The sequence below is a fragment of the Ostrea edulis genome, chromosome 2 (genome assembly GCF_947568905.1).
Source record: "Ostrea edulis chromosome 2, xbOstEdul1.1, whole genome shotgun sequence".
Lineage (NCBI taxonomy): Eukaryota > Metazoa > Mollusca > Bivalvia > Ostreida > Ostreidae > Ostrea > Ostrea edulis.
The window spans coordinates 12,078,292-12,140,791 of record NC_079165.1 but is presented as its reverse complement, the minus strand read 5'-3'; the positions used below and the strand labels follow the sequence as shown (position 1 = coordinate 12,140,791).

The following is a 62,500-nucleotide window of genomic DNA, read 5'->3' as shown; positions in this document are numbered from 1 at the left end:
CTAATTGGGATTCATGTTTTAATGGTCAAAACCTAAACGATATTTGGACGTCTTTTAAATCTATTTTCATGAATATTTTAGACAAAATAGCACCTGTCAAAGAAGTAAGGCTCAAACAAAGGTCTGAACCATGGATAAATAATGAAATTTTAGAATGTATAGTAGCACGTGATAAAGCACGCTTGGATTTTAGAAGGTCAGGGGAAAAGGAAGAACATGTTATGTTTAATAAACTAAGAAATATAGTTCAACGTATGTGCCAAAAGACTAGATTAGAATATTTTGATGATCAGATTCAAGAAAATAGGAATAATCCTAAGGAATTATGGAAACAATTTAAAAAACTTGGTTATGAACAAAACCCCAAATCAAGCTTGAATGTTGTCCTTAATATAGAGGGGTCAAATTGTCATGAAGGTATTACCATTGCAAACCATTTTAACAGATTTTTTTTTTTTACCAATGTTGCATCAAAACTTGTTGAAAAACTGCCTATTGGCAAAGGAAATTTTTTAACATCCGGTTACTTTTTAATTTTTTTTTATAGAAACAAGGGCCACTGCAAATTTAATCTTAAACATGTAACAGAGGGATTTGTGTCAAAAGAACTCTGTGGACTTAGTGTAAATAAAAGCATGGGCCTTGATGGTATCCCAGCTAGGTTTCTAAGAGATGGTGCTGAAGTCTTAAAATTACCAATTACATTCATCATTAACTGTGATATCTCAGAAGGTAAAGTACCAGAAGAACTCAAGGAGGCTAAGGTTAAACCACTCTATAAAAAAAACGACAGACTCAAAGCTGAAAATTATAGACCAGTAAGTATTTTAAGTATTGTTTCTAAAATTCTTGAAAGAGCAGTTTACACTCAGTTGGAGTCTTTCTTGACAGAGAACAATTTACTATATGAGCTACATTCAGGTTTTAGGGGATCTTACTCCACTGATACATGTATAATTCATCTAATTGACCACATAAAATCTCAGGCTTCTAAAGGTTTGTTCACCGGCATGGTTCTATTGGATTTGCAGAAAGCATTCGACACAGTTGATCATCAAATTTTATGCGAGAAATTATCTACTCTCGGAGTTGAATCTATTTCTTGGTTCCAATCATATTTAACACAGAGAAAACAAATTGTTAACATTAATGGAGTTAATTCAGAAGTTTGTGATGTCACCTGCGGGGTCCCTCAGGGAAGCTTATTAGGGCCACTTTTATTTCTTATTTATGTAAATGACATTAAAATTAGTATTGATGCAGATTGCAAGGTTTTATTATATGCAGACGACTCGGCCATTCTCTATTCACATAAAGACCCTAAAGTAATTTCAAATAAATTGTCTTCTGTTATAGAGTCGTGCCATGACTGGCTAGTTGATAACAAATTGTCCCTTCATTTGCGCAAAACAGAGAGTATAATTTTTGGACCCAAGAGTAAATTATCTCAAGCAGCTGAAGATTTTTGTGTTAAATGTAACAATCACTCTATCGGTGCTCAAAATTGTATAAAATATTTAGGTATTTTTATAGATAATAAACTAAGTGGAGAAAGTATTGTTAACTCCATAGTTAGAAAGGTGAATCAAAGATTGACATTTTTATACAGAAATAGAGGTTGTCTTTCTTTATCATGAAGAAAATCCTTGTGTACAGCTTTACTCCAATGTCATTTAGATTATGCATGTGCCAGCTGGTTTGAGGGTCTCACAAAGTGTTTGAAAAAGAAACTACAGATTTCACAAAACAAAATGATTCGTTTTATCTTAAATCTTAATCCAAGACATAATTTGTCATTCAGAGAATTTGATGCTTTGAAATTTTTGAATATTTCTCATAGGGTTAAGCAGCTCAGACTCAATCACATGTATAACATATTTCATGGGAAAGCTCCTCACTATCTAAACAATATGTTCACGAAAAATTCTGGTACATATAGAACACGTTCTAGCGAGTCAAACTTTGTGGTCCCTAGGATTGCTGGGGTAGAGTCCTCTTCGTTCTATTATATATGAGTTAAAGACTGGAATGCCCTTCCTATTGACATCAAACTTGCCAACAATAAGTGCACCTTTAAAAGAATGGTCAAACTACACCTTCTGAAAAAATGAAAAGACTCGAGGATGATGAATTCTTTTACTACTGAACTTCATTTTTTGTATTTTATGTCTAACATGCATAATAATGAGCTATTTTCAATGTTACCTAGTTGCATGTACCTAAATGCTCTTCAATACACTAGTCAATTAGTCATTGATGCATTAAGATTATTTAACCATGTATATTTTTACATTTTTTTGTCGATATTCTATAATGGACCCCAATGGAAATAAGCCTGTTGGCTTTTTGGGGTTATCCAAGATAAAGGGTAGTATTTATGTTATGTTTATTAAGTGAGCCTAGTGCTGTGACAATTTTAAAGTCCAATCTGTGACTGTAAATGCAAAATTTGATATTATTTATAGAATGTGTTATTTTATGTGATATTGTGTCATGTCAATTGTTATTCTTTGTCTAATGTGCCTTTATCTGAATAAACATAATAATAATAATAATATACAACGTAATTGTATGTTGTTTTGTATTATTATCCACACATACATGTACATGAGGGATGATTTTGTTTTATATAAAAAAAAAAATTAAAAAAAACACCATTAATGTGAAATTGTCAAAAGCACGACAAAGCTTTCTTGCTCACATGGTACGGATCCTTTACAGTTTCAGCGCTAGCGCTAGTGTTACAGCGTTTGATTTATGGAGAAAATACACAGCCTGACATATCAAATCCGTGGCGCAGGAACGATTTTACAAGTAAGATGCATCTTTTCTACCTTTTTAACTGTAAAACAGGAAAGGCATAACGCGTATTTGGTTTCAGTAGGTAATGATTTTAAAGAATTCTTGCAACTATATGTATGTCTGCAATAAATGAAAATAACAATGTAGTCTAATGCAAGTCACAAGTTGAATCATATGAATATTCATTATTCCACTTTGATAAGAGTAAAAAAAAATCCAAGGATTCTGATGAAACAAAATTTTTCTCGGGAGTAAACATACATTGTGGAAATTAGTATGTTATTACATGAGAGAGAGAGAGGGGGGGAGAGGGAGAGAGAGAGAGAGAGATTTTCCAACAATGCAACTATGTTTACTTAAGTTATGGGCCTTGTGCATGTACTTCAAAAAATAACGTAATGTTAAATTTTCCGCACTTTGTCATGCTTACAGATATTCACTTGATATTTGGAACATTGCTTTATCTTAAGTTACAATTCAAGTTCGAAATTTGTTCTGGTCCATTGAATTTTTTGCAAAAATATGGAATTCTAATCTGTCATACATGTACACGGCTTTTCTTTTATGGTGTCTGGTTATTTTTGTGAATAAAATAACTTCACGCAGAATATTAAACAGACGTCTTGATTTGGGGACAATTATTTTACTTACAGAATGCTTGTTCATTTTTCTATTTACTAAACACTACCTACCTACATATCCTCTTCGAGCTATGGTCGGCTCATAAGGCTTGACAGCATCTTCCGCCATCTCACTCTGTCATTCGCTACTGTGACTGCTTCGCTCCATGTTTGCCATCCTAGTTGTTCGCGTTCTGCCTCTGCACTTCTTCGACATGTTGTTTTTGGGCGGCCTCTCTTTCTCTTGCCCTCTGGGGCCCATGTCAGGGCTACTCTGGAGTTGTTGTCATGTGGTTTCCTCAGAGTATGTCCTATCCATCTCCATCTTCGGCATTTAACAATTTCACCTACTGGGCATATCCTTGTCCTACAGTATAGTTCATCGTTACTGACTTTCATGGGCCAGAAGATGCGGAGTACCCTTCGTAGACATTTTCTCTGAAAAGTTTCCAATCTGGTGACATCACTTTCATTCAGTTTCCACATTTCTGCTCCATAGAGTAGCACAGACATGACATTGCTGTTAAATACTCTGATCTTTGTTGCTCTGCTGTATTTGGTGGACTTCCAAAGAGGATTAAGCATTGCAAATGCATTCCTGGCTAAACTCAGTCTGTGCTTGATGTCTTCTGTTGTCCCTCCTGTCTTGTTGACAATAGCACCAAGGTATGTGAAAGTGTCCACATCCTCAACGTTTCTTCCCTTGATTGTGATAGGATTGGTTTCCTTGTTGTTAATTCTCAACACCTTGGTCTTGTTCGTGTTGATCTGGAGACCAATACTTTCAGCATGTGTACACAGTCTTTCGGTCTTTTCCTGCATGTGCTGGTGCTTACTAGATAGGAGGGTAATATCATCAGCGTAATCAAGGTCTTCTACCTGGTTGATAAACTTCCATCTGATGCCTGTTCTGTTCCCGTTGGTGGTATTCTTCATAACCCAGTCCACAGCAATTATAAAAAGGAAGCCTGACATCACACATCCCTGTCTGACTCCAGTTTTGACTGAAAACCATTCTGATGACTGTCCATTGTTGATGACACAGCTACTACTACCATTGTACATCTCTTTAATCATCTCGATAAAAAGATTTGGAATTCCATATGACTTCAGGATCTGCCAAAGCTTCTTCCTGTCTAGGCTATCGAAGGCTCTACGGAAGTCAACAAAGTTAATGTACAAGGATGACTGCCATTCGATGCACTGTTCTACGATGTTACGCAGTACAAAATTCTGTTCAGATGTTCCATGTCCTTTCCTGTATGCTGCCTGTTCATTTCTCAACTTTTCTTCTACTCATTTCTTAACTCTCTCTATAAGAACTCTGCAGAAGACTTTCCCTGGTATGGAGAGCAGTGATATTCCTCTACTGTTGTCACACCTTGTAAGATCACCTGATTTTGGTATTTTAGCAATCATCGATTTCTTCCAATCGCGTGGCATACTAATGGTTTTCCTTACATTCTCAAACATATGTAGCAGTTTCTTGGATGTTATCACACCTCCAGCTTTTAACATTTCTCCATTTATGTTGTCTACGCCTGCTGCTTTACCATTTTTCAACTTCTTTATTGCATGCCTCACTTCCTCCTCTGTAAAAGGTCCAGTGTTGATTTCCTCGATGGTTTCAATGTTGCTGTACTAAACACTAATGCAGAAATATTTACTAATCTCTAAATTCCAGAGTAACATATGTAAATCTAGATTTTTAAAATGTTTTTCAGATCGACAATTAATCAACATCAGCGATGTCTCCAACTCCTTGTGTGCCTTTTGTAAGAATTATGTTAAAAATAGACAAATCTGTACCGGAAAGTTATGCTCCACATCTGGGTTGGCTTAAAAAATTATTTCACTTTCTGTATATATTTAAGCACGTCCAAAATTTCCTATTGTTATAAAAAAAAAAATACATGCATATATAATCAGATATGTCATTAATGTACGACGTATATACAAGAATGAACATATCTCTACAGCAGTGTTTCAGGCGAACACTGTAATCACCTGGATCGTATAAACAATATTTAAAGAAAATAAACTTCGTATAGGAAGGTGGTTTCTAGACTTTTGAGTTTCTTGTTAACTTTCTTCAGTCAAGCTGTAAGGATTAGACATTCAAATACAAGTTTGAGTGTACCTGCGGGGTATGAATTCCGATAGGGCAGCGCTACTGTCGCTAGTTGCTGCTCTTCTCTTCCAATATTCACAGATTGATGGGACAGGGTTCAAAGCAGTGGATGGTGATAACCATGTTATGGTTCTTTTAAAATTATTTTTAGAATTCATCAGTGGAAAAGGAAATTTTTTATCCGGGTTTAGTTTGCTTGACCTTTGTATTTTGGCCGACAGAGATCTTCCTCCTTTTCATTAGTTTAGTCATTCTGTATATGGGGTAAATTTTGTACATTGATCTCCTGTGAAGAGAAATCACTGAATGCCCACAGACATTTATTTTTACAATAGAGTCCAGTTCGACTGACCTTTGACCTGAAAAATAGATAAGTATCACCGTCATTTCACGACACACTATTTCGTCTGTGTGTGAAGTATAGTGACTGAAAACCTGAAACCACTCTTCATGAGGACGGACAAACTCACTACAGTGTTCTCCTTTAACTTTGTTGCGAAGGTATAATTATAAAACGAAGAAGATTACAGAACAAGAACTCTTACCTACCAGTGTTGTTATAATTCTCGGATCAGAGGGGGTCCGGGTTTAAAAAAGGTCCTCAGGACCCTTTCCTTGTCGTAAGAGGTGATTAAATGGGGTTGGTCCTTCAGAGGAGACCACAAAATCCGAGGTTCTCTGTTACATCAGGTGTGGCACTATAAATATCCCTCCCTGTTCAAAGGCCATATATAGGCGCCGAACATAGGCCTAAATTTTGCAGCCCTTAACCGGAAATGGTGACGTCTCCATATGAGTTAAATTCTCTCGCGGGCCGGTGAACTTCTCGGAACAGAGCTCTTTCAAATATGTTTTATTGTTAGATACTGGTCTTCATTTTGGAGAGGAAGAATAGGTTTCAGGGGCAGATCCAGGAATTGCGGTTACGGGAGGGGGGGGCGGCGCCACTTTGAGGCAAGGGGTCTGGGGGCCGCCTTGAGGCCCCCAGTGGGTCCAGTTTCTGGATTTTATAGGGCTTGAAATATGTCTCCTATTCAGTCATTTGTACTATTTTCTATCATTTTTAATAAGGTGAAATTAATAAAAATGTTAAGGGTTTTAAAAAAAATTAAGTTCTCCCAATAAAGTAATTCAAGAAATCAAAAGATTTTGCCATTTATTTCTCCAGGAGTGGAAGAAATTATTGCTTCTTTTATCGTTTAGTACATTTTTCTGAACAAGACAACACGATTTACCTTAAATTTGACCCCCCCCCCTTTAATCCGCCACTGGATTTCCTTTAATGATATGTACAATGTATAAAAAGAAACCCATTTCACAAAAGGAGTTTGGTTTTCTTACTCCAAAATACTAAATCGGAAAAATGGGCAAGTTTTCTACAAAGCAGCACACTTTAGTTACATGTGTGCTGTCTGATGTGTTTCATACCGATTGTTAGACAATTCTTTACATATTGATTTTGACTACGGATTACTCTTGTTTCCCTGATCAAGATAGAGGATTCACGGTGGATGTGACCGGTCAACAAGGGTTGCTTACTCCTCCTAGACAACTGATCCCATTGCTGGTGTTTTCAGGTGTCCGTTGGCAAGAATAAATGCCTAGTACCTATTTCAGTAGAGCAAAACAATATATTTATTAGCTCATAATGAAAGAGCATATCCCACATATTGGAACTCTTCACAGTAGAGCGTATTTTCCCAGAAAACGTGATTACGATGTAATATAGCGTATTACGGCCTTTACGGTGACAGAGTATCATGCGGACAACAAAATTTTAATGCATGATGCAATCTGTCGCTGTACCAATATTTTCAGTTCACGTCTTGTGTGTTTGGGTAAAGCGGTTGACAAACGCAATCATCTATAGTATTGTTTTTTTATTTTGGTTTCTATTTCTATTTCTGAACACAGGGGTCCTAAGAAAGCGTCAGCGACACATTACACTACATGTAATAACGAGAAGAAATGAGGTGAACGTGACACATTTCTTTAATGAAATTAACAATTATATTTTGAGAAATGTTAGAACATTAAAAGTCATAGTATAATTTTGATAGATTTTACGTATTTCAGAAGAAATGAAAGGAATGGTTAGACCTAAAAAATAAATAATATATGTTTCCGCTTTCAGGTTGAAAAAAAAATAGGGTAGGTAGGTAGGCAATTTTTTTAAAGAAAAAACTTTTTTCATGGACCGAAGAATAATAGTGCGTAAACTCTTTATTTTTTGTGAGTTGTGTAATAAAAAATGCCATTATTTGTCCATTTATATTTTGTCAGTTATAAAGAAATTGCATTCTATTTTAATGTATGTAGGATACCCAAAGTAGGAATTGCTGCATCAAATAAAATGGGATTTTGCCGTGAATACAAGGAATTTCTTATATTTTGCATTGGATTTTTTTTTTTTTTTTACTGAATTATGACTGTATTATAGTGGAAGTTTAAGGACAATAGGACCACATTACTTGTATTTTTTTTCCAAAAGAGTAAACATGACAAGAGGCCCACAGGCCTTATCGGTCACTGGAGTACTAATTAAAAGTACCATTAGTCCCAAGGGCTATGAAATCTAGAAAAAAAGTCCTGTTCTGAATATCTAAGCTAAATTCTAATATTCAGCAACAGTATAAAACAAGATGTGTTCTTAAAACTTCAATGCCCTCAAAAGTGCATACACTGATGAAAGGCTTTACATAGTATAATATATGAATTAAGATTTAACGATATGGCTAATTTGGACCCATTCTAGAGTCAACATCCTAGAGTTGCGAAATTCACCATTTATTTGTACATCTTTTTCTGTTATTCCCAAATATGCATTTAGATTTTATACGGTATTAGCAAACTTAAAAAAGTCCTTCAAATCCTTAAACCAAACCCTTACCCCCTAGGATCATGAAATTTACAATTTTGGTTAAGGACTACCTACTTCTTCTAAATACTAGTATCCATTTAGTTTCAATTTAGTATCAATGGCATTAAAGCAGATATATATAAGTTTTGCAAATATACACTATATACGTGTGTATATATATATATATCTATATCTATATCTTTACACCAAGTTTGGTCCCAACCTGGAGTCAGAACCTTTACCCTGGGTACCCTGAATGTTACAATGTTGACAGAGGCAATCCTGTTCTATATCGCATCGTATTCAGTTTTTTCTTAAAGACATGAAAGTGTACAAGAGAAGATTTATGAAAATTGGTCAATTTTTGGGCAGGTTTTGGACCACTCCTGAGGCCCCTGGGGTGCATGAGTCCTGAAATGTACAATTTATGTTATGTCCCCCTTGTTCCAAAGATGCTGCATACCAAATTTGAAAAGAATTGGAATGGTAGTTATCAAGAAAAAGTTAGAAATTTCCATTGTTCACACATTTAATAACTGACAATTTTGGCCCCACCCTGATACCAAAGCCCCATACCCCTGGGATCATCAAATTTACAATATTGGTAAAGGACTACCTGCTCTTTCTAAATATTTATTTAGTTTCAATTTAGTATCAAATAGCATTAAAGAAGATGTTAAATAAGTGTTTTACACATAAACACTATATACTAAGTTTGATCCCACCCTGGAGTTAAAACTCCTACCCCGGGGATCATGAAAATTACAAGTTTGGTGGAGGCCTTCCTGCTCTACATCACTATGCATTTAGTTTTTCTTAGATACATGTATGTGCAATTGTAGAGAAGAAGATTTTTGAAAAATGGTCAATTTTTGTACCGACCCTAAGGCCCCAGGGGTGCTGGAGTCCTGTGCCCCCTTGTCCCTGAGATGCTTCATATCAAATTTGAAAAGAATTGGAATAGCAGTTATCAAAAAGAAGTTAAAAATGTTCAATCGTTAACGCAGGCGACGAGCGACAACAAATTCCAATAGGTCACGTGACCTGAGTTAACTCAGGTGACCTAAAAAGCAAAAATAAGATATATTCACCGAAAAAAACATTTTAAATAAAGAAAAAAAATAAGGGTTGGCGCTATAAATTAGGGTCGATCGGGAAAGCGGAAACAAACATATTATTTTAGGTCTAATTCTTGGAAAAGGTGTAACATTTATCTTAGTGATATATTTCCTTCAGACAACAGTTAAACTTTAGTATTTGTATAAGAGAAGCATAAGCTTGCAGTAATTGATAAACTTTCCTTATGAATACATAATTATAAAGAATTTCATGTTGTCTGGGGAAACTGCAGCAATCTGCTCGCCCGTCTGAAAAATTACTAATATTGTCATCAGATCTTCTTCCAAACCATTGAATACATGTACATGTATTTAAAAAAAAATATTGCAAGAATACGAAAAAGAAACCCAGTCTAAAGAAGCTTACATCCCACACTCGGGTTTTTTTTACAGAGATTTTTTGTATTATATATTACTGAACGAGTTCCGCTTCGTTACTGCTAATGCAAAGTTCTTTACAAGCATGGGCGTATGTTTGAATACTGATGTTTTGTACCATACCAGGAAATATTCATGAATGTGTGCGATTAAAAATGTCAAGGTGTTTTAATACAATTTCTGGTCAAGTGTATTCCTAAAATAAAGAGGCAATAGGCACGGGGTCAACTACGTTCCAATGTAATAATTAATAACAATTTACCTTTCTAGATTTAATTTCATATAACTCATTCTAGAGCGATCATGACAACACGATTCACCATCCATGCTAAATACAATTCACTGCTACAAAAAATTGACAGAACTGAGAACGATTTATGAGCTTGTTCTGCGTTAGCTGCAATACTGTAGCCCTCTCCGATCATTTGGGGGGGGGGGGGGTACAACTCCTTAGGATCTCCGTAATGGTGCAAATGCGGGAGTGATTCACTCCCGCAACATTTTCAATCATTCTAAACATTTGCTGACTTTCTTTACGTAAATAAAATGATATTCTATGTTTCTTTGTCAATATATAAATTTACAACCTGCAACTTACGATTTGTGAGGCTCTATTCTACAGTTTTCAACAATTTCGATAAATTCCAATTTCTCAATTCATATTTGTGCGCCATGTTTGAAGTACTGAAGTTTCAACTTCCGATTGTCAAATTATTTGCATATGCCATAAAAGGTAGTATTTACATCAATGGACAAGTACAGAGGAGAACGCCATTTCGTCGGTATTAAAAAGGTTTAGATTTAATATCAAGTTAAATAAGCATTCTGAGAGTATTGCATAGCAATACATAGTCCCATACCGGAGGCAAAAATTATTGGACCTCAACAGTATTCGAAGTCATTATGAGACTAAAGTTATGGTAAAAGGGAAGATTGGGAAAACAGGATAGGAGTGGTTGGAAATCAACTACTACTCAGGTACAAAGACTAGACTATGAAAACTTAAAAATCAATCTGTAACTTGTTATTGCAAAGCAATCATCATAGTGTACTGAATATCAAATGAATATCTGTAAGCACCAATCTGATTAAAACCAGATCTTCAATCCGCTCCTCTATTGGCCATGTCGCCAATAGAGGAGCGGATTGAAGATCTGGTTTTAATCAGATTGTGTAAACACAACAACAAAAGTTAGGAAAACTGACAATTCATGCTATTTTTCTAAGTCCAAGGGCCATAACTTAGTGAAAAATCAACGGACCAAGACGAAATTCGAACTTGATCTGTAACTTGTTATGGCAAAGCAATGTATAAAATATCAAATGAATATCTGCAAGCATATAAAAAAAAAAAAAAACGTCCGGAAAAATGATAATTCATGCTATTTTTCTAAGTCTTAGGGCCATAACTTAGTGAAAAATCAACGGACCGAGACGAAATTCGAACTTGACCTGTAACTTGTTATGGAAAAGCAACGTACCAAATATAAAATAAATATCTGCAAGAACATAGAAAAAAGGTCCGGAAAACTGGACTGGCGGACAGACAGACAGACGGACGGAGCACAAACCTAAAGTCCCCTTCGACTTCGTCGGTAGGGGACTAAAAACGAACAGCAGAGTGTAAATTCTTTCTGCAACCATATGATTTTCCTTACTTTGTCGGATTGGCTCGAGTAACTACATTTTCGCGCAAATTTTCATGGATTAGGTTTTTCAGTAGATCCACCTACGAGATCTCGCGATAACAAGCATGGCGGAACAGACGAAGAATTTTGCATGCTGTCCATGATGTTTACTGAAAAACACCTTTATTAGACATACCCAAACACAAAGTTTGTACTTCTTTTGGTGTAAACAACATTTGGGACTAATAAACGGAGCTTAGGCCAAGTAAAATTAATTAGTAGATTATCATTCAAACTTCACAAAAAAAATGGGGCGGGTGGGAGGACTTTATTTTTTATTTTTCGCCATGGTATTCTTAACCTCGAAAATGCCTTCTCTCATTGAGAAAAGGCTTTATAAATCATAATTACATGTGTATTTGGGTTTCTAAAAGGCAAAGTGAAACAAAGTACGTTTACGATACCGGACCGGACGTAAAAATATCCGGAAATCGTAATTTTGAAAAATAAAAAAAATCGGGGCGGGGCGATTTTCGAGGGGCGGGCGGGAATGATAATCTACTAATTAATTTTACTTGGCCTTACTATCGGTTATTCATAAAATTATTTTGCACCATTACGGATATCCTATGGAATTGTAGCCCTATCCCGAAAACGTCAGAAAATAATCGGATAGGGCTACATTATTGCAGCTAGTTCTGCGTGTGATCGGATTTTGAATCGAGGCGGGCTGCTGGCGGGCGGGTTTGGTAGTGCGGGAGTTTCGGCAGTCCCGTTTAAAAGTCAGCATTTCGCAAATTCTATGATCGTTATAATGATTTAGTTTGCCAAAACAACCTATCATTGGGTCAAATGCTGTCTGGCATATTTCATACCAATTGTTAGGCCGCTCTTGGCATACTGATTTTAACTACGGATGACTCCGTTTGCCTGATCGAGATATGGGGCTCACGACGGGTGTGACCGGTCGACAGGGAATGCTTACTCCTCCTAGTCACCGGATCCCACCTCTGGCATATCCAGGGGCCCGTGTTTACTCAACTCTCTATTTTGTATTGCTTATAGGAGTTATAAGATTGATCACTGTTCGTTATCTTCACCTTTCATGATTGAAATCCTTATAACTGTATACAGATTTGTTGTCAAATACCATTATCCAAAGACGCAAAATAGATACCCTTATCCAAAGACGCAAAAATAAATGCCCTTATCTAAAGACGCAAAATAAATACCCTTGCCCAAAGACGTAAAATAAATACCCTTATCTAAAGACGCAAAATAAATGCCCTTATCCAAAGACGCAAAATAAATGCCCTTATCCAAAGACGCAAATACCCTTATCTAAAGACGCAAATTAAATGCCCTTATCCAAAGACGCAAAATAAATGCCCTTATCCAAAGACGCAAATACCCTTATCTAAAGACGCAAATTAAATGCCCTTATCTAAAGACACAAAATAAATGCCCTTATCCAGAGACACAAAATAAATGCCCTTATTACTAAATTATTAGTAATTCCTAAATAGTAATAGTAATTCCAAATATCTATTAATAGTAATAGTAATTCCAAATATCTATTACCGGTATTAAACATAATGGCATAGTAATTCCAAATATCTATTACCGGTATTAAACATAATGACATAGTAGTACCACAGATTTATTACCGGTATTAAACATAATGACATAGTAATTCCACAGATCTATTACCGGTATTAAAGGATTTATGCGGAACAGTTTCAAGCTACATTCGGGATGGCATGTGTCTTCTTAACAAAATCCCAGACACTGTCCATCAGAATACATTACTAAGTCTTGTAAATTTTGATGTGATGAGTGAAGATGAAATTGACGTAAAATGTAAAGTTTATACCAACACCTGAAAATAAGTACCACCAACTAACGATATTAAAAAATACACCGCGTCAGTGATTTTTTGGGGGCTAAAATGCCACCGATATTCGGCTGTTTCCCCTCACTAAAATTAGCTATTTTTTCCCAATTATATATATATGTTTTTCCCAATTTCAAATCTAGGGAAATTAGGCCATTTAAAAAAAAGGTTACCGTATATTTCTGACAGAGTAAATACGGTTTTTTTTTTTTTTTTCTTCAGTTTTATTCTCCAAACCACTGCACATGCAAAAGGTTTTGTAAAAAATATGTAAAACCTCATCCATATAAGCAGATATGCAGCGAAGTATATAGCTTCCAGATGCACATTAAGCCATATTGTTTACAATTTATTTTGACCGCCATTTTTTGTAGGGTCAGGCTAATAACAGGAAGTGGCCAACAGTATTGGGTTTTACTAAAATTCGAAAAATACAAAACAGGAGAGACATTCTGGAAACTTGATTATTAATAGAATACTAGTATTTACAAGATTATGGGTACAAATGCTGGTGAATTAATAATTTGTTATTTTCTTTATGAAATTAGACAATAAGTATTTCTTAGAAAAAGTAAATAATATATATACAAGGTGTGACTTCCAATACATATTTAATGTTAAATAATGATTTATTTTATGATTTTAAATCAGATCTGAAATAAACTTTAAACAAAAAATTGTTATTTGATTATTTTATGCATCTTTACCATTTTAATTTACTATGAATGATTTTTCCCAATTTGAGGAAAATGTCGCTAATTTTTCCCAATTCAAAAGGAAAAACAAAACAAAAATCACTGCGCGTAGATTGAGATCGGCTAATTCTTTTGTAAAGAAATACAATCAAATCTAGTCCATTGATGAGAGACGCAACGATGCGTTAAATACGGTCTGTGATACTTAACTGGAAACTCCTCTAATGGAAGATAACTCGAGCACTGTGAAGAACAATTTATCCCCCCAAAAAATGATGAATTGAATGCGTTACAAATCATTGCCATCGGATGAAACATTATTATTAAAGATATTGACAAAGGAGAAGTGGGTGTCATAATGGACTCAGTATACAAAAAATACAGAATATTAGACGAGGAGCTCTACCCAGAAATAAAAAAAAAACAATCAAGGCAAAAGAATATACAAAATTTGTAATTATGTGCAATCAATGCAATAATTTTTTTGTTACAAACATTGACTATCATAACTTATACAACTTTTACAGAACAATCTTACTACTTTTATAATGAAAATGCTTATATACATGCCTATATACATGAAACAATGTAAAACTTATACGGTACCAATTTTGATGCACCAGATGTGCATTTCGACAAATAATGTCTCTTCAGTGATGCTCAACCGAAATGTTTGAAATCCGAAAAAACAATGAAGTTTTAGAGCTATTATAGGGAAAAACAGCGTGCCAAAAAATTGGAGTCAAATTCGTCTAAGAATAAGAGCTATGCATGAGGGAGATAATCCTTAATTTTGAAATGAATTTCTAAATTTTATAACAGCAATTAAATATACATCCGTATTTTCAAGCTAGTAACGAAGTACTTAGCTACTGGGCTGTACAGGCTATCTTTTACTTGTTTATATATCTTAACCTTTGTGTCAGTCGGATGGGACTTTAACGGTGCCCCATGTCACAACCCTCTTGGTATGCAAAACATCATTTCTCTGGTTTTCAAAACAGATTAGGCTCACTGGAAGCCGTCAAGCTAGAAAACTCCAAAATTCTTCAAAACCTATTATATATTAGTTAGTAAACACCGTAAAACTGAAATATTGCCAAAACGGCGTTAAACCCAAAACAATCAATCAATCAGTCACCTTTAGGACGTTTTGTTAAATCCTTAACTGTTTAATGAGGTCAACTCTTTTGTCCATGATTGTTTCTGCCAAACGTCATTTGGATATACCGCCATGCCTACAAATGGTGCAATCACATTGTATCGTGCTTTTAACGCAGAATAAGATCAACCCCTATGACACTTGACTATGGACAGTGTCGATTTCCGTGAGGATGGGCAAGAGAGTGGCTCATATTTTTTTCTTTATACACATAATTCTTAGAAAGTAGAATAGACTACCAGGTGATGCAATGAATTCTGGTTTGAATGATATATATAACATTTTGTCAGATTAATTGCGCAAACACTTGAACATAGAAAATTTTGAGCAAATTGGTCTCGGTCGTTCGTTTTCTTAATTCTCTTTTTAGAAAACAGATCCCACCTAAAATTCAATTACACCAATGAAAAGACAACATCATTACAATTACAAGAAAATGGATAGAAGTGAGTTATCTTTCCTTGTGTAGCGGCGCTGTGTGTCCCGGTCCAAGTGATAACTTCTGCATCATTGTAAACACTCGTGAAACAGTAGTTGTACTGTTTTAGGTGGACTATGAGTCACATAAGATCACAAAACAATCCAAAGTAATAGATTTGACATAAACACATTAAATCCACCAACACGTTCCAATATTTGGATTGCATGAGTGCTTACAATCCTTCTGTTTTGAAAAGATTCATTAAGGTGAAATCGTTCGTGTTTAAGGAACACAAATCACGCAGGGGAGTAGGTTGCCTTTGATAACAAGTGAGGCACAGCCATATTTGTAAGGAGTCTGGGGCCCGCCATAGGCCCCCAGCGGGTCCAGGACGGCGCCATGGTGGAGTGGATGGGTTTTAGAAATATTATATGCGAAAATCATATACTTTTTCTGCACATGATTTCGTCAATTCCACCGGTGTCACAAATATTTCATTCCACCTGTTATGAAGCGCAACTATTAGCGTTAAAAACAGGGTTCATACACCTTTTTTGTTCCTATTTTCCATGACTTTTCCAGGATTTTTTAAAAATTCCATACCCAAAATTATAGACAATTATGCATCATTAATCCATTATTTATCAAATATTCTTATCACATTTATGTATGCCACAAGTTTTTGACACATTTATATAGCTGGCATGTGATACTATGACTTCTAAAAGTAGCATATTCTAAGTTTCTCAAGTTCCACATTTATCTAAATAGACTACTGCAACCTATAAAAACAACTTTGTTGTCACCACTTATTCATTGATGGGTACCAAAATCTCAAAATGACTGAAGACTCTAAATTTCCATTTCTTTCTTGTTTTAAATATGCAGGTATTAAAACCAGTTGATTTTTAAAATTCTAAGTCCAAAGATGTAAAAAAAAAAAAAAAAAATTCGGCAGCACGGCTCCTAGAAAATTGGCTTTTAATGTTGAGAAAAACAGGCCATCAGTTTGGGCAAGAGAAAGAATTATACATAGCAGTTGGGGCAGTTCCCCTTATACCTAAAGGAACATACTACTATGTTATGAGATAGCTTTATAAAAGTGAAAGCTTACCTTTTAGTCCACTCCAAAACCTTGCATGTATATCCAGTTGTTTTTTCTGAAGTTGTTGGTTTAACGATTCATCAAATAAAAGAACATAATTGGTTTCATTCTTTACGTACTAAAAAGGAAACCATGCTAAACATTAACTGGTTCCTTGTTTACAATGGTGTAGTAGGTTTAGCTATCCGACCGACAGGACTGACGTACGACCTGACTATTACTGTAAATAGGTGGCAGGGGAAACTGTCCCCTGCTACCTTTAAGAATTCTGACATCTCATTTCATTGACGTCAATTCCCATTTTTGACAAATCTGACTTATTCTGAGTGAAACTACACCAATACATCATGTCGACTGCCCTAATGTGTACACAATAAAATTATTTAAAAACCTTACATTTCTGTGTATGATGTTGTCATTTTAAAGTGATGAGACTGTTCGAGTAAGATCCCTGTGCCTAACAAATAATATTACAAGTAAACTGTATCTATAGTAAAAGTAACCTTATATGTGGTGCTACATGCTGGACATGTAATCTTAAGAACCTGTGTAGAAAAAGATGGATTAGAGAGAGATGAAGGGACATAACTGCTCTTAAAATCAAGAAAATTTCCCACTTCACTGTCTACTTCTTTACATACTGTATATGTATAGACCTGAAATATGCTCTAATTAAGTAAACAACTCCCCAACAAGATTTTGAATACCTGTTCTCTTCTTACATTCTATTCCATGCCATCCTAATAGTGAAAACAAAAGATTCATGCAATTCAGCCAAATGTCAAAGGGGAGGTGGCTTGTTTACTAGTACCAACCCATAAATGAGAAAATGGTGTTAACTGGGTTTTTTGTGTACAAAATGTCTCTAAAATGACTTATTTCTCTATCTGCAAGTATTTTTTCATAAATATGTATCATGGTACTGAGAAGAAATGTGATCTACTGTACCTGAGACCTGTAAATCAGTACAATTTGTTAATTACATGTAGAACATGTAAAACTACATGTAATCTATGTAAAAAGAATACACGGTATATGAAGTACCCCAAATAACATTATTTTAACCACTAAGCTGATTTACATGTACTTACATGTCACTACGATACTTGACCAGATTCTGATTTTCCATAGTACTAAAGCATAGCTTACCCCCCTTGACTCTGTTGTCTACCATTGTGACACTAATGTGATACATCTATTGAAATAAAGGGTTGTATTACATATTTAATATATTTATCTTGATAATATTAATGAAATTGACTGAATTCCATGGGTTTCAAAAATGCCACTCTCTTAAAGGTGGCAGGGGACAGTTTCTGTGGTTTTGAAACATGTGGATAGGGGGTATACACCAAAGTCAGATTATGACAGACTAATGAAAAATCATATTTCCCTTTTAAGTCAATACTTGTATTTTATTAGTGTAGTTAATAAATTATGACCCTAAATTACATGTAATCTATAAATACTGGTGCTGGTGCACAAAACATGCTCTGAGCAGGTTCCCTTTTTTGCTTTGATTTTCCCTCATTTGGGCTAATCCGCACCACCCCAGTACCAAACATGGGGATTTAGACGCTGTGCACAATCAAGAACCCTATCTGCCCTTCTCAAAAATCTACCTCTCATATGGGGCCATCCACCTTCCCTCACAGCTACAGACCTTTTGCTAGACCCTGCATGTTTTCACCAGAATTTCTTCAGCAACTGACCACGTGTCTTAGTTTCGTATTTGCACCCATCTATATGCTAGGAATCATGGTGACACCTATATGTTGCATATCAACATTTTTACTAAGCACTCAGCTACATTTGACATGCATCCTAAAATTACAATTTACTGTATACATTTTTACACATGTAATATCACTTCAAATATGGGGTATTTCCATTTTTTTTAAAAAGTTGACGGGCCTATAGTGCGAAACTGTCCCCTGCTACCATAGAAGACAGCAATCTCTACCCAGAGTTATCGTTCCCGCTACGCTCCACTAATACCTCTGTCAACGTCTAAAAATATCAAAACGTACTAAAACTAACTTAGCATATCAAACTGTAATGATCATATCTAAGCAAATCAAACACTTGTCTGAATTTTATAAACGCAGAAGCTGGTAAATATGAGACACCTGAGCGAATTAAAAATAATTCTATTCATTCATCCAATAATACTAGAATAATCATGGAATTCGTTGTTTTTGTGAACTTACTATAAGATTTTAAGCTTAACACTAAAACTTGTAAAATCATACTTTATAATCCAATAGGTAGAAATAAGTTTTGCCAAGAATCTTGACATTCAGACGTCGACAGAGGTGTTGTAGCGCAGCGTAATACGCCCTCTGGTGAGAGATTGAGAAGACAGATGAGTAATTGCCGTCAGGGAACCAGTTGAGAAGAGAGCGTTGAGACGACAGGGCGAAGTTGACGATATTGAGTTCGGCACCATACTTAAACTTATAACCTGGTAATCTATGTAATGCTTATAAATATTACCACAATGGGAAGAAACAAATTGACCTAGAAAAACACCGGGAGACAAACAAAAGATCGATGATTGATGAATTTAACACCTAATAAAAAATAATTTGCCATTTATATAATTTTCCAGGACTATTCAAGGACTTTTGGCAACAATACTGATTTCCATGACTTTTCAAGGCCTTTAATTTTCAAATTAAAATTCCATGACTTTTCAAGGATTCAATGACCTGTACGAACCCTGTAAAAATATCAAACTTCTGCAAGATAAACAGACATAAAGTTGATTTAACTTCATTTAGATTATGTTCTCTAGATTTTAACTGTCCAATATTCGGCGATGTTTGGAATCAGCAAATCTGTCGAGAATATTTGCAATTGAAAATGATTCCTGTTAATAAACAGCAAATTAAGACCGACCCGGCTATCATCGTTCACAGTAGACCTGTCCGAATGCTAAATAAAAGACGTCTCATTGCAGAAAACGATCTTCGTAAGTCTCATTGCAAAAAACGATCTTCGTAAGTCTCATTACAGAAAACTATTTTCGTAAGGCAAAGAACCAACCGGCATAGTACTTAGTGTAGATCTAATTGATATAATCCTAACTATTCTATTTGTAAAATAATTAAAATTCTGTTACTATTTCAAGACTCTTCGTCTATTTTCCTTATCTTTAAAAATTATGACTATTCTATTTATTTATTAGAGCTATCTTGCGCTTGATCTCAGTTCAGCCCATTTTAATCCTGAACTTTATTGAAACATCAATTGACTTAAATATTAACTGCTACACCTGTACTCCACTGATTGAATCCAATCTCTGTGTCGATAGCTTGATGTTAGGGAATTAATTGTTTGTCCAGTGTACGTTACTTTATAACAATGTCATTGAGTGTTGCGTTACATACAGCATTTATTTTGATAACCCCCCACCCCACCCCCGTCGTTGCAAAAAATCTATTGGGGCAGTTGTCTCCTCGTCACAATGGAAGCTACACTTATAAGTGACACACAGTTATAATGCATTGTACCAATAGTCAAACCACGGAATGACGTAGTATCCAAATATGTATCGTTATTAAGAAAGCTGGGTCAAGCTTCTCTGCTTTTCCCTTGGAATTTCTGTCGTATGCCACAAGTCTGTTGAAAAAATATATAATACGTTCTCTCTTTTTAAATTCACGCACAGATAATGCTTGAGTGTAACATGTGGTGTTGGGTATCGAATTATCTGTCGACAAGTTTCTCTCATCCGACCCGAGATTCTCGTATTTCTTTTTAAAATTCGTTTTTAAACTGAACTAAACTCATAAAACCATATTTGTAGTTCTTCATTATAATTTCTTTTGCAAGTCCACTGCACCGATTGGAAATATGAGCGGAGAAAAATGTTAAATATTTCACCGTTATCTCTCGTAAACAAGATGTTCTTGGACCGGGACAAGTATCGCCGCCTAGTGGGAAACATGGGAACGCAACTCACTTTCTATCTCCCATTATAGAGATCATTAATGAGAATGAAAATATAGCGCTGGATACAACCATTCTCTGAAAATATAACGTAGGATACAGCCATTCCTAATATAGTGACTTGTGTAAAGTTCTCCTCGTAGAAAAGGTAAAGTAATTGTTCTACTGTTACACGTATGACGTAATCTCTTTTCAAATGATTTTTAATAGGTATTTTGCGCCTTTACCTGGATTAAAGAAACAAACACAGAAATAAACTTTTCAAAACGGGTTTTAATGAACTGTAAACTTTGTTTTCAAATCTATCTTTACCGTACTTGACCTTTAAAAACGGGGCCCCGTGTAGCGGCAGACGTTGGTACGTTACAGGCCTTAAGTGCTTAGCATGGGTTTAAAGTTGTGGTACTTTAAAAATTTGAACAAGTTTGCATAATTAAGTGAAAAACTATGGAAACCGGACTGATAACGCAATGAGTTTTTATGAAAGTGGGTTTTTCAAATTGAATTCATTCATTTTTTACTATATTTTTTCAAAATAAATGAAAAATATTTTACTTGATAAAAGAAACAATTCTAACTAGAACTGTCCTATCGGCACTAATACTCCCGCAGGTCACACTATATAAAACAGACTTCCTCAAATCAAACCAGAAGCTGCCTATTCAAATGGTCATTTAGTATATTCTATTTTTTCCTCCCCCCAAAAAACACCACCTACGTGAACAAGCATACAAAGCCGTGTATGGAATCATAAGAAACCTTAAGTTTAAATACCAATCGACTGCCGATTTGATCATTTTGATAAAGTTGAAGTACCAGTATTACTATACGGCTCTGAAGTATGGGGCTATGAAAACATTGATGTTTTAGAACGTATACATTTGAAATTTTTAAAACGTGTATCTACACTTACAAATTAACAAAATTTGCCAATTAATTCTGAAACGTTACTGCTTGCACCTTTAATATTGTTTCATATGCGAGGTGAAGTCCGTAAGCTATAAGGAAGCAAATGCTTGTTAATATCGTAAAATTAATCAAAAACCTACTTTACCTTTCGATAAACTACCTTGAAATAGCAACAACAAAAAAGTGGCGGACATGCTTTGGCAGACCTAAACCAGTTTTCTCTCTTTTTTATGACAACTTAAGATAATGCGATATGAAGTAAATTCATTGTTTATCGATGCTTGATTTTTTGATGTTAAACAAGCATTCTGAGAGTATTGCATGGCAATACATAGTCCCCTACCGGTTGCAAAAATCATTGTACCACAGCAATATTCAAAGTTCATTATGTAGGTTATGGTAAAAGGAAAAATTGGGGAACCAGGATAGGAATGATTGGAAATCAACTACTATTCGCAAGTCCTGTTGTGTTGAATTGTGGACAACCACGGACTCGCACCGGGAGGTGTGTGACCTTGACCTCATTTTGAAGGTCAAGGTCATCGGTCTTCATGCGAAAAGTCCCGTGTCTCTATGTCTATTCATGGCAAAGTTAGAGGCTTCAATAACGATATCGGATATTAGCAGGGGCAATAACTCTGCTTAAGGGGTTCCGGTTCCCTTCTCACTGCAAGGGAGTTTCACTGGGAACTCCTCAGCGAAAGTTTCGTGTCTCTACGACTTTCGGTTCTTGAGGAGTAGCGATAACAAGGTTTTCAACGCGCTTTGCCACAGTTCGCAGAGGGGTCAAAATTTAGAGTTGTAATTCATGACATGGACACCCATCCAGAATTCCATGCTGACCCATATGGTATTTCACTGCTATCTGAAGCGGGAAAGAGGGTACAAAGAGTGCCATTTTCTGGTCTTTTGGGATGACCTTTGACCTTGACCTATTTTTAAAGGTCAAGGTCACCCGACCCGTTCCAGTGGATTCGGTGTCTCTACGACGGATACTTTAGGAGTCGTCACTTTGTTAGGTACAAATCGCAGAACATGAGGGGGCATTAACTCCCTTTAGGGGACACCGAATCCCTTCATTTGAAATTCTCGCTTCTACTAATTGACCTCTATGCTTCAGCAAAGGTTTCATCCTCCTCTCCTTTACGGTTAAAAAGGAGTAGCGATAACAATGATTTCTGCTAAAAGGTCCGATAACTCCGTAAGGGGTCAAAGTTCCATGACGCAGGGTGAAATGTATTCGTTTCTCAAGAAGTGCTATATGATGAACTCTAAAGTTTTTCGATAAGTCTTAGGACGACAATTTTTTTTGACGGCAGGAAAATAATAAACAGAACAATAACAATAGGACTTTCCACAGAAAGGTGGAAAGCCCTAATAGACATAACAACTGGAAGTGAATAAAACAGACAAATATATCTATATTTTGCCAAGCTCAGAGAATGTCGCGTTCGAATCCTCAGTCCACGCCCACCCCGATATACAATGTTCGCGCTTAATATAACCTCCGCCAATTCATGTAAAATATCTTATTTAAAAATAAAATGGGGGAATATGTAGTCTGTACTTCGCGTTGGTATGACTGTTTTGACTCGAACTTCTCCGTAATGGACGTAAATGCAGTATAAACAGTTTGTACCACTAAATGAACAGATGTAAACACAGTCGACACAATTAAATTCTTCTTTTATCAAAACAACAGCAGAAAAGAGAAAATCGGAGAACTGGTAGATAAAATCCAATCTCGGAGGGAAAAGGGGAAGAAAAGTGTTATCTCTAGTGTCATACTACCAAAGGTATTACCAAATGGTTGTATACATTTTTATGTAGCAATATTCCATTATCACCTGCATATGGTGCTTATATCTCTCAATTGCTTCGATACGCAAGACCTTTTTCTGCTTATGGTCAGTTTTTAAATCGAAGCAGGCTACTGACAAACAAGTTGATGGTGCAGGGGTTTCAACAATCTCGTTTAAAGTCAGCATTTCGCAAATTCTATGGTCGTTATAACGATCTGGTTTGCCAATACAACCTATCATTGGGTCAAATTCTGTCTGACGTGTTTCATACCGATTGTTAGGCCGTTCTTGACTACGAATAACTCCATTTACCTGATCAAGATATAGGGCTCACGACGGGTGTGACCGGTCGACAGGGGATGCTTACTCCTCCTAGGCACTTAATGCCACCTCTGGTATATCCAGGGGTTCGTGTTTGCCCAACTGCAAAGAGATCAATTAAAATGGAAAACAATTACCAAAATCGACACGGTGACCGGTGGTCAATCACCCCTTCTCCCAATCAACGACGTGAGTGTGAGCGGTGCTCAGGTAACCGTATTTAGGGTTGAGTGGGGTTGCAGTCCGCTATATTTCTGATAATCCATTTTGACCGACCTAACTTCTGTAAACCAGTCCAGCGACCAAGAGAGAATAATGGCGACGATTTCCGAGGTACCGAGATTCCCCACTTCTATCCGACGAAGCGGTTGCAGAACAACTTGCATGTGCTGCCGAGTCGGTTAGTATTTTTTACCCAAAGATGCAGGGTGGGTGTTTGTTTTTTTTGGACATGGTTTTCAATTCAAAGAGAAAGCGCACCCGGTATGGTACGTGTAATATTAGCTTTAAATCTGAAAAATTTATTTTGTTGTAAAAATGTGCTATTATGATAGTTTTGTATGTAACTTTAGCCATAATCATTGATAAAATTAAAATAAAAAGATTTTATCAAATAAAGCTTTTGGTTCTATTGAATATATAGGATTACATAGAAATCAATTTTTGTACAGGAAGACAATGATATAATTATGCTTCATTCAGAGTCTCTGGATAGGTTTTCTAACATAAATATTGATAAAAAAAAGTTTATAAACCTTATTTTGTTTTTGTCATTGAAACAGTAAATGAGAATTTTGCAACAAGAATTGTCGAAACCAAAAATGACAACTAGTATTGCTTTTCGACAAAAACGACGTTCCTCAATATCATTCTTTATTTGGTAACTTTTCACGTACAATTCACTCGCGTTCTATCACATTCTACAAAGCATCATGGTTTATATTTAGAGTTAGCATATTGTGGTAGCTCCTGGTTGTTGCAAGTAAAATTCTGATAGTTCTTGGTTGTTACAAGTAAAAATGTAAAGTCAGCTCTTATGTGTTACAGTAAGTTCTATAAATGATCGTTACTGTAACAAAGGAGAGAAAGATCTTTGAAGCAATCGGATATCGAAACCGGAACCCTTTCATTATTAGCTACTCACAACGATCGATATAAAAATTCCTACTTATTTCGGACATCATACAAGAACTCTTCATATCGAAGAGGTGAAAAATTATTTTAGAGAAAATGTCAGAAATGTCCTCAATATTTTGTTTTGTAAGCATTGTTTAGACGCCGTAACTCGTATTCATCAAATATGAATAAAAACACCATTTCTAATAAAGGACTTTGTTAAACGTACAGACTAAAAATTTGTCAATTTCATCTGTCATGTACAGACGGTTTAAACTTTTCAGTCACTTGGAGCTATTGCCGGCTTCATTTTATGAATTGGGGTAAGAAATTCATTTTATAAATGATATTCTATGTTGCACATTCTATTTGATAGCTTGTTGCAATGCTCAAACACTGTGTAGGCGTATAGTGTCAGGGCCCAGCTAAAAGTCAACCAACACATAATAGGCATTTTTCCGAGTTCATTTCTGCATATCTTGGGAGTATACGGAATTTCGGGATGACCTTTGGTAGTAATGTAGATTGTATTTTAATTTATTCATACATAATCAAAGTAGAACTTTATATCAATTTATTGTTTTTACATCGGCTGCCTTGGGTACCCTATATTTAGAGTTCTAAACCTTTACTCTTTATATAGTAAATTCGACCCCCAAGCGATGCAATTGTCTGTGGTCATGTATAAAACAGAATATCTAAAGAAAGAAACAGAAATATACAATAAACTATTTACTAAAATAGTTTCATTTAATTAAGATGAAATGCGGTTGACTTTCAGAGCGAGCGTCAGATTTGTAAGGGATGTCGGGAACCACTCTTGGACAGATATTTCCTCAATATGAGTAACACGTATTGCCATACAGGCTGCCTCCGGTGCTATGTCTGCTGCGCTCCTCTTCAGCAGAAGGAAACCTTCGTAAAAAGTGGCAACATTTACTGCAGGCAAGACTACCTTAGGTTAGTTGTACTTCTTATGAGTGTTAGTTGAAACTGTAGAAGTATTCAGAAATATTTTTCGGTTTTATTTTATTTTTCTATTTTCAATTGCAGTAAGTAACCAAGTGTTCTAAATGCAGTCGACAGATAGAGGCATTAGACTGGATGAGAAGAGCCCGGGACAAACTGTATCACCTTGCCTGTTTTGCGTGCGACACCTATAAACGACAACTATCAACAGGGGAAGAATTTGCACTGGTTGAGGACCATGTATTGTGTATCCGACATTACAAGTAGAAGCTTTCTACTTAAAAAAAACTGTTCATTTTAAAATTATTTCAGGGACAGGTCCCCGACCCAGGGTCCTTACTTAACAATGGGACACTTTATCAATATATATTGTGTAGATTTATAAGTTGATTTCATTTTATTAAAGCTGTATGCTCCGAATTACAATATTTTTTTCCATCTCGTAAAAACGCAATTAAATCACCGCACGTATGTAGTTATGAGGCTGTAGGACATACCATACATTATTCACCTGTTTTGACCAAAATTATTTGATTTTAAATCGATGTTTACAAATAACCGCGTGACTGTCATTTCAAGTGACAATCACGTGACCAGTTCAAACTTTACGATCATCGGTGTAAAGTTTCCTGTGTATGACGTACCGATTTCGAAACTGTTGCATGCAGATACATATATATATACAATGTTATATTATGTTACATCTAGATTCATAACCAGTTAGTAAACTGCGATATTCAAAGATAACTGATGCTTTCAGATTCCAAAGTGAGCTGTGAACAAAAGGGTAAACGGGTTCGATGTTCTTTTACGGAGGAACAGGTCGGGAGGCTTCAAGCCAACTTTCACATCGACAACAACCCAAATAGCCAATCGTTAAACAGCATTGCCGGCGGGAATCAGTAGGCGTGTAACACAGGTGTGGTGCAAGAACACAGGTGCCAAAGCAGAAGATTGATTGGGTAATTATGGTTTTACGCCGTTTTGGTTATATTTCAGCCATTTCACGGCGGTTAGCTTATCAAAATATGTTTGGTTGCGAGTGTTTAAGTTGCCCTGACGGCCCCAAGTGAGCCTACTCTTTCGAAAACCAAGCAGAAGAAACAAGAGGTACTGTGAGCAATGCTCACTAAGAATACCCCCCGCTTACCCCAATCTCCCAAAGGGTGTTGGTATTAGATATAAACTACCTCTTTTCTGAGTGTAAAAAACAAATGGCATGACAAACCTTGGGTATTCTCGTTTCTAGGGAGAAATGTTTTATCTAGGAACACAGCATCTCCATGCGATGAAAAAAGCCGTTAAAGAATTTAAATGGAAACCATATTGCTACTTCGATGTCCAGTGCACGTGACCTTTTGACCCCAAAATCGATAGAGAACATCTTCATTCATCCCATGGGTAGTCCATATGTATGATATGGTGACTGTAGGTGGAAAGGATAACGCTTTAGAGCCCGGAAACCATATTGCTACTTCAATGTCCAGTGCGCTTGACCTTTGACCCCAAAATCGATAGGGAACATCTTTATCCTATGGGTAGTCCATATGTATGATATGGTGACTGTAGGTGGAAAGGATAACGCTTTAGAGCCCGGAAACCATATTGCTACTTCAATGTCCAGTGCGCGTGACCTTTGGACCCCAAAATCGATAGGGAACATTTTCATCCCATGGGTAGTCCATATGTATGATATGGTGACTGTAGGTGGAAAGGATAATGCTTTAGAGCCCGGAAACCATTGCATCTACAGACGGACGGACAGACAGACGGACAACCCGATTCCAGTATACCCCCCCCCCCCCCCCCCCAACTTGTTGCGGGGTATAACAACAGAGGTATAGAAAGGAGGCATCTCGACTAAGCTTTATCTGTTTTGTGAACTTTTTCACTACACTGTGTACATGTACTCTTCACCCTAGCGTCTAATTATATACATGTATTTTGCACCTTAATTGGGTCTTGCAGTAATGTTATATTTATTATTATTATTATAATGCAAGGTGAAGATAACGAACAGCGATCAATCTCATAACTCCCACAAGCAATACAAAATAGATAGTTGGGCAAACACGGACCCCTGGACACACCAGAGGTGGGATCAGGTGCCTAGGAGGAGTAAGCATCCCCCGTTGACCGGTCACACCCGCCGTGAGCCCCATATCCCGATCAGGGAAACGGAGCCATCCAGTCAAAATCAGTGTGCCAAGAACGGCTTAACAATCGGTATGAAACACGTCAGACAGCATTTGACCCAATGCGAGGTTGTATTGACGAACTAGATCGTTATAACGACCATAGAATTTGCGAAATGCTGACTTCAATCGAGACTGTTGAAATCCCTGTACCATCAACTTGTTTGTCAGTAGCTTACCTCGATTTAAAAACTGACTATACTTAGAACAAGCTCTTGCATATCGAATCAGTTGAGATATATAAACACCATATGCAGGTGATAATGGAATATTACTACATAAATGTGGGAAGTTGACGATGGAGAAGCTGAAATCATTCCGTTTGTCATACAGTTGAGTTGTCAGTTTGCCGTTAATGTCTACTTGCAATAAAATATCTAAGTATGAAGCAGAAGTGGACGACTCTGTGGTGTCCTTTATTTCGAGCTCACAGGGATATATCAAATCGACATATGAATGAAAGCTATCATTGTTAATTGACAAAACGTCATCGATATATCTAAAAGTCGAATTGAAGGTCACAGCGAGAGATTTTTTCTTCTCACGTAGAAGTTCTTGAATAAATTCTGCTTCATATGAATATAAAAACAGGTCAGCTAAAAAAGGAGCACAATTCGTGCCCATGGGAATTCCAACAGACTGTTGGAAGACCTGATCACCAAAGACCACGAAGATATTGTCAATGAGGAACTCTAGCATATTTTTTACTTCAACTTCAGAGTACTTGTACGTGGAATCAGAGTGGTGTTTAACAAAGTAAGTTTTTGAATGACTGATCACTAGATATGAATATTTCCGTTTTTGTTGAAGAAGCAACTGTCTATGATGTCAAAAAGTCTAGTCTTTAATTTATCGTGAGGAATGGTAGTGTATAGTGTTGAAAAGTCATAGGTTTTAATGCTATTGATTTGGGAAAAATTCTGTGATTTCAAGTTTACTAAAAGTTCTTTAGAATTTTTTAGAATCCACATTTGATAACACCACTTCTGGCATATGTAGTCGCACAGTAAGTTTGAAGTTTCTCATTCACAGCTGTTAACATTTTCGTGAGGAGCAAAGATAGGGGCTTGGTAGAGCACTTACTGGACCCAGCAATGTATCTTTGTTTGTAAGGGTTTTTATGTAGTTTAGGAATCCAGTATAGGTATGGTGACTCATATTCATTCAACCCATTGACTGGAATATTAAATGTGTCTAAAACTGAAGCATGGTTTTGAAGAATTTCGTCTTTTGAAAGGGCATTTGGTATATGATATATATATATATATATATATATATATATATATATATTCATGATCAGTTTTCCCGAGGGGATCCGGATTAGAATAGGTCCTCAGTACCACTTACTTGTCGTAAGAGCGGTCCTTTGGATGAGACCGCAAAAACCGAGGTGCCGTATCACAACAGGTGTGGCACGATAAAGGTCTGTAGTATCTGGGGAGTCATCCCCAGTACGACCTGTTTGGCGGACCCCTTCCGGAGCCAGGATGACAGTTCCCGCCAATAGGCATCTTGGTAGCATAGCTTGAAGCCAGATGCACGATATACGACTAGCATACAGAACTAAAGAATACTGACAGTTCAGGTAAGTATGTGGGACTACTCACGGGCTACTGGGTCTCCTAACACCCCGTATTTACTTTAGATTATGCCCTGCTCAAAGGCCATATGCGCCAAGTATAGGCCTAAATTTGCAGCCCTTCACTGGCATTGGTGACGTCTCCATATGAGTGGAATATTCTGGAGAGGGACGTTTATAAATATTCAATCAATCATAACCAGTTAGTATGATACGATAATCATTTAATTTTACATGTTTGCACACCTTTTCATTGGTTGATCTATCATATGAATATCGTATACCCCGAAAATTAAATAATAAATGGCCGGAACTACTTTCTATTGGAATGTTGGGGATTCCACTGAATGGTCTATTTATAGATATATTTATAGATTGGGAATCCTGAAAAGAACAACTCAACAACTCTATCGATCCAAATAAATTCATTCAACAAAAACATTAACATATTAAAAATAAATGATAAATAAACAATTATACAAAATAAATATGACTATTTGAAGGAAAAACATAACACATACGCGTACACGTCTGCTAATACAATTTCTGAAAATGGATTCCAAGGGAGGAAATTTCGATATTGGTACTTTCGATATTTTTCAAACCCTTAACGATGATGGTTTTGAACTCCGATATATTATGTTCGTGAGTGGGCCCCGGAACGAGGCGTCCGTACGCAGTTATAACAAGGATTGCAGTGACCATCAAAAGCAATGCCTTAGTAATTCACTAGCAAAACTTGCAAGACCCTCTGCAACACTCACTCGTCACCCTGGAAACCGTAGAAACCCTCAAAAGAACCCTACTTTCCTGGTCTCTGATCGCATGACACATGTACATGTCCCACGCTTACCGTTCGTACCGACATCGAATATTGAGGTGAATGCCAGTTCCACTCAACAAAGTTCCAGCAATTTTCTATCCACAGGATTCATCTCTAACTCATCCTTTCAAAGCTGCACCTTTCAGTTCACAGGGAACCCGTTTGTGAGTCAAAAGTAAACAGTTCGTGGAAGCCGCCATTTACGATTTTCAGTTGATGTCTTCATAAATTACTACGCCAATTTCGAAGCGTCATATAATGTAGTTCAAAAATAAATCTTTAATTGAACTCAAATCATGTTTTATCATTCAAACTCAATGCTTTACGTATTTAAATGACAAGGAATGAATATATTATCTTTTCGGTGGATGGAGGGATCCACGAATAATGCAGTTTTCCGTCTTTTTTATTCGTGGATCCCTCCATCCACCGAAAAGATAATACATTCATTCTTTAATTAAAGATAACTAATTGACACTTTCAGAATCTGAAGTGAGCTGTGAATATAAGTCCCAAAGGGTTCCATTTTCTTTTACGGAGGAACAGTTCAGGATATTTCAAGCCAACTTCGATATCGAAAGCAACCCGGATCGCCAATCATTAAACAGCATTGTTTTCACGGCGGGAATCAGTAGGCGTGTAGCACAGGTCTGGTTTAGAACGCACGTACCAAGCATAAAAAATAACCAGATATCTTAACTGAGATCTAGTCATCGTGAGTATTAATGTAATTATAGTAGAACCAACCAAAAACTGTAGTTACAAGTTCATGTGTATTTAGAGATTTCATTGTTGCAGCTCATGTTCAGATGTGAAGCGGTTCAGAGGGTCTGTTAAGCGATTCAACGTCTGAATAAAGACAGTTTCAACGTTATTCCGGATTTAAAAACTTTTGGGTGTCGTATTTCCGTTGATCGTTTCTATAGAGAGAACCGTGATACTTATAACAAACTTTATAATACCAGTTTTTGTATACCGATTTGATTATTATTAAATTTGTTACTGATGAAATTATATTTTGGGCATCTGTATGTACGAGTTCAGCTTATCTGATGGCGCTAGACAATTCTGATCAAATGTTTCCGTTAGAATCTTTGGACAGGGTGACAGAATGTGCGCTTTTGATTGTTCCTGCCTCTTGGAGCTATTGGTATAGGGACCAATATTCAAATAGTGTACATTCTGTATTTTTGTAGTGGGATATTGTGTCTTCTTGATTCTTACACAATGACAAGCACTATACCAGGAAGAATACAGGGCAACCAGGAGTTTATAATACTGACACCAACAAGTTTATGGTGCAGGGGTTTCCACAGTTTCATTTAAAGTCTGTATTTCGCAAATTCTATGGTCGCTATAACAATGTAGTTTGCCAATACAACCTATAATTATGTCAAATGCTGTCTGACGTGTTTCATACCGATTGTTAGGCCGTTCTTGGCACACTGATTTTGACTACGGATGACTGTTTGCCTGATCGAGATATGGGGCTCACGGCAGGTGTGACCGGTCTACAGGGGATGCTCACTCCTCCTAGACACCTCAGGGATCCGTGTTTGCCCAACTTCTCTATTTTGTATGGCATATAAGAATCACGACATTGATCACTGTTCGTTATCTTCGCCTTTCACAAAGACAATATATGATATACTGTATGAAAACTATTTAATTGTGATCGATAACAAAGACAACTTCAAACTCCCTAGACCTCTTTAGATTTCATGCCATGAATGAACTCGTCCTAATAGGGGACAAGCATTTCAAATATTAACATTTTTATCTGTGTAACGTTGGAAAAAGTTGAATTATTAATTCTATATGGGAAAATATGTTTAAATAAACACTTTCATTTAAGAAGGGGACTGTTTTCCTATTTTCAAGGTTTTTATACGCATGCATCACAAAAACTCCTTTATAAATGAATGAGATCGTCCAATGTTTGAGCACACGGCTTCTCATCTGTTACGTAATTCTTGTGGACTTGTTCATTGAGACAATATATATAGATTATTTACGATGCACTCACCAGATTGTTTACAATGTACTCGCGATTGTTTAATAACCTCTACTCGTTATAAACACTTATACAAATGCATTAGATTTCTTTTCCATGAAAGGTATCAAGACCCTAACTTGTAGCTTTAGCTTTTATTGTTCATGTTGTTCGCGCGGTACTTTTCGGAGGCAGGATAATATCAAAGCTTATTTATGACACCGTGACGTCGGGCAATAATTGTTCGCTAGAGGACTCTGACCAGACGACTTCCGTTATCTGGACAATGGGACTGTCTGACGTTCAGTTCCTCCTACCTTATATAAACGTGAAGCCGCCATCACTAAAAACAAACAGCGATGGAGGAAAGCAAGAAATCAATTATTGAAAATCAAAGATACGTATTAAAAAAAAAAATTTTTAAAAAAGAGTTAAAAAGTCCGAGGAAATGAAGTGGATCTCCAAATAGACACATCCTACAATAATCTGGAATGGAGCTGGAACAATGTCCATTACTCCTGTGGCCTAATGTACAAAATTCCGTTACAAATGCTTAAAAAATCGCTAAAACGTATCAAAGATGCGTATGGCCGTGTTGAAGTTTGGAAAATTATGCACGCTTGCATTCACGAAGTAAAACCATCCACGTGTTTAATATAGTTTAAAAGTATGAAGCTTTGAATGGCCGCAATAGGTATTTAGTGTGCTAATGACCCTGACCTTTGAATTTCAAAAGCAACATGAATCTTGAATGTCATCAGGATTTGAAATCTGATAAACATGCACCAGCAAGTATATGTATAAAAGTTAGAGGCAAGCTCAAATCTACAGTACATAGTGAAAAAGAGACCTTGACCTTTGACCTCAAAATAAATAGGAACCTTTCTCTTGGATGTGATCAAAATCTGCAAGTCTGACAAAGACGCACCAAGTAGTATGAAAGTTAAAGAGACCGGGTAAGCTCAAATCTATGGCATTTAGTGACAGAGTGACCTTGACCTCAAAATAAATAGGAACCTTTCTCTTTTGTATGTGATCATGTTATGTAAGTCTCACAAAGATGCACCAAAAAGTATGAAAGTCAGAAATCGGACAAGCTAATTGTGGACGCCGCCCGCCTGACCATCCTTCGCCACTTGTTAGATAAAGCAAAGGCAGAGAGCGTCAGCCAGAAAATTTCCTAGAGGGAGACTGGCGGGGAACCACCAAATGACATACCGTAAACTTCTGGAAATATGGAAACCCAATTGTTTTCATATTGTCTCCTGTTGCGTAGTACCTTGAAGCTAACAAGACTTGATCGTACGCAGTGAGACATTGCATAATACCAAAGTGTTGGAAGACAACAAAGTTGCAATCTCTTTAACAGACTCCTTCGAAAAGCGATAACGACCTAGAAACTCGTCACAGTCAAAATCATAAAAATGTCTGTAGACCCCTTGTTTTCTATGTCGTACTGCCGAAATTTATGTCAAAGAGGCCCATGGGCCACATAGCTTACCTAAGTCACCTTGGCTCAAATTTATAGATTTTTCCAATATATTCGCATGAAAAACTATTCCTATTGTGGCCCCAATCTACTCCCTGGGGGTCATGATTTTTTCAAAATTGGAATGTGAAGTATGTAAGGAAGCTGTCATGTGAATGTAAACTTTTCTGGCTCAGTGATTTTTCAGTAGAAGTATTTTAATGATTTCCCCTATATATTTGTATGTAAAACTTTGATCCCCTATTGTGGCTTCATCCTGCCCCCAGGGGCCATGATTTTTACAAACTTGAATCTGCACTGTTAGGAAGTTTTCGTGCAAATTTCCACTTTCCTGGCCCAGTAGTTTTTGAGAAGATTTTTCCTATATATTTGTATGCAAAGCTTTGATCCCCCTTGTGGTCCCATCCTACCCCCGGGGGCCATGATTTTAACAGTTAAATTCGGACTGTGTCAGGAAGCTTTCATGTAAATATCAGCTTTTCTGGCTCAGTGGTTCTTGAGAAGAAGAATTTTGAATATTTTCCTTATATATTTGTATGCAAAACTTTGATTCCCCTCTTGTGGCCCCATCCTACCCCCGGGGGCCATGATTTTAACAAACTTAAGTCGGCAGTGTCAGGAAGCTTTCATGTAAATATCAGTCTTTCTGGTTCAGTGGTTCTTGAGAAGATTTTCCCTATATATTTCTATATATAAACTTTGATCCCCATTTGTGACCCCATCATACCCCAGGGGGCCATGATTTTAACAAACTTGAATCTGCACTATGTCAGGAAGCTTTCATGTAAATCTCAGCCTTTCTGGCCCAGTGGTTCTTGAAAAGAAAATTTAGGCTTTTGCTCGGCGCTTATGGCCATTGAGCAGTCGGGGTTCTTCATCATCTCCGAGGACCCGTGTCATTCCCACCCAATGCCGAGCGTTTGGCGATGAAACTATCAATACCTGTTTAAACGACTAGGGTCTATCGACTTTCCGCATGCGGGGCAAACACTCTAGGTACCGTTTGAGAACGAAAGATACCATATTAATTCAAGACTGTTACAGAAATAGTCGCTTCATGCGTATATGTGTGCATTTCGTATGTTCATACTCGCGTGCAGCTCACCGCGTCTTGTCTTTACATTTAACTCTTAATATCATGTACACTAGTAAGAACAGTTCATATTTTACTGATCTTATCTCGATATACTTTTCTCGACATTTCTTGATTCTTGTTCTGACACGCAGCTGTACATTTTAACATTGAGCTCATCTTATTATTATGTATATATACATACTGTTGTTTAGATGTGTGTTTCAGTCAGAGTTGTGAATGCAAAAACGACAACTGAACCTTGTGGACTCCATTCCTTTCTGAATCAATACTTCTTTCAATATTTATTCGTTGACTGAATAAGTCGTTCCTGGATTGACTTTCATATGTAGGGCATTCTTTTTCAAACTTTAATTCATTTCGCAGTGTCGTCTTGAAATAATAAATATTCAGTTGTTTTCATATTGAGTAACCTTATTATAAGCATATTGATTGCTCATTGGTTGTATTTTTAAAAAAATTAAAAGATATTGCTATCTATTTGAAGAGTCCCGTGGGGATCCGAACATTTCGGTTTAGAATAGGTCCTCAGTAACCCTTACTTGCCGTATAAGGCGACTAAATGGAAACGTTCCTTAGAACGAGACCGCAAAAAAATTGAGCCCCGTGTCACAGCAGCTGTGACACGATAAATATCCCTCCCTGCTCAAAGGCCGTAAGCGCGGAGCATAGGCTTAAATTTTGCAGCCCTTCACCGGCAATATTGACGTCTTCGTGTGAGAGAGAAACTCTCATGCAGGACATTAAACAATATACAATCAGTCTGAAGAATTATTTAAATTGTTTCTTATAACTGTTGTTAAAGGTGCATAATATAATGCTCTCTGATATTTTTGTCAATAATGTACATGGCATTGTGATTGTTTTTTTGTTGTTTTTTTTTACATGCATTAACATTGAAGGCTCAAGTGTAGTATCATCTATCGATTGGAATTTCTTTCAACAATAATAAATCTGTTTAATATTGAATGGTTATATATGCTTATATATGTGCTTATATTCTATAGAATTCTACAATAGTGTCTTCGACTTAAGATTTTAGGAAGGGGGTATAGTGGAGAATCGATGTACAATCTAGTTTGCGAAACCTATCTTTGAATTAAATACTGTCCAACTTGTTTCGTCCTTTGGGGATCCGGGTTAGAATAGGTCTTCAGTACCCCTTGATTGTCGTAAGAGGCGACTAAATAGAGTTAAGACTGCAAAAATTGAGGTCCCGCGTCACAGCAGGTGTGGCACGATAAAGAACCCTCCCTGCTCAAAGGCCGTAAGCGCCGACCATAAGCCTAAATTCTTCACCGGCAATGGTGAGGGTTCCATAAGAGTGAAATAATTACGAGAGGGACGTAAAACAGTATACAATCAATCAATCAACCAACTTGTGTCATACCGTTTATCAGGCCGTCCTTGGCACATTGATTTTGACTACAAATAACTGTTTACTTGATCAAGATATATTGGACACAAGGCGGTTGTGACGAGCTGCAATGTAGCCCTCTCCGATTTTTTCTTTGGGGGGGGGGCGCTAAATCCTTAGGATCTCCGTAACATTTTCGATCAGTCTAAACATTTGCTGACTTTCTTTACGTAAATAAAATGGCATTCTATTTTTCTTAGTCAATTTATAAATTTACAACCAGCAACTTACGATTTTTGAGGCCCTATTCTACAGTTTGCAACAATTTCGATAAATTCCAATTTGTGTGCTATGTTTGTTGTACTGAAGTTTTAACTTCTGCTTGTCAAGTTATTTGCATGTGCCATATAAGGTAGTATTTACATCAATGTACGAGTACGGAGGAGAAAGCTATTTCGTCCGTATTTAAAAGGTTTGAATTTAATATCAGGTTAAAAACCGAACTTCTATCTGGTTTTCCTTTCTTTGTCGAAATAACTCGAGTAACTACATTTTCGCGCTGATTGTCAATGCTTAGGTTTTTCAGTAGATCTACCTACGAGACCTCGCGATAACAAGCATGGCGGAGCAGACGGAAGAACTTTGCAAGCTGTACATGTCTAATGAAAAACAACTTTATAAGACATACCCGAGCACAAAGTTGGTACTTCTCTTGGTGTAAACAACATTTGAGATTAAAACACGGAGCTTATCGGTTATTTAAAAAAAATTATTTTGCACCATTATGAAGATCCTATGGAATTGTAGCCCTTGGGCATCCCGAAAACGTCAGAATAAAAGAAATCGGATAGGGCTACATTATTGCAGCTAGTTGTGATCGGTCAACAGGGAATGCGTACTCCTCCTAGGCACCTGATCACACCTCTGGTGTGTACAGGGGTCCGTGTTTGCCCAACTATCTATTCTGTATTGCTTAAAGGAGTTATGAATCTTAGATTGATCACTGTTCGTTATCTTCACCTTTCATGAAAGGTATAATTCATGATTAATGCATATTGTGGAATATCCAGGGGTCCGTGTTAGCTCAACTCTCTATTTTAAATTGCTTATAGGATTGAGGAAACTTTCTTGGTTTGCGGAACGTCGCAAAATACAACCGGTGAAGTTTCGTCTAGCACCGGTCGTTGTCTATCTATGAAAAGCGAAGATAACGGACAGTGATCAATCTCATAACTCCCACAAAGAGTAGGGCAAACACAGCATGACAGAGGTACCCAAGAGGAGTGAGCACCCTCGGTCGACCGGTCACAACCGCCGTGAGCCCTGTGTCTGGATCAGGTAAACGTAAAGAATGGTTGGTTGGTAGCACTCGATATTTTTCACTCATATGAAGAAGTCAAATTTCCCGGCGAAGGGCTGCAAATTTCAGGCCAATGCTCGGCGCTCAATGTCTTTGAGCTGGGAGAGATCTTTATCGTGCCACACCTGCTGTGCCACGGGGTCTCGGTTTTTGCAGTCTCATCCGAAGGACCACCCCCATTTAGTCGCCATTTACGACAAACAAGGAGTACTTTGGACCTATTCTAACCCGGATCCCCACGGTCAAACAGCATTTGACCCAATGAGAGGCTACTTGGGCAAACTAGATCATTACAGCGATTATGTAATTTGCGAAAGGCTGACTTGAAAGAGACCATTAAAATCCCTGTACCATCAACTTGTTTGTCAGTAGACTACCTCGATTTATAAACTGATTGTACGCATAACAAATTCTTGCGTATCGAATCAATTCAGACATATAAACACCATTTTCAGGTGATAGCGCAATGTTCCCAGATGTATATGGGAAGTTGACGATGGAGAAGCTGTAAGCATCCGGTGTGTCATCAATTTGTGTTGTTAGTTTGCTGTTAATATCAATTTCAATTAAATATCTAAGGAGATATGGAGAACTCCGTGGTGTGGTTTTTGTTTTTTAATCTCGCTTACCGCAGCCGGTCACGGTTTCTATGTGAGCTTTCTATAGAAATTCTCCCCGCTACAGACCGAAGTCGTTAAAACAGGTAGTGACAATTCCCTCGCCAAACGCTCGGCACCAGATGTGAATGTCACGGGTCCTCGGAGTTGACCTTAATTGCTTAAAAACGAAGGTCCCGTGTCTCGGTGGGTGTGGCACGCTAAAGAGCCCACACCTTTAAATGGCCATAAGCGCCCAGCAAATGTCTAAATTTGAAGCCCTTCGCCGGTCTTGATGAAGTCTCCATATGAGTGGAAAATTCTCGATTGATTGTATATTGTTTAACATTACTTTCGAGAATATTTCACTCATATGGAGACGTCACTACTGTCGGTGAAGAGCTGCAAAATTTAGGCCTATGAATCGGCGCTTATGGCCATTGAGCAGAGAGGGATCTATATCGTGCCACACCTGTTGTGACACGAGACTTCGTTTCCGAAGGACCACCCTATTTAAACGCCTCTTACGACAAGCAAAGGGTACTGAGGACCTATTCTAACCCGGATCCCCTCGGGACGAAAAATTCTCGGGAGGTCGTTAATTTTCTATCAACAATTTGTAAACATAGGTAAGACTTTTGATTGTCCTCTTTATTTCTTCAAGTGATCATTGTTACTTTCTATTTTAATCATATGTAAATCTTAGCTTTGGACTTTTATTTTAGTTTCCTGATATTCTTTTGAGTCAAGGTTGACATCTCGTGCAAATCTTGGGCATTTATGTTTAATATCCCTGCTACATTATTTGTGTATCGTGTTTGTTAACGATATAGATTATTAATATTTACCGTTTTTACAAAATGTATAATAAAAAAGGTGGAGATAACTCCTATAAGCAATACAAAATAGAATGCTGAGCAAACACGGACCCCTAGACACACCAAAAGTGGGATCGGGTGCCTAGGAGGAGTAACAACTCCCTGTAGACCGGTCATATCCGCCGTGAGCCCTATCATTTGATCAGGTAAACGGAGTTATCTGTAGTCAAAATCAGTGTACCAAGAACAAGCTCTTGCATATCGAATCAGTTGAGATATATAAACACCATATGCAGGTGATAATGGAATATTGCTACATAAATATGGGAAGTTGACGGTGGAGAAGCTGAAATCCTCCCATTTGTCATAAAGTTGAGTTGTTAGTTTGCTGTTAGTATCTACTTTCAATAAAATATCTAAGTATGAAGCAAAAGTGGACGACTCTGTGGTGTCTTTTTTTTCGAGTTCATATGGATATATCGAATCGACATATGGATGAAAGTTATTTATTGATTGCTTGATGTTTTTCGCCACACTCAACGATTTTTCAGTTCTGGTGGTGAGTAAACTCAGATGACCTATTGCAATTGGTTTTCGTCCGTCGTGCGTTAACAATTGAACATTTTTAACTTCTTAATAACTACCAGTCCAATTCTTTTCAAATTTGATATGAAGCATCACTGGGACAAGGGGGACATAAATTGTAAATTTCAGGACACCAACACCCCTGGGGCTTTAGGGGTGGGGCAAAAACTGTCCAAAATTGACCAATTTTCAAAAATCCTCTCAAGAACCACACACATGTAATAAAAATTGGTACCGTATAAGTTTTACATAGTGATGTAAAGCAAGAAGGCCCCTACCAAAATTGTAAATTTTCATGATCCCCGGGGTAGGGGTTCTGATCCCAGCGCGGGGGTCAAACTTGTCATATAGTGTTTATGTGTAAAACACTTAAATTGCATCTTCTTTAATGCAATTGAAAGTAAATAGATATTTAGAAAGAACAGACAGTCCTTTACCAAAATTGTAAATTTGATGATCCCAGAGGTAGGGGTTTTGGTATCGGGGTGGGGCCAAAATGGTCAGTTATTAAATGTGTGAACAAGAGACATTTTTAACTTCTTGATAACTATCATTCCAATTCTGTTCAAATTTGGTTTGGAACAAAGGGAACATGAATTGTAAATTTCAGGATTCCTGCACCTTTGAGGGCAGGGCAAAAACTGCCCCAAAATGACCAATTTTCAAATATCTTCTTCTCAAGAATCACACGCACATAAGAAAACCTAAATGCATAGTGATGTAGAGCAGGGAAACCTCTACCAAAATTGTAAATTTCATGATCCCCGGGGTAGGGGTTCTGACTCCAGGGCGGGGCCAAACTTGTTTTATAGTGTTTATGTGTAAAACACTTAAATAACATCTTCTTTAGTGCTATTCAAACTAAATTGAAACTAAATGGATAAAGCAGGTAGTCTTTTACCAAATTGTAAATTTGATGATCCCCAGAGTAAGGGTTTTGACCCCATGGTGGGGCCAAACTTAGTATAATATATAGTATTTATGTGTAAGTTTGCTGATACTGTATAAAATCTAAATGCATACTTAGGAATAGTGGAAAAGGATCCACAAAAATTGGTGAATTTCAATCAAAACCCAGGGTTATGACTTTAGGATGAGTCCAAATTAGTCATATCTTTTGATGTTTTAATGTTAATACACCTATTATTTTAAGCCTTTCGTCAGTGTATGCACTTTTGAAGGCAGTGAAGTTTTAAGAACACATCTTGTTTTATACTGTTGCTGGACATTATAGCCAATGGAAGTAGTGATACTTTTTTCACTAGTATTTAGGTGACGGATAAGGTCTGTGGGCCTCTTGTTGGTGGAAGAGCGAACCCAGATACAATGTACCTGGGAAGAGACCACCGACTTTCCGAAAGTAAACTGGGAAACTTTCTCACTTTCCGGCGCGAACGGGATTCGAACCCGCGCCGACAGAGGTGAGAGGCCGTGTGATTTTGAACGCGATGCTCTAACCACTCAACCATGGAGGCCCCCTGAAAGTTATTGTTGATAGATGAAACGCGTCGATATATATATCTAAATGTCGAATTGAAGGTCACAACAAAAGGTTCTTTCTTCTCACGTAAAAGATTTTTTGAATAAATTCTGCTAGGAATATAAAAACAGGTAAGCTAACAAAAGGAGCAGAATTCGTGCCCATGGAAATTCCAACAGACTGTTGGAAGGCCTTGGGTTGTATGAATAAAAAGTTAAAGAATTTTCTTAAGTACAGTGTATATACTTAAATTCCTTAAGTAATAAGTATATACTTAGCTAAGTAAGATTCTTAAATTCCGTTGCATAAAACCTCAAGCAACTTGCTTAGTTGTTCTTAGCTAAGTACTTAAGGAATTAATTTATCATTTATTTTTTTTGTTGGATGGAGTTATACCACCAAAAAACAAAAAAAACGACGGAAAATTGCATCGTAGCGCATGATGCAAAAATTTTCCGGTGTTTTTTTTTTTTTTTTTTTTTTTTGGTGGTATACCTCCATCCAACAAAATAAATAATTGATTTATTCCTTATCATTTAATATTTTAAAACATTGAATTTATATGATAAAACATTATATGATTTGAGTTAAATTAACGAGTTATTCTTGCACTACATTCGATGTCATTTCGAGATGGGTGTAGTAATTTGTGAACACACAACTTTTAAAAAAAAAATCCACCTAAATCCGTTTGGCCTAATGACGACTTCCACGAACTGTTTACCATTGAGCAAACGGATTTCTTGTGGACTGAAGAATGCAGTTTTAAAAGGATGAGTTCGAGATAAGTCCTGTTGAGAGAAAATTGCTGGAATTTTGTTGAGTGGAACTGGACTTTAGTGCAAAGTTCGATGTCGGTACTAACGGAAAGCGTGGGACACTTGCATAATCATTATGTGGGATGCCAGGTAGGGTTCTCTTGAGGGTTGTCACGGCTTCCAGGTAGACAAGTGTGTGTTACAGAGGGTTGTTTGAGTTTTATCTGTGAATTTCTTAAGCGTCACAGCTGTTGTAACTTCATACGGAAGCCTCGTTTCGGTGCCCACTCATAAACATATTATGCCGAAGTTCGAAACCATAGTTGTTAAGGGTATGATATTGCAGTATCTCCGAGGCAGTCTGCGGTGTATCTGATATTTGAGTTCGTGACATGACATGAAGGAAGTTATCGCAAGGTGCAAACTGGACTATTGTCACCCCCGGTTGAATACATTTAACTCTCAGCCCGGAATTGCAGAATCAGACGTGTATTGTTATATTGGGGGGGGGGGGGGGGGGGGGGGGGGGGTCCTCAAATAGCCATGATTATTTCCTTTTGTATAGTTAATTATTATTTATATTTGTTTGTTTTTCTTTAATAAATTTATATAGATCGAACGAATTGATAAGTTTTTAGCTCACCTGAATCGAAGGTTCAAGTGAGCTTTTCTGATCACATTTTGTCCGGCGTCCGTCTGTCTGTAAACTTTTCACATTTTCATCTTCTTCTCATGAACCACTGGGCCAATTTCAACCAAACATGGCCAAAAGCATCCTTGGGTGAAGGGCTTTCAAGTTTGTTCAAATGAAGGGCCATGTCCCTTTCAAAGGGGAGATAAATACAAAAATAGGGTGGGGTCATTTAAAAATCTTTTTCTCAAGAACCACTGAGCCAGAAAAGCTGATTTTTACATGAAAACTTTCTAACATAGTGCAGATTCAAGTTTGTTCAAATCATGGCCCCCGGGGATAAGATGGGGGCCCCAAGGGGGGATCAAAGTTTTACATACAAATATATAGGGAAAAACTTTAAAAATCTTCTTCTCAAGAACCACTAAGCCAGAAAAGCAGAGATTTACATGAAAGCTTCCTGACATAATGCAGATTCAAGTTTGTTCAAATCATGGGCTCCGGGGGTTGGATGGGCCACAATTGGGGATAAAAGTTTTACATACAAATATATAGGAAAAATCTTCTTTTCAAGAACCACTGAGCCAGAAAAGCTGATTTTTACATGAAAACTTTCTGACATAGTGCAGATTCAAGTTTGTTCAAATCATGGCCCCCGGGGGTAGGATGGGGCCACAAGGGGGGATCAAAGTTTTACATACAAATATATAGGGAAAAACTTTAAAAATCTTCTTCTCAAGAACCACTAAACCAGAAAAGCTGAGATTTACATGAAAGCTTCCTGACATAATGCAGATTCAAGTTTGTTCAAATCATGGCCTCCGGGGGTTGGATGGGGCCACAATATGGGGATCAAAGTTTTACATACAAATATATAGGAAAAATCTTCTCAAGAACCACTGAGCCAGAAAAGCTGATTTTTACATGAAAACTTTCTGACATAGTGCAGATTCAAGTTTGTTCAAATCATGGCCCCCGGGGGTAGGATGGGGCTACAAGGGGGATCAAAGTTTTACATACAAATATATAGTTAAAATCTTTTTCTCAATAACCACTGAGTCAGAAAAGCTGATATTTACAAGAAAACTTTTTGACATAGTGCAGATTCAAGTTTGTTCAAACCATGGCCCCCGGGGGGAAGGATGGGACCACAAGTGGGGGGGGGTCAAAGTTTTACATACAAATATAGGAAAAAGCTTTAAAAATCTTCTTCTCAAGAACCATTGGGCCAAAGAAGTTGACATTTACATGAAAGCTTTCTGACATAGTGTAGATTCAAGTTTGCAAAGGGTAGTTTGGGCCATAATAGGGACTAAGGTTTTACATGCAAATATATATGGAAAGTCTTCAGATATGGGCCAAGGTGACTCAGGTGAGCGATGTGGCCCATGGGCCTCTTGTTCTTTTTAGGATTCCCTTATATATATAAATATGAAGCAACCAGAGGAATCCCCAACATTCCAGTAGAAAATAGTTCCGGTCATTTATTTTGTTTTCTTTGGATACGTTATTCCAATAATTTATCAACCAATGAAAAAGCGTGTAACATGTAAAATTAAATGATATCGCAATCTGCTGAAGTTTATCGTTGCTATGTCAAACATCATTTCCGCTTTCACTTTACCGTAAACATAGATTGCATGTGAGTTGAACATTTTCTTGATAAGTATCTCGTGTCGCTAATAAATGAAGAAATACTATCATTTTCTGTGTTATGCAAAGTTAATAAAATAAATAGATCAAAGTTAAATGTCGTTTTATATTACGATATATCCGATTTTATCGTCTGCATTGATCGTCATTGAAAATATGACGGAAAGAGAAGCTGTTGAGAGTCAGTCTGAACTAAGAAAAGAAAAGCGAAATGGACAGCAGATGAATGTTTGTTTTTAAGCAAGTGCGTAGAAGAACATAAAAGTATTCTTCGAGCTAAATTCGGAACGGGGGTTACTACATTAAAGAAACGGGAGATCTGGAGGAAAATCACAGATGCCATCAATGCCTCTTCCCGGGCTCCACCAAGCGAAAGGTGGAGGAGGCTGAGAAGAAGTGGCACAATATACATATAAAGGGGAAAGCAGAGCTGGCAGACGCACGACGTAGTGTGAAACAAACGATTATATATATATATATATATATATATAATATATAGTATGTATTTCAAATTTGCTTGAAACACGAACTAGACAGGCACTGAATCCATTCGCCGTATTGTTCTGATGGTCAACTATGGATCTTTACTACAGCAGTTTATAATAGTTTTCATAAAATTCCTAGACCTGGTGTATATTATCTTACCGTAACATCGAGTACGTATCCAAATAGGCCCAATATCACATGTTGTTTCTGTATTCAGCAATCAAATCCTCAACAACTCCAAATTCGCAGTCTGCGCAGTTATACACAGTAAACAAAATGTCGAAATATGCATCGTCATTGACTGAATTGATGTAATATTTTCCAAAGGTTGTGTCCCTTTGTCTGCCCCCCCCCCCCCCTTCCGGTCAAGAAATTTAAAAAAAAGTAAATGTGGAAAGTTTGCTTACATAGGGGACGTATAAACCATTGCTATTTTGAGAAAATTTTAACTTATGACAGAAAAAATATAAATAATGTAGAACCTTTGATCGATATGACCCTTATTTTCGCAGTTCTAAATAAATAAGAAATAAATATACATGGCTCGAAATTGATGCACGGATATTGGCGCTAGGAGATCGAACTCGGGTCGCAACTGTTAGAAGCGAAAGCGCTACCTCTGCCCTACCCGGACACCCTTATGTCTGCTTTTTAAACTATGAAGTATCTAAATTGTAACAAAAGTTCAGAATGAGGATAGATCTAACATGATTTGAAATTTACCTAATGACTAATTTTAAAAAATTCCCACAACTGGAGATTACATCACTGGATGAAGGAGTGAACATGTGATGAAATTCATCATCTGATTATTACCAGGGCGGATCGAGAAATTTGGGGGGGGGGTACCATTAATTTTGGTTTTCAATCCTCAATATGTGTTATTTTTACTTTTCTTTAGCAAATTAATACGACGAAAGGGGAAGGGGGTCCAACCCCTCTCTGGATCCGCCACTGATTACAAACTTCAGACAGTCTTTGATGCATTTGAGTACGAATCATTATCTATTTCTAAAGAATTACTTACATTAATTTCTTTTTTTATGCTAGCAAGTATTCTTCTATTCCAACATTTGAACGCATCAATTACCCCCCCCCCCCCCCCCTTCCAACATTTGACACCCGGTCCAATCTGCTATCTCTATGTGCAATATCTATTGATAGATATATCATAGGATTAAACATTCTGTTTGAAAAATTTATCGATGTGTAAACTCTGGACACTTTACTCACAAACTGAATAAAAGTGCAAGGCATGTCATTTTGAATTAAATCTGTCATAAACTCAATTCCTTCCTGGTCAAATCTAAATCTATGCTGCAGTTCAGCTGCTGTCATTGATTCGTGGTGTGAATGTTCTCTGCTTTCCGTCAGCCATTTTGTTCGTGCTAAGCAATATGCTTCAGAACTTAGACAAATAAAGACCATGCTTAACTTAAAGCATATACATAAAGTAATTCCACCCTCCTGTGATTTCATCAGATCTTGCAAAATCAATGATTTATTTAGATTCATGCATGATAGGAAAATAAATTTTGTTGGAGTCTTTTCCTATAGTTATTGTAAAAAATCTTGTTAAAAATAAAATATTTCAAAAGTTTTAAGTTATAGATGAATAATCCATGATACGTTTCAAAATATTGAATCCAAGGGCAATAACTCCGTTTCTATTGATTTCTTTATCAAGTCTATTATGCGATGATTCCCTTTATTTTTTACAGACATTTTAGATATTTTTGTGAAGATACAGTTTCATGAAATTGTTATGAATGCTATTATATCGTCATAAGCAGTTTGTATGGAATTTTAATAACACTGCAATTTTCTTACGATGATATGTACGTCTCGCAACTTAAAAAGTGTGATGATTTATGTATTTTATTTGATAAATTGTTAGTTTTAACTCTAATGAATGGAAATAAATACACATTTTTAAAGTTGGGAACACTTCTAGTATACCGGTCTCCAAAATATGGCGCTAAAATGTGTGCCGCTGAAGGCGGTTTAGTATATATATACAATTGTACGATCGCGTTAGTGATCAGTAAAATCGCTTAAACGAAAAAAAATCACAAAAATAAGCCCAAATTCGAATTCCTTGTTAAAAATGAAGTTTAAACAACTTTTGTAAATCAATTTTTTAAATCCGAAATGAAAAATAATGCAAGAAGACGTACATTTTTTGTTGCAAAATAAATGGAATTCGTTGTTGAGCAAAATGGTCACGTGCGCTTTGTATACATAATTCTCATGAATATTCGTATGAGACGACATCACTGGTGTTGATGTAAACAAACTGAACAGCTGATGTGCGATGAAATGCCCTTAAAACTTAAAGAATTTTTTTTTATTTGTGCTGGTGAAAGAGAGCTGATTCACTAGTTAATAGGATTATCTGTTTTGATAAATTTGGACGGCAAAATCTGTGGCAGCTGTGACAACGGGAAATTTGGATTAAGAAAGGATTCGTCATATTCAAGCGACGGATTTGTATCGAGATGTTCTAACAAAACCTGCAACTAAAATAATTCCATCAGAACTGGTAACTGATTTGAAAAGCACAAATTAACACTGGAAAAAGTTCTGTTAATAACATATTTCTGGGTATACAAAGCTAATGAAAGTTTCGTGAGACACGAACTTGAAATTGCAAGTCAAACTGTTGTTGATTGGTATAATTATTCCAGAGAAGTGTGTACCTGCATTTTAGAGAAGAATTCAGAAAAATAGGAGGACTGGGAAAATTTGTTGAAATTGACGAAAGTAAATTTGGTAAAAGAAAATTTCACAAGGGACGGAAAGTTGACGGTGTCTGGGGTTTTGGTGGGATTGAAAGGGAGACGAAAAGGTGCTTTTTTACAACAGTGGTAGATCGAACACTGGAAACTCTGCTTGAAATAATAAAAACCAACATATAGCCCGGTACAGTCCCTGAAACGTTCTACTTTCCCACTTGAACGGTGAACGCAAAGTGAAAGAAAATGAGAGAAAACTCTCTTCTTCAAAGCACAAATCCGCCATTTTGTCGGCCGCTATCTTGGTTTCGTCTCCGAGCTGAGGGTTTTTTTCAACGACGTTCGCGTTTCCTGATATATACTTGCGTCTTGCCAGTTCGACTCATTCCGCTACAGGAACTCAGATTTTGAAGAAGATGTAGGAAGGAAGACCAACCTTTAACTTCCAGACACTGCCTGGATTCCGCTACCGGTTGGTGGTGGTGGCAGACGAGCGAGTGGGGGAGAATTGGGTCGTTCGTTCCCAGAACGACCTCAGCCACTTCTCCCCTTTCGACGCGGATGGGGCCCGTCAGATTGTCAACCGGGTGTGGCAGCAGTATGAGAGTATGGGGAGCCACCGCCGCACAGCCAGGATGTCGACAGCGACCAGACCACGCCGACGGGCCCCACAGCCACCATCCCCGCCCTACTCTCCGGCGACACCTGTATTGCCATCATCAGCGACGCCATCGGCACCACCGGAATCATCATCCGTTATGGAAGAATACAGCCCGGTGCCGATGAGCGAGTTGCCAGTGGAGTATTCGCCACTGTCACCGTCCCCAGTGCCACCTCCTAGCCCGGCGCAGAGTCCGTCACTGTTGGTCCCGGATACCCCACAAGCATCACCACCAAGACCAGCAGCCCCTGCAAGACCCCCCACCACCGACCATCAGGTCCGTAGGGAGGACTCCGCCGCCGAGGCCGCTTCGCGCACCTGTGGCAAGCCATCTCCCCCAGGAACTACCCTATGACTTTCCCTGGCTGGGCAGTAGGGCGGTTCCTATCTGGTTTAAGTGTCCTGTCTGCTGGCAAGACGGGGTACACTCCGGATTGATGGGTGTGGGTAGCGCCCAGCCTGCTGCATGTGTGCAGAGGAGTTGGAGGTGAGAAGACACACCCGGGTACGGTGCCCATTATGCCGGTTCAATGGACAGCGGATCCAGGCAGTAAAGAAAGTTCAGTCGGTCCTTTTTAGGGCCACCCAAACTGTTTTGAAAAGTTGCTTTCTATAACAATTGAGAGACGTAAAAAATACATGAGAAGCACTTTATTAGCAAATACATGTTTTAATGACAATATACATAGAAGCAAAATCAATAATAATTTGTTTATAATGAGTCCAATGTCCTGCTAATCCACAACCAATCTTAAAAGGAAATGCTAAAGTTTTGTAAGATAATGTTCCCAATTCTTGTAAACATTGTTGAAACCAAAGTTGTTCACGGCTGTCTTGATAGAGTGGAATTCGTTGAGTACCTTTACCGTAATCCCATTGGGCTAAGAAACAAATCACATCAGGCTCTGCAGCATTTGATAGGATACGTGAGGTACCAGGAATTCCACGATCAACTTCTATGGCTAAATTTCTACGAGCTAAGGGTTGCCGAATAGCATACAAGTTAGCCCAGGGAAATTTGTCAGCAATACTTTGACTTAATCCATGTACAATATCATCGACTTTCATAGTGAGTAAATCTCCCTACACACGTCACACTCATGTCATAGGGTGTTTCTTCGCTGTCCCCTGAATAAGAAACTATTTATAAATATTATTTAGGAATGACAATATACACTTGTTTATCATATCTACGAGCAAAGTCTTGGATGAATTGTCTGTAACGCTTCGAATTTCCCACTAAACCACAGGCAATCATAGAAGGAAATGCTAAAGTCTTGTAAGACAATGTCCCCAAATTCAAACTAATTGTAACAGAAATGATTTTTTTTGCGAAATCTGTAGTGTCATATGCTTATAATGATCATATGAAAAATCGAGGAAGGGGAAAGTCATTAATTTGCGAATTAAAATTCACACATTTTCGCGTATTTTCATAACATAAAGTTTGTTACGGCATGGCTTCCATAGACAGAGAAGAGTTGACAAGGGAGATAATGCAAATGATGCAGACGATTATTGTAGTATTGGTAAATCCATTTTATCTTTGCATCAGGCAAATATTAATTTTTGAGCAGTAATGATCAATAGTCAGATATAGTTCTTAGAAGGCTTACCCTCACCCTGGCTGATTTGCATGCTGCCGATTCAATTTACCACCAAACATGTAGTGTAAATTTTCGAACTGGTAAACAAATTCCAACAGCTAAACAATATAATTCGGAACATAAACGAACAACCCCTGGAAGACGCAAGAACGACATAACAGGAATCTTTTTTGAAGGTGGTGAAGTCTCTAGATGAAAGACAAAGTGAACCAGTTAAAATAAATGACCTCGTCAAAGATATGGAGGAGATGTGCGGTGAAAGGGTATTCAGTGCAGTGTACATGAAGAAGAGATTGCAAGCTCGTTTTGGTTCTGATGTTTTCATAAGCGAAATCAACGGGAAAGCAAATGTTGTCACCTTAAGGAAGACAGTTGCGTCTGTACTGAACGAATTTCATAGCAAGCCGTGTTACGAGAATGCAGAAGAAGAAATGTCAATCATCAAAACTGCTGCAAATCTTATAAAAGCAGATATAATGAACATTGATTCTGAGTATCCTTCTCCAGCAGATTTAAATAAATAGAAAAACACAGAATTCTTACCTGGATCCTTACAGCTATTTTTAAGACGATTGTTCAGCGAAAATGATTGCCTCGTTAAAGTTTCATCGGTTGGACAGGCTATAATTCAGGCAACACGTCCTAGGACAATCACTGCAACACTGCAAATATCTCTCGGTGTACAAATCAGGGTTCGTACAGGTCCTTCAATCCTTGAAAAGTCATGGAATTTTAATTTGCAAATTAAAGGCCTTGAAAAGTCATGAAAATAAGTATTGTTGCCAAAAGTCCTTGAATAGTCCTGGAAAATTATATCAATGGCAAATTATTTTTTATTAGGTGTTAAAATCATCAATCATCGATCTTTGGTTTGTCTCCCGGTGTTGTTTTTCTATGTCAAACTGTTTCTTCCCATTGTAAACAAGGAACCATGCAGTTAATGTTTAGCATGGTTTCCTATTTAGTACGTAGTTTCCGGACTGCCTAATTGAAGATTATCGCTCTTGCACTAGGTCATCTAATAGAGAAAAAAAATAACAAAACATCGTTTTTCTTACGTTATATCTCTACTACACGATACAAAACACAATTTAATAAATGCAAGGTGAAGATAACGAACAGTGATCAATCTCATAACTCCTACAAGCAATACAAAATAGATAGTTGGGCAAACACGGACCCCTGGACACACCAGAGGTGGGATCAGGTGCCTAGGAGGAGTAAGCATCCCCTGTTGACCGGTCACACCCGCCGTGAGCCCCATATCCTGATCAGGTAAACGGAGTTATCCGCAGTCAAAATCAGTGTGCCAAGAACGGCTTAACAATCGGTATGAAACACGTCAGACAGCATTTGACCCAATGCGAGGTTGTATTGACGAACTAGATCGTTATAACGACCATAGAATTTGCGAAATGCTGACTTCAATCGAGACTGTTGAAATCCCTGTACCATCAACTTGTTTGTCAGCAGCTTACCTCGATTTAAAAACTGACTATACCCAGACTATATCCCATCTTAAACTACGACACAAAACGCACGCGATATCCAACACTCGTACACTATTTTTTATCAACGATAAACACGGAGAACAAACGCAATCCACTTTTTAAAAAATAATGCACTAATATTAAGATCACATTTATAACACTAAATGATGACACTAAAATCACGTGCACATCAAAAAAAGATACCAAGGGATTTGAAAATGTTCACTGAGCTAAATGCGAATCGGCCGATAGCACTGGGCAATTTGATCGGCGTATTTATGGACGAAATCTAACAGATCTCAAACTATTATGTCAAAATAATTGACAATTGTTTTAATTGAACACTACCTTTTCTCATCTAACTATGTCCAGGCTGTTTTAACTGTGCTACGATAAATTTTGTCCTACATGCTGTCCGTAAATGGAGTTTTAAAATCGAAAGCAATCACACGATGCTAAACATGCATATGGTTGAGACATTATTATTTCTTTGGTCATCAAAGTGTGAAAAATGAAGAAAATTTTATTGAGTACAATTTCTAAATAAACATCATTTAATTGCTTATCACTGGCTTCGATACAGGGTATGTGCTAGATCTATCAAAGCGTGATCAGTCAAGTGTCTCTAATCCCCGAACAGACCAGGAAATTTACATGGTGACTGCCTGGGGCAGCCAAGGTGTGAATGGCTTATTATTTTGAGAATCCCTATTGAATAAATAGGGGCTTATTACGTTTTTGTCGGAATTTTTACAACGTAATACCGAGTCCCGGCATCTTGGGACAACGTAATAACGAGGTCTATTTATTCTAAGAAAAGGAAAAGCCTAATTGAAGAAATGAAAGCTAAGAAAAAAAGGTTTGAAAAGGACATTAGCACTTTAGAAACATCAGCTGTTGAGTATGCAGGAAGAGAAGGAAAACTCACATTTATCGCGAAATCAAATGAGACGTTAAAGAATTAAGAAATACATTAACATAATTAACCAGGTTCTCTGTTGGAGAAAGCTAAAAAAAAAAAAAAAAAAAAAAAAAAAAAAAAATTTGGTCACCTATACATAAAGTGAGGTTCACAAAATCAACTGGTTTTAATACCTGCATATTTAAAACAAGAAAGAAATGGAAATTTAGTGTCTTCAGTCATTTTGAGATGTTGGTGCATTCTTTGGTACCCATCAATGAATAAGTGGTGACAACAAAGTTGTTTTATAAGTTGCAGTAGAGTAGTCTATCTAGATAAATGTGGAACTTGAGAAGCTTAGAATATGCTATTTTTAGAAGTCATAGTATCACATGCCAGCTATATAAATGTGTCAAAAACTTGTGGCATACATAAATAAGATAAGAATATTTGATAAATAATTGATTAATGATGCATAATTGTCTATAATTTTGGGTATGGAATTTTAAAAAAAATCCTGGAAAAGTCATGGAAAATAGGAACAAAAAAAGGTGTATGAACCCTGACAAATGCACCATCACATTGGGTCAATATTTTTGTTGGACACATTGAACAGTCTTGGATTTGCATCATCGTACAGAGGTTTAAAGGTTTGAATTGAATGCAGCTGCCTCTTATGACAAAAATTCTCTATCTGTTGGGAAGGACACAATCATTCAGTTTGTGGCTGACAATGTCGACCACAACTTGAGAACATTGGATGGACATGGAACATTCCATGGTATGGGTATGATTGCAACAATCACTCATGGCAAAATACTACAGAAAGGTGTTCCTAGATGCTCACCAACATTACAGGAGATTGCACAACTTTCGAAAATCACAATACAGTATTATAAAGGGCAACCAAATCAACCTTTCCATCTGGAATTCGAAAGCTTAAACTACGAGACACAGAAGATTGATAGAACGTGGAAACTGGACCTTTTGACAAAGATATGTTGGCCTATCTCCTTCAAGGTACCTTCTTGGTCAGCTATTATGCACAAAGTGATGAACGATGGTTATCCTGGCAAGTCGTCAGTTGTGTTTCTACCCATGATAGACATGAACCCAAATGATCTTACATGCATAAACTCAACACTACACTTCGTCAGCAAGGAAGCAAAAACGCATAGTTTTACACCAATTCTTACTTTTGCCAAACCACTATATTGTAAGGCTATGCATATAGTAGAAATGGAACCTATGGACACAAATGTGCACTATGTCATTGATGGTGGATCTTTGTTGCATCGAATTCAGTGGACAAATGGACAGTCCTTTGGTGACATATGTCAGAAATATATTGACTTCATTGTTTACAATTACAATACTGATGTTACTATCGTGTTTGATGGTTACATTGCAGGTCCAAACACAAAAGATTCAACACACCAGCGACGCACAAAAGGAATTATAGGTACAAAGGTTAGTTTCACAGAGCGAACGCCGTTTAAATCTAAGAAGGAATTATTCTTGGCGAACAAAGAGAACAAACAGGCATTTATAATTCTGCTAAGCGAAAAACTAACAACCAATGGACTACAGACAAAACATGCGGAAGCGGATGCAGATGTTTTGATAGCGCAAACTGCGGTAGAATCCTCTAAAACACGACCAACTGTAGTACTAGAAGATACAAAACATGTGTCTAAATTTGCACCTTACCACCAACATCTGATGCAGCAAAATTTCATATCCTGCGAACATACTTGCAAGTACAATGTTGGAAGTGAATGAGAAGCTTCTCCCAGTTAAGTGTCTTAAAGGTGCAGCACCACCATATCTGCTTAATATCATAAGATGTAATTGTAAAACAAATTGTGATACGAAAAGGTGTTCATGCAGAAAGAATGGACTTGAATGTTCCTCGGCATGTGGTGAATGTAGAGGAAACGGTTGCTCCAATTCAAATACGGACACTGACGAGTGAAATGCTGTCGTACTGTCGGAGAGAAAACTTTTGAATCTTTGATATGTCCATGTTTTTAAACTAAAACATATTTCTTTATAACAAGATGTATTTATGAAACTCTGATGCCCTCTTATATTACAACAGCAAATTATTACACAGCAATTTTTATACACAAAGAAAGGTCTTCGCACAAGAAAAAACACACGTAAAATATGATATTATCACTTATTATTATTTAATGTTATTTCCAAGGTCAATCATTATGTCAGAAAACCAAAATTATTGTATGCAATCTAAAGGTTTGTCATGAAAGCGCTGTCATTTACCATTCAAATGTTATGTATGGCCAGGTTTAAACATTTTGCGGATTGATATAGAAACGAACAGACCGAACATTTATTACGGGAGCATACATACTCCTGATATTAAATTCTCCACGTGTCTAATTATTTATGTAAATTAATTATCACTTCTTTAACCTTTTCTTAGAAATAGTATCACATTTTGTTCCAGCAATAATTATGAATTTACATTACCCCTTACCAGTTTTCATCGATTTTTCGTCCAAAATAAGGCATTTCACCCCCATTAAAACTTCATTCACTTAAAATTTGGGTATGAATAGAGTATTTTGTGAATGTCTACATCGTTCTTGGTAATTATAATGATGGTATACCTTTTATTTTTGACATGTGTTAAGATAACTCATAATTCCCTTTTTTGGCGATTTTATTTCAGAATTGAAGGTTTTGACCCCAAAATACACATTTCCCCTTTGTTCTGCGATCTCAATTTTTAATATATGCTAGAGTATCCCTTCATTCACCGTTTGAAAACAAAAACATTTCTGTTGCAATTAGTTTGAGGTTATGCCATATTTTTGGCTAGAATGACTGGACTATAAGTCACACTCATGATCTCAAGTTGTATTTGATGAGTGTCGATCAGACAGCTTTCTTTTATAAGTGTTCAGTGGTTTATCAAAAGTTGAATTTAAATTTGATGAAATACGTTTTTCTCTACGGATCTAATTATAATTTACCTTTCTAACAGCTCACAGACTTGAGAAATGAATTTCTAAAGAGGTCGAGAAGGTATATGAGGGCTCGACTCGACCTCTTTGACCCTCGATTACTTATATACCCTTGAGGTGTAGGAGAATCAAATTGTGTTTAATAAAATTCCGCGTATCGAAATACAACATACTGAATCTTAAATTTAAAGAACTTAGGTTCCTAGAAAAAGAAAATGAGAAAAAACTCTCGTCTCAAAGGCACAAATACACCATTTTGACGGTCGCCATCTTGGCTTCGTCTCCGAGCCGAGGGATGTTTTCGAGGAGGTCCGCGTTTTCCTGATATATATACTTGCGTCTCACCAGATCAAGTCATTCCGCTACAGGAATCATTTTTCAGAAGATGAACCGAGTCCACCGATCGTCAACCATGAGTGTGTCCCAGAGGATGAACACGAGGACTGGCACACGGTGGTAGTCCATCGACCTCCCATTACAGATTACACCATACCGGACGGCTCGGAGGACTGGGATGCTGAGTTGGAGATAGTCCAACGGCCTCCGGGTGCGGCAATGTGGTGGAACGGGAGAATCCTCTTCGACTTCTTCCATGAGGACGCGGAAGAGAAGCCCAAGAAGAAGAAGGCAAAGAAATAAGGGGTTTACCCCTTACACCCAACGGACCTTTTTAGGGCCACCCAAATTTATATGAAAAGATCCTGTGTTTTACAACGAGAAACAACACTTTTTTTCTTTCATTTTTTTTTATTTTGTAAACACATGTACACCATGTTGTTAATAATTAAACATTTGAACAATTAAATAATTTGTTAACAATTAAACATTTGAACAATTAAAACATTTACATTAGTGACAAGTTAATACCATGACATTGACAAGTTTGTCCTTTATGGGTTCTAGGTTTACGAAATATGTATTTAAACCATTGGGTCACAACGATATCGTTGTAATGAAAGGTGAAGAAAACGAACAGTGATCAATCTCATAACTCCTATAAACAATACAAAGTACATAGTTGGGCAAACACGAACCCCTGGACACACCAGAGGTGGGATCAGGTGCTTAGGAGGAGTAAGCATCCCCTGTCGACCGGTCACACACACACCCGTGAGCCCCATATCCTGATCAGGTAAACGGAGTTATCCGTAGTCAAAATCAGTGTGCCAAGAACGGCCTAATAATCGGTATGAAACATGTCAGACAGCATTTGACCCAATGATAGGTTGTATTGACGAACTAGATCGTTATAACGACCATAAAAATTTGCGAAATGCTGACTTCAATCGAGACTATTGAAACCCCTGTACCATCCACTTGTTTGTCAGTAGCTTGCATCGATTTAAAAACTGACTATACGCAGAACAAGCTCTTGCGTATCGAATCATTTGAGAGATATAAACACCATATGCAGATTGCTACATAAATGTGGGAAGTTGACGATGGAGAAGCTGAAATCATCCCGTTTGTCATACCGTTGGGTTGCTATTAATGTCTACTTCCAATAAAATATCTAAGTATGAAGCAGAAGTGGACGACTCTGTGGTGTCTTTTATTTCGAGCTCACAGGGATATATCGAATCGAAATATGAATGAAAGTTATCATGAAAGGTGAAGATAACGAACAGTGATCAATTTCATAACTCCTACATTCTTCTTCTTCTCGCGTATAAGTTTTTGAATAAATGCTGCTTCATATGAATATAGAAACAGGTCAGCTAACAAAGGAGCACAATTCATGCCCATGGGAATTCCAACAGACTGTTGGAAGACCTGATCACCAAAGACCACGAAGATATTGTCAATGAGGAACTCTAGCATATTTTTTATTTCAACTTCAGAGTACTTGTGCGTGGAATGCTGTGCTTTTCCAGGGGAGTAACCAATCTTGAACCGTTTTTCTTAAGCGATTACGTTGATTTATATAATAAACACAATATTGTTTACAGACATCTGTGTTCAAAGCTTGATAACAATTCGTGTAATGAATTCAAGTGTCACCATGACGTTGAATAAACGCCATGATTTCTTGATGTGCGGATGGTAATCCGTAAGAATCAAAATATTCTATGGTAGGACTGTTCAAATACAAGCAGACCCAGTAGGCTCCGGGGCGATGATGGGGATCTGTATTGACCACGGTCGCTTTTTGGTGGGGTAAGACCTCCGGTAACAAATCTCTTGGATACACACCTCCAAACGCTGGGCCTAAATCTCGGGATAATACGTATCTCAATTGATACGTGTCCATCTCAGTAATCGATGCTGACTTCTCGTCGTTTATTGATTTCTAGCAAATTGTCAAAGACGGCATACACCACACAGTTTAAGGTCGCCGCTATGTTGGCAGCAAATTGTACTTCTATACTCTCAGGTTGCATGTTTGTATGAGATGAAATTTATACGTCTGAGCTTCTTGATCTTCGGTGAAATCCATACACCAGAGTGTAACTGTTTTTATACTCTTCCTGAGTAATGTCTGGAGCCCAATCTAATTTTCCAAATCCTTTGTAGAGGCTCAAATACGATCTCGAATACTGATCGTCCGTGAAATTAGAAATCAGTGGACGAGTTTCCATCATTTCTCCATTGATACTGACTTCTAATTTTTTTTACTTTCTGATTTTGGAATTGAAACGGATTTTTACCATTATCTCCGTTAAAGGCTGTGTTTTCCACAAACTCCAAGAGGATGAGTTTGGGCATCTGGCCTTGGAACAGGTGATCGGTGATTTTCGATTGGGTCCCAGTGGGAATCGTGAACGTTTTCACTTCCACTTTTTTTGAATGACTACTTTGCCACTACTGCCTGCGTCGGTCATCATGTAGAATTGAGGTCTGGCCCGATTGAATCGGTGGCGTACATCTACCCCATTAGGTAGACATTTCTCTTGCTGAAACAAATCCAATTTCCTTACTGTTATCTGTTTTCTGGTGACGTTTTCGCAACCCCACATTCTTAGAATCATCGGGATATATTGGGGTGGGTAGGACTGCATTGATATTGATTTTATCATCCGCTACCACAAATTCCTTAGGAGGCTGAACCAGACCAACTAACAAGCGGTATCTTTTTCCCACAAGCTACAAGCTTTATCTGAATTTCAGGGTTTTGGGGGCTTAAGACAGTAATTTCTCCAAGTAGGCTTTGTACGGATAAGTATTTGTTCCTGGGTTAATGATTTTGCCATTGAGACTCGCGTCGATTTCACTGAATAAGGAATGCAAGATGTTATTAACGGGAGTCGAAGTAAAATTGCCTCCCGTGAGAGCCTTTGGTAAATTTATAGATCTGGAGATAAGATTGGGTCAAATGCTGTCTGACTTGTTTCATACCGATTGTTAAGCCGTTCTTGGCACACTGATTTTGACTGCGGATAACTCCGTTTACCTGATCAGGATATGGGGCTCACGGGTGTGGGTGTGACCGGTCGACAGGGGATGCTTACTCCTCCTAGGCACTTGATCCCACCTCTGGTGTGTCCAGGGGTCCGTGTTTGCCCAACTATGCAAGGTGAAGATAACGAACAGTGATCAATCTCATACCCAATTATCTATTTTGTATTGCTTGTAGGAGTTATGAGATTGATCACTGTTCGTTATCTTCACCTTGCATTGAGATAAATCCAGATATTCATCTCTTTTGGTCTTTGATTTCAAATTCAATGGGAGCCTCTTGCTAAGATCCGTTGTTTTTCCATACCTGCTGTATTCTTAGCAGCTCGTATACCATGTGTCTTAAGAGCGTCTTTGAGATCTCTCTATTTTCTAAAACATCTAATCCCTTCTTCGCGGCGGCTGTTTCCTTTCTGTTTTCTTCTTCTTTTCTTTCTTCCGATGGTGAATGATAATGCTTACAACGTTTATTTTCCAAGACATCGAACCCCGTCCGGTACTCGGATTTCATGGATTGTCGAGCACCTCGTTTCACTAACTCGGTTAAAGCACCATCCCCTTTTCGGGACTTTAATTTTTGCTTGATTTTAGGCATGGCAAAACTGGCCTATCTTTTACAGCTTGTACTTCGTGTATCTTGATGGCATCTTTGAGAGACAGTTTATTTTCTAAGACAATTAATCCCGTTTTAGCCACAGCTGTTAAGGCACTTTTAGCCCCCGATTTGACCAAGTCTGATAAAACCTCCCGTTTGAGAGGTGGGGCCCCTTCCAGTAATCCTCCTACGACCTGACCGACCAGGGAAGCAGCTACTTTGCCTATTGTTATAAGAGACCTTCCCAACCGTTACCGCGCTGATGTAATAAACCTCGATGATACTGCAGTTTGCATGTCGAGACTGAGCCCCCGTTCAGGGTTAAACCCTCTTTTTATATTTTTTGCAACCCTCTTTTTACGACCCCTTTCCTTTCCTTCCCGTGGGAATCCGGGTTAGAATAGGTCCTCAGTGCCCCCTTGCTTAATGTAAGAGGCGAGGCGGTCCTTCGGCTGAAACCGGTGCTATGGCACGATAAAGATCCCTCCCTGCTCAATGACCATAAGCGCCGAGCATAGGCCTAAATTTTGTAGCCCTTCACCGGCAGTGTTGACGTCTCCATATGAGTGAAAGATTCTCGAGAGGGACGTAAAACAATATTCAATCAATCCCCCTCCCTTGGATGGGCGGAGCCGGAACTAACAGTAAAAGGGTGGAGAATGCTGAATAAGTCATGTCCTTTCTGAAGTCTGGCCCCGCGATGATACTTCATCGTCACACGACTTTTCTCTTCAATACACTTTTCGGAAATGAAGTTTCACGATCGTTCTTCCATTTAAAAAGGGCATGACGGTGCCCAAAGAGGTCATGATGTGAATGTCGATGGTATCGAAATGTTATTTACTCAGTTTCAAATATTCCGCTCTGATAGGTTCCCATCTGGCTTGTTGTCTATCCTCTAGATGAAAACACAGGGGCTAGGCCAGTTTTGGGCCCGAACTCTGTGATACCATGAATATAGAAAGGGGTCTAACTCTGACCCAGATAAAAAAAAAAAACCAACTAACCACTCGCTTCAGATGCCTAAAAAATCTTAAACTAGGTATGCGATGCGTAATTTGTCGGTTTCCTTGCATAGCTTAATGTTTTAACTACTTACATGCCAAATTTCAAGCCACAGGTTCTTAAAATAACAAAGATATACGTCATCGTCCTCTCGATTTCACTTGTTTATTTTTACTAGGACATTTACCGGTCCAGGTCACGGAGTCGTTTCTTGCCTATGACAGTAGCGAAATTCAGATTAGTGTAGAAGATTTTGAATCTGTCAATTAAAATTTCACATCAATTATACGCTATTTACTTCCATATAATTACTTACATTGGAGTGCTGCAGTCAAAGTCTCTGTTAGTTAACTTGCTGACTTAATAAGATCATGAATTGTCGTTGTTATATACATACCACACTCCCTGTTGTAAGTATACACATACATGTAGTATTCTGTGTAAATTTACATGTAAATGTGCGTTAATGATGTTTTGCCACGGGGGGGGGGGGGGGGGGGGGGGGGGGGGCATTTAAAGTACGTGTCTTCTTATACAAACGTTTAAATTCACTTAGTCAATTTATGATGCAAAATTTTAAAAATAAAATTGCTTTACCGCTTGTAAACAAATTCCCAAAAGTTTGATTTTAATCATAATAATGTTTTTTCTTCCGATTTTTTAGTGTTATCTTAGCTACTTAAATTCAGTTCCGTTTTCCGTTCCGCCTTTTAGCAGCACCCTACCAAAAAATACATCAAGAAGGAATTTCAGCCCGTCCAATATTGTCAACGCTATTGGTCATTCTACTGAGAAAATCTCTCAAGTTAGAAATTGTATATCCAGAACATAATGAAGCCAACAAACCAAATATCAAGGTCACGTGTATCTATCTATAATGCGCAACTTCTTATTCGCCATTTTGATATAATCACCGAAAATTTTCGTCCGAGCTCTTATCTCCTACTAAGACTTTCATCAGATATTGATCACAAATATTCCTTGAGACAATGACTTTTAGAACAAGGTGATTCAAGGTCATTTTGGGAAAGTTCAAGGTCACTTATATAATAATGTTCCTTATTTCAACTGTTTTAGTATACATATAAAAGTTCCCATCTCCTGAAAGTTTCATCAGAAATTGATTGATTTAAAACTATTCTCTAGAATATTTCACTCATGGAGACGTCACCATTGTCGGTGAAGGCTTGCAAAATTTAGGCCTATGCTCGGCACTCCTTATGGTTTTGAGCAAGGAAGGATCTTTTTCGTGCCACACCTCCTGTGACACGGGCCTCGGTTTTTGTGGTCTTCTCCGAAGGACCGCCCATTTAGTCGCCTCATATGACAAGCAAGGGGTACTAAGACCTATTCTAACCCGGATCCCCACGGAACCATCAGAAATTGATCACAACAGGGACTTTTGGACCAAGGTCATTTTGGAAAGATTAAGGTCACTTAACATATCTTCTTTATTTCAACAGTTTTTGTACAGGTATTGATAATTTATCACACAAATAAGTATAGGAAAATGGCTTTCAGACAAAGTTCACTGAAGGTCATTTTCTAAAGGTTAAAATCATTCAGAACTACCTTTAAATTAATACATGTATGTGGGGGGAAAATACTTCATTTTAAACAACAATATTTCTGCAGTTATTGATCTTGTGGACCTAGGTTTCTCAAGGTCCTTTGGTAAAAGTCAAAGTCGTTTAGGACATATATTTTACATAAGGAAAAACGTGTCTTATTCCAACAGTTTTTGATTGATTGTATCATGTTTAACGTCCCTCTCGAGAATTGTTCACTCATATAGAGACGTCACCGTCTTTATACCGGTGAAGAGCTTCAAATTTAGGCCTATGTTCGGCGCTTATAGCCATTGAGCAGTGACCTACTGTGACACGGGACTTCCGCGTTTTTAAGGTCATCTCCAAGGACCCGTGACATTCACACCTAATGCCGAGTGTTTGGCGATGGAACTGTCACTACCTGTTTTAACGACTTAGGTCTGTCGCGGCCGGGATTCGAGCCCCGACCTCCCGCATGCGGAGCGAACGCTTTACCTTTTGAACAGGTATTGTTTAAATCACACAAATAAGTAGACCTGATAGGGAAATTACTTTCAGATAAAAGTCACTCAAGGTCAATACGGGACTTTCGAGATACGGATCCACTCTGACTTTTATCGCGCGTTGAACGTAATTGTAGGGCATGTCACTTCCGGATTACAATAACAACAAAGTAAACAAACATGGAATATTTCAATTGCTATCAATTTCCTGCATTTAAATGCTATCTTTGAAAGAAAGGAATCACTACAACCATTTTATAGGAAAATACAATTGATTAAATTATGC

The 62,500-nt window shown here is 37.5% G+C and overlaps 2 protein-coding genes across 2 annotated transcripts in view; both read left to right on the top strand.

Moving 5' to 3' along the window:
• Positions 1 to 6,097, top strand: part of LOC125682158 (uncharacterized) — a 10,959-nt gene extending 4,862 nt beyond the window's left edge. Inside the window, exons 2-3 of the mRNA XM_048922550.2 lie at positions 2,722 to 2,814; positions 5,147 to 6,097. Coding sequence (XP_048778507.1) covers positions 2,722 to 2,814; positions 5,147 to 5,265 — 212 coding nt within the window. The 3' untranslated portion in view covers positions 5,266 to 6,097. The remainder of the gene's footprint in view (positions 1 to 2,721; positions 2,815 to 5,146) is intronic.
• A 19,660-nt stretch (positions 6,098 to 25,757) lies between these two features.
• LOC125678880 (LIM/homeobox protein Awh-like) lies at positions 25,758 to 31,469 on the top strand. Its single transcript, XM_048917647.2, has 5 exons — positions 25,758 to 25,898; positions 25,982 to 26,148; positions 26,646 to 26,653; positions 30,967 to 31,197; positions 31,281 to 31,469. The coding sequence occupies exons 1-4, from the start codon at positions 25,758 to 25,760 to the stop codon at positions 31,179 to 31,181; spliced, it is 531 nt and encodes a 176-aa protein (XP_048773604.2). The 3' UTR covers positions 31,182 to 31,197; positions 31,281 to 31,469.
• Positions 31,470 to 62,500: the final 31,031 nt, after the last annotated feature.

Bases quoted from the DNA above. Each gene is read 5' to 3' on its own strand.
- LOC125678880 (XM_048917647.2), top strand. From the start codon at position 25,758: ATGAGTAACACGTATTGCCATACAGGCTGCCTCCGGTGCTATGTCTGC. The intron at 25,899-25,981 runs GTTAGTTGAAAC...TAAGTAACCAAG, and splicing joins TAGTTGTACTTCTTATGAGT to TGTTCTAAATGCAGTCGACA.